Source organism: Lactuca sativa, chromosome 5 (genome assembly GCF_002870075.4).
Source record: "Lactuca sativa cultivar Salinas chromosome 5, Lsat_Salinas_v11, whole genome shotgun sequence".
Taxonomy (NCBI): Eukaryota; Viridiplantae; Streptophyta; class Magnoliopsida; order Asterales; family Asteraceae; genus Lactuca; species Lactuca sativa.
The window spans coordinates 228,913,501-228,985,589 of NC_056627.2; the positions used below are offsets into that span (position 1 = coordinate 228,913,501).

The following is a 72,089-nucleotide window of genomic DNA, read 5'->3' on the forward strand; positions in this document are numbered from 1 at the left end:
TTTGTTTGTCTTGTTTTCAGTCTCCAACAGTTCTAGAAGTCAAGTGGTCTTATTCTTCTGTTAATGAATTGTTGTTGAACACATTGAGTTTTATGAACATACAAAAGCTGCAAGATACATGAAAACAACATAAGTTTGATTAAAATAAGTATTAAATATTTTTATTTTATGAGAAATTAAATTAGTTTAAAGTATTCTTATAATTAGAAATGGTAATGGTCCAGCATATTAGCTATTTTTACAATTTGGCTTCCATTTTTTTTACTTTTAACCAATGTGTGATGATATACTTGCACCTATTTATATTTTATTTATTCTCAACTTTAATCAACTTCAACAAAGATCTTGTTTCTATGGCTCCAGATGTTGTTTTCTCTATGATTGTGTTGACAAAAAGTACAATGAAGTTTAGCACAAACATCTCATCTGCAATTTGCGATTGTTCTATAAGATCTACCAGTGCTTGAGCAGACTTTGTAATTTTTGGATGTTGTTCTTTCCATTTAATCAATGTGTTGTTATCTTGTTCATAGTCATCAACTGTTTCATGATCCATGCCTTCATTTTTTAACCCAAGAATTTCTCCTATTGTATCTTCTGTTATTGTTATTCTTCCATGTCCTAAGTCAATGGAGTTTGTTGTATGGTTGTAGCTAAACACATAAAAGAAGTCTATTTTTGAAGGAATCACATCCATTGTCATCTTTAAGAGTGATCTTAAACCTAAGCTTTCTACACAGTCTCTTTGTTCACTGCTCAATATTTTTATAGCTTTCCATAAGCTTTGTGTTTCAACCCTTGTTCTTAATGGTTGAAACTTGTCATCATCTTCTCGATGCTCTATTTTAGCTTTTTTGTTTTTGTTTTTTATTGTTTGCTTTTGTTTCCGTTTCTTTCATTTTTTCCCTATAAAAAATTTCATTATGTAATGATAAGGAACTATTATATGAGAAATTAAAAAAGTACTCAATTATTTATATATAGTTTTAAAATGTACCTTGAAGTTCTTGTTCTTTTTCATTTTTCTTCATTTCTGCTTTTTCTTCTTGTCAACAACTTTATTTTTTTCAAAATTCACAAGTTAACAAATCATTCACAATTTAATTAATAAAATATAATTAAGAAATTTTTATATTGTACCTTGATTTTGTTGATGTATGTTGTTAGGTGTTTGTGATCTTGTTTGTCTTGTTGTCCCTTGAACATATTTACTTTTTTGTTTTGATTTTTTCATCAAAATACTTTTTACTTTATCTTCTTTTCTTTTGTTTTCACCTGCACATTTTAACATTAAAGCATGTGTTAATATTAAATATTTGATATTTTATATATAAAGGTAAATTCACAATAATTTTTCTTTTTTAAATACATTTGTTTGTTCTATTGTCATTTCTTCATATGTGATACATACATAAAGTTAAAATTGTAATTTTATATTTTATAATCTCAACATTTATCATTTATCACATATCACAGTTAAATCATTATATATATATATATATATATATATATATATATATATATATATATATATATATATATATATATATATATATATATGTCACAACTGGAAAAATTAGGTTAAAATGTAAATTCATGTACAATATAACCTTCTTGTGTAACCTTACAACATCTCATCTAGCAAACTTCAAAACTTCAATGCCATTAAAACTCTACTTTTATACATTGACATTTAGGTCAAAACAATCTCATATAAACCCGAAAGTCGATCCAATTAGCCAAGCCCAATCATTTTTGGGCCTTAGTATCACATTAAAACCCTTATAGGACCAAGACTCTCTTAGTGGGCCTTATTGGGCCATAAACAACCTTCTTGAACCTTATTGGGCCGAAAACCCACTTATTTAATCAAGTTGGGCCGAAACCTCTTATCTTTGGGCCTTAAAACCCAAAAACCCTTTCTTTTGGGCCAAAAACTCCCTCTTGGGTTTGGTTAGCCCATTTAAAAAAAAGGGGGAAAAAGAAAGGGATATTTCACATGCCAACTCATTTTTATCTAGCATACTTCTATGCTTTTGACCACCATACACCCATACAAATCCCATCACCTAATAAAAAGTCAAACAACCTCTTTCTCCCCTCCCCTACCTTATTCTCGGCCAAGACACCACAAAAACACACAAAACACTCTAATCTCCTCACTTGTGCTCTAAATAAGCTTCCCATTTTGTTCCTACAAGCATTTTCGAGATTTATCATCAACAAGGATTGAGTTTAAGCCTCTTGATCAACCACCATTTTGAGATCTCTCAAGGAACTCAAGCTAGGTTCAAAGTTTCATCTCCTTCTTCATCTACATCTCAAAAACCCCCAGGTGAACTTCATACCCCCTTATTTTCAGTTTTATAATGTTTTTGGGGGAGAATACAAGTGCTTTTGTGTTAGATCTATGTATATATGCATGTTTATGTGTTTAACTTTTAGATCTTTACTTGAAAATGAAGTTTACCACTTGGATCTTCATATAAACCTTGAGAAAAGTATGTTTCCTCACATATAATACTTGTAAACTTGTAGATCTGGGATTTATCCACTTAAAATAGCAAAAACAAGTGTTGTGAACAAACTTAGATAACTTAAACTCAAAAATCAGCCCTTGACAGAAAAGTTTTAGTCCAATATCGAACTGTTTTGACCTCCTTAATGGTAATCTTTTTCAAAACGGTTTTACATGCAAAACGGTCAGTTTATTACCTTTAAAATGACCACTATCACGTTTTCATACGAGTTTTCTACTATTTTTGGCGAATTTTACAAAACTGCCTATCAGATTTGAAATAGTTTCGGACCAACCTGTGAAGGTGAGCAATTTCACACTTGTTAGAAGCCAATAAAAATTATGAGAAAAATTTTGAACAAGGTAGACAAAATTTCCAAACTTCCAGAATTTACGGATCCAAATTTTGACTTACGATGATTTTTCTACAAATTTTCTAACAACCAGGTCAGAAAAGCCAAAAACCCGAAAAATGTGTATTTCACAAAAAATCAAGCCAAAAATGATATTTTTGACAAAAATGGGTTTAAAATGTTATTTTTACCAAAAACTAGTTCAAAAACACAAGTTTTGAACAAAATGGGTGCTAAAGTGTTATTTTTACTATAATTGGGTCTTAATTGAAAACTTTGTGGCTTATTGGGCCAAAAAGGTCATTTTTACAAAAAGTGGGCTTTCTATATCAATTTTAAAAATAATCGAGCTAAAAAAAAAACAATAACAAACGGGTTAAAAACGATATTTTTATCCTTATTGGGTCTGGAAATAATATACATGTTTAGTGGGCCTTAGTGTCCTTTTACATGTATATTGGGCTCAGGGTAGACATTCATATTCCTTTTGTGCCTGGAAATAAAAGATACGTATAGTGGGCCTTAGTGGTCCACTTACAGGTTTATTGGGCATGAGAATGAGTTTTATATGTGTTCTTCTTTCTTTTCTGTGTAAATTTTCGATTAAGGATCTAGTGAGACATGTCGGTTGACACCTTTGAGTGTACAATCGTAGCCTGTAGTTATAACCAGAGTTTCCTAGAGGGAAAGCGGGAGTTTGTGTATAGATCTATACGGGGGTGACACCCCACACCTGAGCTGTTCGCTACAGTTAGACTAGGGCAGTCTAGGGTAACAAAAACCTTATCCTATTCCGTTGGCGTCCCAAAGACGCAAAGACAGGCGAAATTGTCATTATTTAGTATGATTATAACGACTCACTTAGAGGAATTAACGTTATAAGATTTACGGGAAACCGTTCTATTTTCTTTTTAGGATAAAGCAGGAAACCATTCTATTTTCTTTTTGGGATAAAACGGGAAACCTTCTTTTTGATAAAACGACAATCTATAAGCACCGGTACTCAACCACCGGGGTTGAGATTTCAACATTATCTATTGCACACAACATCGGGTTGTCTGGAATAGGGATGAGAATTTGGCCCGAAAACCCGAACCGAACTGAAAACCGAACCGCACCGAACCGAATTAGACCCGAATAATCAATTCAATTCAGTTTTCGGGTATCTATATAAGGCTTATTCGGTTTTCGGGTTCTTCGGTCCGGGTTACCCGAATAAGGGCTTATTTGGTCCAAAAGGACCGAACCGAATAAGAAAAGTCACATTTTTTTTCCACTTTCATGATTGCTTATTCGGTCTTGTGTTCTATTGATCGTTACCCAAAATACCCAAGTAATGTTTAATGTTTAACTTATTTACTTATAGATAGATTTTTGGGTGTTTTAGATATTAGTGTTTAATATGTTGTTTAATAACTATATCTTAAGAATGTGGTGGTTGGATTTTACATTTTATATATCAAGAATAGTTAATCCGTGTTATTTATGTTTATCATAAGCTAAAAAAGTCATACAAAATACACTATTTATAATCACATTGTAAATTTTATTTCGGTTATTCGGGTTATTCAGGTTATTCGGCTCCTTAATCATCTTGTACATGTTATTTGGGTTATTCGGGCCGGAACCGAACCGAATCGAATAATATCCGAACTGAACCGAACTGAACCCGTAGTGTTTATTTGGTTCGGTTTTCGGTTCATATAATTACCCTTATTCGGTTTTCGGTTTATTCGGGTTCGGGTCGGTTCGGTTCGGTTCCGACCCGAATAACATCCCTAGTCTGGAAATCATTCTCTTTCTATTTTCGTAAACATTAACACACATGCATTAATATAAGATCAAACACAAATATTTCAAAACATTTCTTTTTAGAAAATATCGGATTTATGAAAGCGCTATGAAAACTATTCTAAACAAGTACAAAAACCATTTTTATACAAAACTGCTTATGAACTCACCAACTTTTTAGTTGACGCTTTTCAAAATGACTTGTATTCTCAGGAATTGCAGTAGCAGGTAATAAGTTCGACTATAAGATCAAGTGGTGCGTCTTCAAAAAATTTTACTTTCTTACTTTTGTGTAACTGATGAAAAAAATTCAATATGTAAACTATGTAAGTGTGTATCTTCAATGTATGATGTTTGGTTGCTATGTTTCATTCATATTCAATTGTTATGATACTATACATGAAGTCGTCCGCCCCCGGACGTTTCCGCTGTCTAGGTTCGGGGGTGTGACAATATATATATATATATATATATATATATATATATATATATATAATATTCTATACTCACAATTTTAAATCATTATTATCATTCACAGTTTAAAATCATTATTTTAAATTTATAAATTTATAAAATCATTAATATATATATTCACATTATAAAATTCAACATTCCTAGTTTAAAATCATTATTACAATGTTAACTTAAAATTGTTTTTATATTCAAATCTATAAATCTCTATTCACAGTTTAAGAAATACACACTTTAAAAAAATATGTTATAAGTAAATACAAAGATTTTAAATAAAAATCATCTAATATTTGTTCATTTTTCAACTTTTTTGAGTTTATTACGTTTTATACTGTATTTCGGGTTTTACCTTTTTTTATAAGTGTTGTTATATTTGTAACTTGAAATTCTTCTGCTGAAATCATCCTCTTCGATGTTTCTTCTTTTTCTGTCGTAGTTTTGATCGGTGTGAATTGAGTTTCTTTAGCTGAAATGTTCGTACTTTGTTGGTTTTTTTTTGTTTTTTGTTTTTTTTTGTTTTGTTTTTTGTTTTTTTGTGTGTTTGAGTCATTTCTTCATCAGTTGAATTCTCGATCGATTTTTCTCCAAATTCTCTTGTTTTTCGTCTTTTTGTCATTGCACTGAATATATTTATGTTGTTTTAGAATTTTGTCTAAATGATCGTTGATCGAGTTGCAGTGATTTGAATTAGGGAGGTTTTGTTATTTTGAAAAAGTCGTGAATTGAATTAGGATTTTGAATTGTTCTGGCAAATTAATGAATCGAGTAATATGTGTTATATATTTATGGAATTGCCACCGTGTTTTTTTCGTTAATATGATACATAGCAGACCTTCTATTATTGATAATTACAACTTATATCATTCCGTGTTTTATCAAGCATTTTCCTTAATTAATTGATTCTTAGGTTCTTAATCTTTTTTGGATCTCATTTGAACGACTCCATATATATATATATATATATATATATATATATATATATATATATATATATATATATATATATATATATATATATATATATATATAAGTTAAATAGAGAACCATAATTATTGGTTCTTCAAGGAACCAATTTTTTTTTTCAATTTCTAGAGCTTATTCTTTATCGAAAAAAAATCTAAAAATATCTAAATTCATATATTAACATTGTGAATCTGAAAAATATTTTTCGGATTCACCGTGTGAATCCGGATTCACATTGTGAATTTGACGTAAAAAAAATATATTAGAATTTGATATCATTGGAAAAAGGATAAAAAGTTATGATTTTTTTTTTGATAAAAAATAATTCTAAAAGTTGAAAAAAAGATTGGTTCCTTGATTAATTATGGTTCTCTATTGAACCTCACCTTATATATATATATATATATATATATATATATATATATATATATATATATATATATATAGAGAGAGAGAGAGAGAGAGAGAGAGGGAGAGAGAAAGAGAAAGAGAGAGAGAGAGGTAGGTTCAGATGTTTCTCACATCTATTGTGTGCTAAAATGCACCGATAAGAATTGAGTAAACATTAAATATATATTAAATGATATCCATATTTATAATTCCTTTTTATGGAAACTAATTTAATTCGTCATTAATGTCAATAATAATATTCTTTCAGAATGAATTTATATGTAAAATAATAAGAGTGTATTCTACTAGAATACACCCTCATTCATCATATTCCATATAACTTTATTGTATTTTAAGTGAGTGAATCCTGAAATAATGTTATTGCTGACATAAAAACCAAGATACAAATTCATTCTGAAAGAATGTTATTGCTGACATTAATGACGAATTTAATTAATTTCAATAAAGAGAAAATTATAATTATGGATTTCATTTAATATAATACGATTATGGAAACCATTTAATATCTATCATTATTTAATTAAATAATAATATAATTTTACTAAATTCCTATTGGTGCATTACTTTAACCTTGCCCTATATATATATATATATATATATATATATATATATATATATATATATATATATATATATATATATATATATAGAGAGAGAGAGAGAGAGTGAGAGAGAAAGAGAGAGGAGGGTTCAATTGAGAAAAAAAAGGTTTGAGAATTGGGGAATCATTCTCAGCCAATCATTTATTTTTGCCGTAAAAGCCTCCAACGTACCGGCGGAAATGGGAAAGAAATGCACATGTGTTTTCCAACAAAACATGTTTCCTTAAACTATGCTAATCATTACCTTAATATATACAAAAACATAGTTTTTATTTTATTTTATTTTATTTTTATTTGTTAAGGAATTATTTTTATCGAAAAATAATTTTAAATATATCAAAATTCATAATTTTTTATTCTCTATAAATAGACATCTATATTGATATAGTTTTAAGATAAAAATAATTTTTTTTATAGTTTCAGCTTTCGTTATTCATAAGTGAATAAAAACGAATCAGTTTTTTTTACTACAGTACATCGTTATTCACTTATGAATAAAAAGTATGATTTTTTTTTTACAGTTTAATATCATTCATATGTGAATATAGCATATAATAAACATAATATATTCATATTTAAATATTAGACGATACATTCACTTGTGAATATTACAAAGTATATTCACTTATGAATGTTACATGATATATTCACTTATAAATATTAGATCATATTTTCATATGTGAATATTATACAGTATTACATCATATATATCACATGAGAATAGTACGTAGTATATTCACTTGTGAATATTAGATCGTATATTCACTTATGAATAATAGTTGGTATATTCATGTGTGAATATTGCACAATATATTCATATATGAATATTACAAGGTGTTTTCAGAAATATATATAATTTTTATATGTTATTCACATATGAATAACATACAGACTTGCATATTTGTTTTGTGTTTTAATAATCGTATATTGATTCAGGTGAGAAAACGTATTCATATGTGAATATAACGTGGTAATTTAGTTCTTGCATTTCATCAAACAGTTGGAGTGCATACAAGTTATCTTTTTTAAAAATGTGATAAATATGATACTTTGACTATTTAAATCTTACAAAATAGTAGATTGGTAGAGAAATATATGAAAAGTTTCAAACAAAAAATGATTTGATCTTTTTCTAACCTTAATTTCGATGTTTTATTTGATGATCAATGTTGAATGAATGATACGAATTGAATTTTTTGTTGATTATCGATGATGTTGTTCTACTGATGCTGGAAGTATAATTAATCGTAGATGTTGAAGATATGTTCGTATTCAAGCAGAATTGAAGGTTGGATTAAAAGAGCAAAAAATGAATTTTTGTTGTCAACACGTGTTATTGACGAATATCGATGATTGATTAACACATGACGACGTTGATCGATGATTTAATTGAAGAAATTTGGATGATTGTTGAAGGTTGGAAGAGAAATCTGGATGATAAACGATCGATTAGAATGAATTTCAACTGTTATCTAATTCTCTACACTTACGTATTTGTGATTGAAGGCTATTATATCATAATTACAAGTTTGTCACCGTGTCCTTTATGTTTAGAGGCTAATTAAATGAGTTGCTGAGAATGATTCCCCCATTCTCAACGTTTTTTATTTTCTTAATTGAACCACCTATATATATATATATATATATATATATATATATATATATATATATATATATATATATATATGTGTGTGTGTGTGTGTGTATATATATATATATATATATATATATATATATATATATATATATATATATATATATATATATGAAACTGAATGCAATATTACCATTTTCATTATGAAGGCAACGTGTATATTGTTTGGGATCAAATTAAGGGTAAGGAATATCACAGAGAATCTATATTCTGGACCATATATAATACGATTTGCAAACATCCATTTTTAAATAATAAATAAATATAATTAACTATAATTTCTCAGCCTTATATTTGTGGATATTGGGTCGTTTTATTAGATACATGGAATGAAAGGCTATTTGCCATTTATTTTCTTCTTTTTCAAAGGTCTACAACACTTCTATTTAGATAATTTTCTTGTCTTTTATGCTTCGAATTCTATTCCGACAAATAATTGTAATTTGACGGATTCATTAAAATTTCTGAACATTTTATAATAATTATAAAAATAGAAGGTACATAACTATCTTCTTATAAAATAGAGTAAATTACATTAATGGTCGTGTTATGCCAAAAATTATGAAAATTCGTTTCAAATGTTTTGTTTTGTTTCATCACTGTGCACATAAGTTTTATTTCGTTGCAACTTGTTATAATTTTGGCACACAGTGCTCCGAGGATCTTGAGTACATTACAATTAGCCGTGTAAGAATATGTTAATAGTGTTGGTATAATTATGTATATGATTCAGTATTGTAATTTAATATACGCCCATTACGATTGTATTAGCCTAGTACAATTGCATTTACACTTGTATCACTATTTATAGAGAAAATGACAAAAATAGTCAATTACACTAATTGCATTACAAAAATAGCCAAAAAAAAATCGAGATTACAAAAATAGCCACCCATTTCGCAGATGAGAAGGTCCCATCTGCGAAATGGGCTTCTCATCTGCGAAAGTACAAGTGCCTAAAGCACAACTGTGCTTTAGGCACTTGTACTTTCGCATATGAGAATTTTTTTTTTTTTTTAAATATTTCGGTATAAATAGGGGTAATTTCGCAGACGAAATAGGTCCCATCTGCGAAATCCTCTGGTCCTATCTGTGAAATGATGCAATTTTTTTAATTTTTTTAATTTTTTTAATTTTTTAATTTTTTTTTAAAGTTTGACTACGAAATGAATTGGTTTGACTACGAAATGGGCTTTGCTATATAAAAACTTTTGTAGAAAAAATATCATTTTTGTTGTTATTTGTTTGTGAAATACTCTCTATCTCTACAATTTGCTCAAAAAATGATTGAATATTTGGTTTGTCTTGTAACCGGTGGGAGATGACAAGTTAATGGAACTAATCTGGAATACATATGTCCACAGGGAGGTATTTCTGAACTTGCTTTGATATTTTCTGAGTATATTAGTTATAGTGATTTTGTATCTTTGGTAAGAAGCAAAATTGGTTTGTTAGACAAATATAGAATTAGTCTTCGTTTCCACCATCCTGAATTAAATTATTATATAGCTATAGTTGAAGACATGGATGTTAGAATGTTGATAAACGTAATCAAATGTAGTGGAGGAAGGGCTGTGAAAGTGTTTGTGGTGGTTGATGAAGTTGAGGAGGTTAATGGGGGCGGTGAAATTGGAAACGAAGTTGTTGGTAATTTATGCAGTTTTAAAGGGAGCAACGATCCGATAGGTACTTTCAATACTCCTAGTGTACCTCAGTTTCACAGTATTGCTGAAAATGTTAATGTTAGTTATTCACCTATTCACTATGTGGATCCCGAGAATTACAAGTATGTTGGTGATGATGATGTTGGTACATATTTTAATCATGTTGGTGGTCGTTGTGATGATGTTGCCGAACAAGAAGTTAAACTTATGAATAGGCGTGTGGTAGATAAAACTAAAAAGAAAAAAAATTCAACTCAAAAAAATGAAAAAAATCATGTTTACGGGCATTATGTTGATGTTGGTGATGTATGTTTAGATATAACCGAGCTACAAAGTAATTCCGATAGAGATGAGTTGGGTGATGAAGTTAAAGCTAAGTATCCCGATAACCTTTTTCACGGTATGCCCCCTGTACCAGCATGGCCAGTTGATAATAATGAAGATATCCCAACACAGATGGTAGACATTAATCTTCAAAAGATTCAATGTGAGAGTATATTTAAAAACAAAGAACTTTTAAAGCGGTGTATTGGTAAAAAATGTCTTCGAGAAGGTTTCCAGACGAGGACAAGTAGATCCACCAAATCAAGGTATGAAGCTGTGTGTGTTTCGAAAAATTGTTCTTGGTTACTAAGAGCAAAAGCAATTAAAAATACTGATGGACTTTTCCAAGTGAATAAATTTGTTGATGTACACTCATGTTCTTCAACATTGTTGCAACCTAATCATCGACAAGCAAACAAATATGTTTTGGGTGAATATGTTGCTGATGTTTTGGCTGAAGACTATAGTAGAGTTTATCGGGGAAAAGAAATTGTTAATGATATGAATGCTCAATTGAATATCAATATCTCATACCATCAGGCATGGCGTGCGAAGCAATATGCATTGTTGTCGTTAAGGGGTACGAAAGAGGATTCTTTTACCAAACTTCCGGCGTATTGTCACAACTTGGCCAAACATAATCCGGGTACTGTCACACATATTAAAACAGATGCTGATGATCGGTTTGAGTTTTTGTACGTCGCACTCGGTTGCTCGGTTAGTATTATCATGTCCTAATTTTTTTTTAATATTTATTTTGGTGTATTTGAATAGATATACAATGTATTGTAGGTACGAGCTTTTGTCAATTTTTGTAAGCCGACCCTAGTAGTAGATGGAGCTCACCTAAAGGGCGAGTTCAAAGGTACCATGCTACTTGCAGTTACTAAGGACGGACAAAATCAAATATTACCGGTTGCATATGGTATATGCAAAAATGAGTGTACTGATTCTTGGACATGGTTTTTTCAAAAACTACGTGATTGCATAGGAAATATGCAGGAGCTTACAATTATATCTGATAGGTCTCCATCTATAGCAACATCCGTTGCCAACATTTTTCCTCACGCTCATCATGGAATATGTGGTGTCCATTTGTATTTCAACATAGTATCTAGATTCGGCAAGAGTAAGACGGTTAAAGGAATTTTTTGGGAGGCGTGTAGGGCGTACACAGTTGATGCTTTTGATGCTGCCATGGATGTTATGAAAAAGACAAAAGAACCAGTATGGGAGTACTTAAAAAGTATAAATCCAGAAACCTGGTCAAGGGCACATTTTAAAGGGAACCAATACAATCTTATGTCGTCCAACAGTGCGGAGTCTATAAATGCATTATCTAGACACGCACGTAAGGTGCCAATACTTATGTTGATTGATTTTTTTCGTGCTACAATGCAACAATGGTGGTTTCAAAGACGTAACTTTGCAGGTATTACGTAAATTTGTAATATTAATGTTTTATTAGTTTCGATGTTATTGATTTTAACTTCTTCATTTTGGCTGTTTTTTTAGCGGAAGCAACAACAACACTTACCCCTTGGGCGGATGAAGTTGTAAAAGAAAACAAGAAAATTTTTACCAAATGGGATGTTCGCATGATCTGAAATACGAAATGCAAGGTCAAAAAGGGGGCACAAAATGTGATTGTTGATTTTCAACATATGACATGTACATGTAGGCATTGGCAACTTGATGGGATACCTTGTGGTCATGTCATAAGATGTTTAACAGTGAACAATTACCAAGACTGCTCGAGGTTTGCATTAAATGCTTACTTTACCGAAACACTGAGGAAAACATATGAGGAATCAATAAACCCTCTGCCGAAGCCATCCGAATGGGAGATCCCCGATGATTTGATGATTGTTAAGCCACCTATAATGGATAAACGTCAGCCAGGCAGGCCAAGAAACACAGACCGCATTCCATCCCAAGGCGAGGGTCCAATTATAAAAGAGTGTTCTACATGTGGTCAACTAGGACACACGAGAAATAATTGTACTGGAAGGGCATCTGGTAGCAGAGCAGGTCACATAATTTCTACTGCAGAAATGGCATATAATATTGGTGGTTCAGCGGGTTGCTCACAAACCCATAACGCTGATTTTGATATAAAACAACCTTGAAATTAAGAGTAATGATGAGTTGTTAGCTTATTATGTATTGTAATATTTTTATTAACTCTTAAAAGACATTGCTATGCTTTCATATTTTAGTTAAGTTTGTTGATTATAACAATGAATGAAACCTTTATATTATAAAATATAGTTTGCAGATTTATTTTAACAGTTACAACATGTTATTTAAAAAAAAACAACAAACGATCCTTTGGCAACCTAATCTGTTTCATGATAATATTACAACAACTTTATAACTAATTTTTAAACTCAGGGAACTGCAACGGGTACTTCTCTTTCTCCATTGTTATATAGTCATCCCTAATTCTCATTTTGTCTTCGAAACGATCCTTTTTTACCATAATGTGTATCAACTGCTCATCCTTCTCAGCAAGCCGTTTTTCAGTCGTTTTGATTGCCTTCTTACTCTTTTTATCCAATCTTTATGCTCTTTGATTTTGTTTTTATTGAGGTCAATCCATTCTTCAGCTTGTTTGCATTCCGAACCTATATCATTAGCAAGTTGAGTGAGAAGTCGGGATGACTCTTTGTCCTCTTCTTGTTGTGCTTCAGCCTTCTTTAATTCTTCAAAATTTTCATGTGACATATATGACCCGGCTGAAGAGGGTGTAAAAAAAGGGTCTACCGAATCACAGCAGTAACAATCTACTTCGTTGCATGAGCAAATTTCGAATTTGTGTGAGGAACTCATAATAAAATCGATGTTGTATTAAACTGGAGCAATAAGTGGTATTTATACATACTAGACAGTAATGATATGTCCAACTTTGAAATGACTAGACAGTAATGACAAGTCACTGTAGTAACCTGCACATCCCAGTGGGTCCCTTAAGTGACAAGAGATAAATGACAGTTTGACATGACAAAACACTGCATAAAGCTGAAATTCGTAGTCCAAATATAACCATTTCGTAGTCAAAGTATTATTTCATAGTCTATTTATTTATATAAATAGATGTTTAAGATCTATAAACCAAACACCCAAATCACCTAAACGAAACGAATTCCCATTATTAGAAATGTCGTCGAATGCAGCAAGTTCTTCGAATGAAGTACCTGGTTCCAATTATGAAAGGCCATGGACGACAAACGAGGTGTTAGTTCTAACACGGTGCTGGCTAAGTGTTAAGGATGGTGAACCGTTACTTGCTCCCCCACATTGCCTAATTGGTGATGAATGGAGTCGCATCACATCTTTGTTTAACCATGAGATGGGAGAAGGGCAAAAAAGAGAAAAATCAGATGTTGTTACTAAGTGGACGGATGTAAAGGAGGAAGTGACATGGTTCAATCGAGCATGTAGTTATGCGAAACGTAACAATGTTCGTTGTCGTGACGAAGAAGAGTTCTTGGAAGTTGTTACAGAGTTTTACATCTTTGAGCATGAAGGCAGAGACTTCGAATATGAGGAAGTTTGGAAGGTTGTTAGAGATAAACAGTATTTCAAGTAGACCGCTCTAATTTGTGTTAAGAATAAGCCATGGACTTGTGTTTTACGTTAATGCTTTGTTCGTATTATATCGTTTTTTTCATGTAATTGTTGTGATGTTTTAATGGTTCATGGAATCTTGTTACTAATGTATTCTAATATATTTTGATAACTAATGCAATGGCCATTTATTAACTAAAGTTAATCATACGAGTTTCTCACATAATAAACTAAAATATATTAACTCAACTTAATCATACGAGTTTCTCACATACTAAACTAAAATATATTTTAAACATATGAAATACATACGAATTACATACGAAATACATGAAAATAACCTAGTACTCACATAATAAACTAAAATAGATTTTAAACAAACGAAATACATACGAAATACATAAGAAATACATGAAAATAACCTAGTACATGAAAATAACCTAGTACTCAAATAATAAACTAAAATAGATTTTAAACAAACGGGATATATTTCAAAATATTCCAAGGGGCTTCAAACTGGAATTCCAACCCGTTACTTAATGACTTGTATTCCTCCTTAGCAGCTTCCAAGATGACATCCTCAGTAGCATTTAAACGGGTGTCGTCAATTTTGGTATAAAGATCGTTGAATAATAGAACTTCGGTTTTCATTTCATACCATCTTGCTAAGATGTCTAGTTCGTCACGATCGTTTCTTGTAGCCATTCGGTTTTCAGCATTGAAAATATTTGTTAGACGGCTCCAAAACATTGGATCATTCAACTTGCTTGTCTCGTACACATGAATATAAGCATGTGTAAGAACCAAGAACTCTTCATTGCTCCATGATATAGAAGTCATTTGGATTGAAACAAAGAGGGTAGAATCTAAAAAACAATATTTGAACAACTATATTGGTTAATTTAATAACGTTTTGCATGTAACTTAGGGTCAATTTATAGTAGTTTCTACACAAAATCGCAGTCCAAACTTCTAATATGTCTGCAATTCATAGTCAAAATTAACTGACGAATGCAGTGTACTATACTTATAACACAACAGATCACTGTTCGAGTTGACAATTCATCCCCGGTTGAATGACAACACAATACATTGCTGTTTGAGTTGACAACTCATTGCACCAGGAAAGTAAGGAGTCGTTATAAATAGATTTCAATATCCGTTGTAATTGTATTCTATTACTTCCCTCCTTGCAATTATGGACTCACCACGTATATGGAGGAACGCAGAGGAGGTCGCTTTGGTTCAAGCTTGGATTACAACTGTAGAGGTGGATTTTCCACCGGGTCCCCCACAAGTTCGTGCTGGATCATTTTGGTCTCGTGTCTGTCATTTGTTTCACCATTTAATGAACCGCACTCAATATCGAAGAAGAAGAGATGTCAAAGCGAAGTTTCTGGATATGAAAATGAAGGTGAAACAATTTCAACGTATTTATAACGAGTTGGATAACGAACATGCAAATACGGATGAAGACATTCTACGGCAGGTGGCTTTGGAACTATACCGCTTTCAATACGATGGTAGCGAGTTTACCCACTTAGATGCATGGAATGTTTTAAAGAATGTCCCTTATTTTTAATATGCATGTTGGTTAAGTTAATTGTTTTTCGTTATTTAAGTTGCTTGTTGTTGTATGTGTCTAGTCGTTACTATTTAATAAACGTCCATTTCTTTTAATGTATGTTGTTCCCTCAATAGCCAATATTTAGAAAGCAATAAAATAAAACCGGGGTACATAAATAACTAACACATAATACGACATAAAAAATAAACTGGGTACATGGATAACTAATACGTAACACAGCAGTAAAATAAAAACGGAGTACATAAAAAACTAATACATAATACTACATAAAACATAAATGTGCTACATGAATAACTACTGCATTGAGGGAGGTAACAGGACCACCGTTTCATTTGGTATTTCCCAATGCTCATATGATGGTATACCATTCACCAACTCAGATCCATATGCAACTCGATACACATAATCAGTGAACTTGTATTCAACCATTCTCTGAATGGACTCAGATGTACGGGTTCTTAGACATGCTATAGCGTGACCACATGGTATACCGCTTTTTTGCCATTTACCACAACTACATACCCTTCGTTCAAGTTGTACGTTGCTGGTGGCAAAAGTGTCATGGACTTCAAATGTATCCCCATACAAACGTTTTGCATTACAATTGTAAGACTTGTTGAGACTTTTTTAAACCTTACTCTCAACGTAAGGGGTCAACCCACCAGACAACCTCCCTGTAAAATTTGATATTTTAATAAAAATAGCAGCACAATAAAAAAAACAAAATATAACAATCTCCCTTACCAGCCAGTTCGGCCCGTTCAGCATACTTTGATTTTATCGACGTGGTGGTTAACTCAATTATCGTTGTTATAGGAAACTCACGTGAGGATATAATTTGCAAAATTTCAGGGACGTCAATCGATTTAACATTGTAACGTATTTTTGGGAAAAATGCTCTTGTCCATTTTGAAATCGGTATATCGTCAAGCCAGTAAATTGGACTCATAAGCAAGGTGCAGAAAGGTGGTTGCCTACATGTACTTTGCAACCTTTCCAAACACAAGTAAAAATCATCAACGCTATATGCATTGCATGACTTCCAAAACAACGATTCGACTTCCGTATTGTTATGTCCGATAGACTCACGTATCTTTCGAACTATATCTTTAGGACAATATCCATGATAGGAATCCGGGTAGGCACTCTCAACACCAAAGTCTATGTTATCACACATGTTGCTTATGAAACCAACCTCTGTGTCCTCACCTAAACAATCTCTTAACCTCATCATGAACCATCTCCATGATTCTTCACACTGTAAGGTTCCCAAACCAAGTGCTAAGAGTAGTGGCTCATGATTTCCATCTAAAGCCACTGCGAAGTACATTGTTGTCAGAAAGCTCCCAAGAAGGGGTAAATAACCCACATATATCAACGGTATCATGCACCTAAGGAAGGTACGAATCTACATAAAAACGAACACATATTAGTGTTATGTAAGAACTAATCGACATACATTACCATGAAATATTGTATAACTCAATAAAAGAAGTATGTTATACCACGCAACCTAAAGCCACAAAACAGAATTGAAAGCGGTTGCTATCGGTTTTCTTAATGGCTGTGAAGGTATTAGGATTTGTTCTTTGAAGGTTATGCAAGAAAATTGGTAGTTGAGAAAAGGTTCTTTGGCTGTGACTACTCATTTTCAATACCGATAATTATGCTCTACAATGATCACACAAATGAAATTATAAATAGAAGATATTGTATCTCTACTGATCAAAATTCATAGTTTAACCTTTTAAATTCGTAGTTGAACATTTTGAATTCATAGTCAAACCAGTTCATTTCATAGTCAAATTTCACTGACCGACATGACAATACTACAGAATGTACTTGTCTGCATTTCATAGTTGACCTTTTTGAATTCATAGTCAAACCAGTTCATTTCATAGTCAAATTTCACTGACCGACATGACAATACTACAGAATGTACTTGTCTGCATTTCATAGTTGACCTTTTTGAATTCATAGTCAAACCAGTTCATTTCATAGTCAAATTTCACTGACCGACATGACAATACTACAGAATGTACTTGTCTACATTTCATAGTTGACCTTTTTGAATTCATAGTCAAACCAGTTCATTTCATAGTCAAATTTCACTGACCGACATGACAATACTACAGAATGTACTTGTCTGCATTCCATAGTTGAACTTTTTGAATTCATAGTCAAACCAGTTTATTTCATAGTCAAAAAGAATTGTCCATAATATGATTTATTCTATAAATGGGTGTCACTCATTATGAAAAAATTTAACTGAGAAAGTAACTCCGATTTAAAAGAATAAGAAGGCTAATGGCATACTGCAATTGTGGAGGAGAACGTATCGTTAGGATTTCGGGTACAGCTAAAAACCCAGGAAGATTGTTCTACGCTTGCCCGTATTTGGTATCATGTTCTTACCGTCATTCAAATTTAAACCCTCGTGTTTACATCACACAAATTTATTTTCTTACTGTGGATATTAAATTTAACAGGGACCAAAATGCGGGTTTATCAGTTGGGTTGATGAAGAGAAGGACCAATCTTCTATGGTAATAGCTAAAGTAGCTAACTCTAATAAGCTCTTTCAATCAGAAAATAAGAAGTTAAAGATAGCGTTGGTTTGTAGTTGAGTGTTGTTCTTGGCAGTTCTTGTTTACAAGTTGTAAGCTTTTCAATATTGTTTTTATGGTTTTGAAGTTGTTAGGTCAATAAATTGTTGTATTTGTAACGTTAAAACAAATGTTGTGGTCATTCTTATGTTGAATTTATTGATAAGTAATTAGTAGGTCATTAAATTGTTGTAATTGTCGTAACGTTATATTTTTTGTAAACTCTAAAGATAAACTAATAATGATAAACTAATAATGAAATCCAACATTAATTTGTATATACATTTATATAATCCAACTACAGAGGAGCAAGACTAGACCCCCAAATAATTTTTGCCATTCGGAGACGGAACTCTAAAGCTGCGTTCTTTGGGTCAATAAGAACACGTATTGGTTGACCTGAAACCAATTGCTCCATAAACATACAAAGAAAAACACCGCAATCTCCCAAATGACTACTTTGTTGGGGAACGTTTTCTTCATAAATGAATTGCATATTCAATGGAATCCTTGGGATGTTCCTCCGCGCCCAATACTTAATCTTGTCCAGATAATTTGCCACCCGACGTTCAAATTTGGAAAAGATTCCTTCGGATTGGAATTTTTCATAAGCACCTCTACCAAGACTGTCATAAATATGCATTTCCATTGACGCTAATCGTAGTTCCCCAAATAGCCAATGATTAGGGGATGAATGAATCAGCAATAAGACCTGTATAAGGATCAGAAAATAAAATTATGTTTATTTACATCACAATACAAAAACATCACAATACAAAAACATCACAATACAAAAACATAACAAAAAAACGATATTATTTTCAATATAAACTATTAAGTTTAACGTATCAACATCCCACCAAGCAACCATGAAGTTGGGGTATGTAGCAATACCAGCCATAAACGCCCTCCAGTCATGTCCTTCTTCCAAAGCATGAGAAACAAAAAAATTTGGAGGCATTATTGTATGTCGGTCGCTCTCAAACCGTCTCTCCATCAAAAGTCGGTACCAAATGGTTATATGCTGCACACATGATACTTTTGTTATTGACTAAAAAACAATTAACTTTTAAAAGAATTAATTAACAATTTATTTACCGCTGACTCCAACCATCCGTCGTGTGTATGCCCAAACAATGAGCTCCAAAAATCTCTATCTAACACGAAATTAAACAAACGATGCTGCACATCGTATGAATGCAATACATAATTTTGGATGACATCCTCACCGCCTGCTACGTAAGGTTGCAGGCGCAACATGGAGAAGTCATGAGCAACACCAAAAACTGGAGGAGGAACGGGGCTTGTTGATTTCATACCAACCTTCTTTTTTGTTCTTCTTTTTTGTTTCGGTGTCGTGTGCAACTAAAAACAATATTCAAATGTTTAAATGTATATCTTTCAGATAATTCACATAAACATAAAATCATCAGTTTATAAATAAAACGAATACCTCGGTGTAAGGAGTGCATAAAAATTGTGATGGTTTTCGACTCCTAGGTTTATCGGGTGTAACTTCTTTGTCATCATCATCATCATGAAAATAATCTACATTTCCCATTATTATAAGTTCGTCTTCATCTGGCACATCATCATCAAATTTGTTCCCTGCATTGTCATTCCTCTCCTCCCACTCCTACATTAAAGATAATACTTTATACTTAATAACGAAATACACATAATTTAATAAGCAATAATATCTAAATAAACAAAATATTAATATTAATGTAACTATATAATAACCTCTTTAACTTCACTATAATCGTTTACATCACACACATCATCATCAAATTTGTTCTCCGCATACTGAGTACTCTCCTCCAACACCTACATTAAAAATATAACTTTTTACTTAATAACAAAATACACTTTATTAAAAAGTAATTATTAAAATCGTAAAGGTAACATCTATAACAACCTTGTCGTCTTGAGTATCACCAAAAACATTTTGAGTTGTATTGTTTTTATTCATCACTTCATCTTGCACAACCTATATTTTCAAATATAAAATATGAACACAGGTATTCATATATGTTAATAAAATTTAATAAATAATGTAGCGTGTAACTAACCTGTTCATCATAATTTCTTTGTGACACTGTCGGTTCCTCAAAAATAATGTCGTTCCAAAATTGTTCATTATTCACTTCTTCAAAAAAAACCTCTGTAGGTTGTCGGTTCATAAACACATGCTGCTCCAGTGCATGTAGCCGTTTCAACACCTCGTCTAGCTTGTGTTTCCCACTGCCCCGACCTCTACCATGAGAGCGACCACTGGACAACATACTAGACGAAGATTCGTCTTGTCTCCTAAAATGGTCCCGTACTGGGGATGGAACTGCTTTCCCTTCACCATATACATACTCTTGAAATGACATATAATAAAAAGATGTCATCTCACCATCACCCGGTAACATGTTTTGTCTTGGTGGTAGCCCCTCCTAAAAAATTAAACATATTAAAAATGCATATAAAACTATAATTATCAACTTTATTAATAATAAACGAAATATTTTTAAACCTGCATCTTTGACCAAATCTTGTTCACGTCAACCCATTTCAATTTTTTTGTTCCGCTCCATCTTTTCATCCGAGGCAAGTCTTTATTTTTTCTCAATGCAAATCCACATGCACGAACAGCCGGAATCATCTCATATATCCATATCTACAATTTTGTACAATTACAGTAATAAAAGTTAAAATTAAAATAAAAAATATAACAATAAAACAATTTAAATATAAGAAAATTTTTATACCCTAATTGGAGCCGTAAATCCTGAGACGGAATACTTTAAAGTTTGACCACGCTCAGGAAGTGATAAATAATGATATATCTTATTCCACGTATCCTCAAGGTCAAAATAAGTAAAATCCCATAGATAGCTACCCCAAACGAAGCTAACAAAACAAAAAAAACAAAATTGATTATTATATAAATTATAACTTTAATAAAATAGAACTTTTAACGTAAAGAAAATATACCTATTCCAGAGATCTAAATTCTCAGCCAAATAAAACCAATATTGTGGCACCCGATCGTTAACTTCTTTGCCCAAAAAACCTTCACACAAAATGTATATCAAACATACTCTAACTGCATCAAGGTCGTCAAGTGCTAGGAATGTTTGATTTAAAATTAAACTTTTCAGGTCGCCGATTTTCACCGAACTATTAGTATGGTCCGGAAATAGCCGTTCACGCAGTAAACATCTTTTTTTACTGCTTATTAATTTTTCCGACCCTTTTCTCCCAATGTTTTTTGGATACTCCCCAAAATTGAAGCCGGTAATCAAACAAAACTCTTCCGGCCCATAAACCATTTTGGTATTGCCTACTCGAAAATATAAACGTTTTATTCCATCTGGAGATAAAACAGGGTCCGGCCGGATCTGATGAAGGAACATTTTATGAAACAATAAAGCGTCCCTTTGTAAACGAGGGACATCAATAAAATAGCCAAAGACGATATTTCTGAAAATAGCACGTTGGGCATCATCTAAAACTTCAAAGACTTCCCATATGTTACCGCCAGAGTCTTTTAGGTTCGCAAAGGCTTTCGTATTCATTAAACTAAAATCATGCTGCAAAAAAAAACACAAAAACAAATTAGATAACTAAAAAATATTTTTTTTTTAAATATATGATTACGAACTGCAAATACTTTCTTAATTACTAATATATATATTTCCGATAAAAAACAATAACATACACATATATAAACAATTTTCCAAGTTATACAACAAATATATTTACGATAGAAAACAATATCATACATAATTATATAAATATTTTCAACTTAAACAACAAATATATAAACAATTTTTATCTTTCTAATTAAAACTAACATTATATAACCATATAAACAAAAAAATTTAAAAATAAAACGACAACCAAACTAACAATTTTGCAAGTTATACGACTACTTTATACAAATTTTTCAACTTATACGACAAATAAAAACAATTTCTAACAATATATATACGACAAATTTTCAACTTATACAAATGTTATACTTATACGACAAATATATATACAAACGACTATTTTGCAGTTTATATAAACAATTATAGGATAAAAATTTACAAGATTTCAGGTTATACAACAACTAAAAAAACTACAAAAATAACAAATTGTAAACATTATCTACGCAGTCTCTACTTGTCTCTACTTACATTTAAACTTCAAGTATACTACTAAAAATATACTAAAACTATCAAACACATCAAAATTACCCTTTTTTAACACAAAATAATACAACAATTGATAAAAAAAATAACTTTAAACATTAAAAGAGTTAAAATCTAACCATATTTGCGGGATTGTTGACATAATCCTCCATTTTCTTCAAAAACTAGCCAAAATTCCGAGAGAAGCCCAAAGTTAGAGAGAGTTTTTGTGTAGAGAATGATGAAAAATGAAAAAAAAAAACGTTTTTATACCTAAAAATCACCCATTTCGCAGATGAGAAGGTCCCATCTGCGAAATGGGCTTCTCATCTACGAAAGTACAAGTGCCTAAAGCACAGTTGTGCTTTAGGCACTTGTACTTTCGCAGATGAGAAGCCCATTTCGCAGATGGGACCTTCTCATCTGCGAAATGGGTGGCTATTTTTGTAATCTCGATTTTTTTTGGCTATTTTTGTAATGCAATTAGTGTAATTGGCTATTTTTGTCATTTTCTCCTATTTATATGGTATGTTAATAAGATGAGTTTGCATGGGAAATTAAACCCTCGTACCTACACATACCATCATGACTGGCGACATGCTCAAACCCAACCTATTTACCGAAAAACCCTATCGCATCTCTAACATTTGTGCCTCCATTCGTATCCTTCTTAATTATGATCGCACGAACTATGACGCCTGGGAAGAACTCTTTGAGACTCAATGTTGCGGGTTCGGTGTCACCAACCATCTCAGCCCTCTGATGGACCAAACTTCCTCCAACACGGAGGAATGTGAGCGTATTGACGCCATTGTAAAGTGTTGGATTTACAACACTTTATCTCCCTCTCTCTATCTCCTTCTCTCCTTCAGATGTCTCTGAAAAGGAAAGCTATAGTCTATGGACTATGGACCCAACTTGGATCACTGTTTCGATCCAACAAAAACTGACATGCTATTTAACTTGATATAGAACTAAGGTCTATTATGATGGGTGACTCTTCTACCCCAACTTATTTTACAAAAATTAAAACAATTACAGACTCATTAGAAAACCTTGATGCAAAAGTTTCTGAAAAAAAATTGGTTATCTACACACTTAACGACTTATATACAAAGTTCGAGCACATTACTAGCCAAATCCAACACCATAAGACGCACCCCTTGTTTATGGATACATGTGCTATGCTTGAAGTAGAGGAACAACTTATACTCCAAACCCAATGATAACATGGTGGTTTATCATAATTTTCAAGCTCATCCTCGTCGACTGTTATTGCCGCCGGTACCACCGGTCGTTCCACTTTTTCACGTGGTGGCGGTCATGGGGGAGAGGTTGTGGTCGGAATAGCCATAGAGGCAAATTTGATGGTGGAGGCAGTCGATCATACACCAATGTTGGAGGTCAATAGCATACTGCGAGTCAACCTACAAATATCCCTTTTGGATGGTGTTTTGGATTTTACCCACTTATAGTGTCACACCCCAAAACTGGAACGGTGGAAAAGTTGGGAGGCGGAGGACGTCATGTTTAGTATCACAAGTCATGTATCATAGTAATCAAAGTAATAAACAACCATTTCATTAGAAAGAAAGTGTTTACAAAGTATGTGGTTCACATAACATAGACTACAAACTAAATAACAAACAAGACATGAAGCTATTATGCTCCATCTTCTGATTCCCAGAGCACGTACTTGTCTACTGGTCTCCTGAGAATATAAGTTATTTTGAAAGAGTAGATCAACATTTAAGCTGGTGTGTTCATATGATTTTAGTGATGTAAGTAAGTTGTAAGAAAGTTGTAGTAACTTGTATGTTCTTTTAGAAAAGTTCGCCTGTTCCTCTAGGAAATCCTATATTTCCTGCTTTGATGAAAGATAAGTAAAAATACCTCTATAATCCTTTCTATGAGTAATGAATGGATACAAGTTATATAAAACCCAAAGTAAACAAACAATTGGTTGTGTGTATCTGCCCTAAGCCCATAACCAAACAAGGAACATGAAATGAGGCGGAAGGCACACATTCCATTGGTTGTTAGATCTTTGTTGTATATAAACCTGGTGTATTCACTTGGTACTCACAGAGTTAACTATAATAGTTCCTTTATATTTGATGAAAACATTCTTTAAGAAAAACCTTATTTCTTTTAGTAAAAATGGTAACCACAATGGTTCCTTCTATAATCATTTAGTTTATACTAGCTATGTATAATCTAATATCGAATAGATAGTTAATTGCACTACAAGAAAAAAGGCCTTTTACGACGCTCATTGCGCGTCGTAAATGGCTCAGACGACGCGCAAATGCGTGTCAAGGAAGGCCATGTCATAAAGATAGACGACGCGCATTTGCGCGTCGTCTAGAGACGACGCGCATTTACGACGCGCATTTACGACACGCATTTACGACGCGCGGTTACGAAACGCAATGCGTATCAAGGAAGGCCCTGTCATAAAGGAAGACGACACGCATTCGCGTGTCGTAACCTTACGACGCGCGTGTTAATGACACGCAATGCGTATCAAGAAAGCCCCTGTCAAGAAAGGCCATGTCATAAATGAAGATGACACACATTTTTGCGTATCGTAATTTTAAATTAAAAAAAAAATATATTTATGGATTTACTTATTTTCATATTAAATTTGCATTTTATGTCACATAATGGAAAATAAAATACCATATACAAATAATACAATGCATTGCACAAAAGTTAATGTTATACAAATAATCATTCGAATAGTAGACAAATGTAATACTACAAATAATCATTCCAATAGTAGACAAATGTAAGATTTCAACATTTTTTATATAATTAACTAAATTATTAGCCAAATTTCCTAAAATACCAACATACTTTTCTATGAAGAGCATTAACACTATTCTTTTCCATCAAAAACTTCAAAACCTGCATAATTAATTTAATGTTTAATCAGCTACAGGTCAATAAGGTAGGTTTAAGCAAAAGAGGTTCATAGTAGTAAGATTTTACTTACCACTGTTGTTAATGACATTGAAAGAAGCAGCCCAACAAACACCCCCTCAGAAGGATTATTACTAAATGAAACCACAAACAAAGTTAAAAAGTCAAGTATTTTGTGACAACCCCGGAACCAGGGGCAAGGCTGTTTTTACCCATGGTATGACCTAATACATGATAATAAAGACTTGTTTAACAAAAAGAAAAATGATTTCTCACGTGACATCACTATTAAGAATTGATGAAAGAGGGTACTCCACACTGTATTGCCAACAAGCTTGACACCAACACCTAAAAGCTGGAAAAAACAATAACAGAAATAAAAATAAATGTAAGATTTGAGATAACAGATGCATAATTCACATGTCTACTTTTACCAATTTATTTTATGCAACATATATGCAGCTGACATGAATGAATTATACAACAAGTTAGGAGTAAAATAATGGATGGTTGCATATTTAGTATGATAAATAAAGAGATTTGTGGCATAAGGGTGCATAAATAATAAAAAGCAAAAAGGAAGAGGAAAGCTGACTTACATAATCAGCAAATTTATGAATTGGTGCTTTTAACATAATACATAAGAGTGGTCCCGAAGGGATAGCTGGCAGCAAAAAATCTCAGGCAAAAAAAATTCCAGGAGAAAACAGTTAGTACCTCAAAAGCAAAGGTTTTATAGGGTTAGGCATGCACCAGCAAGACAGGGACTAAGATTATAAGTGATGTGAATGAGACATAGTAATTAAAGGAATTTTTGTTACCATCGTTCCATGCATAGTGGTTGGGGTAGAGTGTTTTTCCATCACTGTTAACACGGAAGGGTCCAAGTTCTTCCATGGCTCCATATCCAAACAACAAGCATCCTAGCCCAGTAGAATACCTTCATTAATAGTGGTTCGATCTTACTCTAAATTTTGGTGCATTTGGATGATGATCTTTAGAATCTCCATTATGATTCATGAATATTCTAATTAATTTGGTATTGTAGAATGTAGATTGGTATCTGCATTATTAAAGTTCATAGGACTTACTACTGACTCACTTTTCTTTTTTTAATCATTAGCCTTATGCAGCTCTCAAAGCTAGAGAATATCTTGATAAGCCTGCAATACATGAGACAATGGTGAAGGTATGTAGATTATATCTTATATTTCCTACACAAATATAGACAACTGTATGCTGATGTCATTATGCAGGTTAGCGCTTATCTGCTTGGAGAATACAGCCATCTTTTGGCCAGACGACCTGGGTGTAGCCCAAAGGACATTTTTGTCATTATACATGAGAAGCTTCCTACTGTATCGTGAGTATTTCTATTTCTATACATCTATGTTTTCTTTTGTGATCATCATCTATTTTTTTTTTGTTTCTACAGGACTCCAACAATATCCATTCTTCTCTCAACATACGCAAAGATTTTGATGCACTCTCAACCACCAGATCCCGAATTACAAAACCAGATCTGGGCAATATTCAGCAAGTGAGTTTATAATAAATACTGAGATACAACAAAGAGCTGTACAGCTATTCATTTTCAATAGCACACTTGCAAAAATTTTAAACTTTTAAAACCCATCTTAGAAGGACTAAAGGTTAGAAAGGAGAAGTAATGAAGCTATGAGTTGAGAAAAGAGTAATCACAGCAAGGTCTCTAAAACAGACCTGCTGTTCAAAACGGGTTTACTCCAAAATCTAAAACAGAAACATAGCTTTAACTAAATTTTATAGAAAACTATGATTGTTCAGGATTCCAGAACTATAAAGAACTCCTTCTAACTCCAAAGGATGAATTAAATATGAATTTTACAAAAAGGTGTATCACTTCTATCTCCAACAAGACAGTCAAGTGAGGTTGGCCAATTCTACCCAACTTGTGAGTAGAATTCGTCCAAACCAAAATTCAGAGAAGTAAAGGACATACAAATGAAAGTCTCAGAGTTGGAATTGAATGAAAAGCATTTCCCAAGCTCCGGATATAAAATTCACATTGTGGACAATCACAACACTAGTAAAAGCTGGTGACTGCCCACTGATCTGGAGTCTGGATCAATTCTAACCAATTTATAATTGGAAATAACACCCCATCTGCTCCAGATCTTAAATTCATAATATCAGGAACATATAGAAACTTGGAATCACTCTGGATCCTTTTCCAAGCCTTATAAATGATGAAAACAAAATGACATATCAGAACAGACCCGGATCAGACCTAACAGCAAAAATTCCATTCTTGCACATAGATAACGTCCTTACCAGTGAAGTTGGGCTGCTTAAGAAAGTTAGCCAACTCAATTTGTGAACTTTGGGAACTGGTTTGGGGTCCGTTTGAGTTCTATAGCTCAAGGTATGATTTTTACAATATGACTATAGATCTGATGGAAAACAGAATCATAGCCACCCGTTTTGGATTTTTCTTATAGATTGCTTTTTAATGTTAATCAAAATACAACTGTTTCAAGGAACTCAAAACCTCATCAAAAACAAAGATCAAACACATATTGGTCAATGGGTTCACTTTCAGATAGAAGTATGGCTGATTTAATAAAAATCCCAGAGCACAACAACAACAATCAAATTCAAAACAATGAGGATCATAGACTTTGTGCTGAAGCATCAAGAAATGAAATTGAAGTTTTGAAAAGTAATGTTTCAAGGTTGGGAACGCAAGTGGAAATGTCAGATTTGGAGTTGGAGTCTCTTCGTAAGCAAATACTTATTGAGAATAAACGAGGACAAGATATGTTGAAGAAAGTAACTGAACTTCAGGAGGAGAAAGAAGCACTTGAAGAGGAAAGGAAAAAAGATATTGCTACAATGAAGGAGTTTTATGGTGAACTAGACATATGTATGAGTAGAAAGAAACAGACATCAGTTACTTCATTGTTGTATGTAATGAAAAAGAAAACAAAGGGCATAAATGTAAATTAACTTAGGAGCAGTAAGAAGCTTTAAGTTTAAGATAAGGTTAAGCTTTAAGGTTAAGCTTGCATAAAGAGACACTAACGTGCTTCTTTTTAACTTAATAGAGTTAATGGGTAAAACACTTAATCTACACAACTTTATGGGGCTGTTTCTTTTTCATGTTTGTACCGTTAACATTAGGTTACTCCTCTTCAATTCAGTTGGTTTCTTATAGGCAAAAAGAATGGTATTAATTTGTTTGTTTAGTTTTAATAGCAGAAAGTGAAAGATGGAAGAGTTTGGGAGGTTGAAAAGGGATTATTTGATAAAGATTCCCCTGAACAAAATTCATGGCAGGCATTTCCTGAGGAGAATCCCACAAAAAACTCCAAATCTATTAGAATAAGATTATAAGAAACAATGGGCACCAAAACAAGCAAGCAGCTGAAGGCCGCACCACCAGATGGGGTTTTGGAGAAGAAAGCTTCACAACGGTTCCTGCCTCTGCTAGTTCTCACTCTCAGGTAAACACAACACCTAATATCCCTATCATCACCACTAATTCCGGGCGTTCTAGTTATGGGGAGGAGTTCAAAAACAAAGAAAGTAATTCAGCTTCACGACCTGCTGGATGGGCTGGTTTCTAGTATTATTATTATATAAAATCATGTGTTAAAAAGATACTTGTCTCATGATCATGTGTTAAAAAATTCAGTTTTTTTTAGAAGAATGTTTGCCATAATGGAACCAAAACCTCTGGGAAAAAGCAGTCTTTTTAAGCTTTATGAACAATAACAGAGCTGATTTGGAAAAGGGGGACAATGAAAAAAAAGACAAACTTACCCATGAACTGACTTTTTGTTAGGCTTTGAAAGTTCTGAACAAATTGACCCAAGCACTTTAATGTCTGATAGAGGTATAGAAAGTGAAAAGTGAGTGTACAATCACATAAATGGAAAGTTTGACTTATAAGTTAAAATTTATAAAATAGAGTTGACCTGTGGTGAGGAAACATTAGCATTAATTTTTTATCATTTTTTTATCTTAGTAAGCTTATTTACACTTTAATGAATAGATTGAAAATGAATTTGTTACTTTCTTTCATAATGATCAAAAACTACCTCAATAGATATGGAATTAAATTACCTTGCAATAGAGGAAGCTGACATATGCCTTCTTTCATATTCATTAGCTAGGCAGGTAAAAAACTGCAAAAGAGTAAATTTCTAGTGAGGGCCATAAATTCACAGTCATGTGTACGTCAGGTGATGTTATAAGGTCTGACTTAGGTGAGATGGCTCTTTCAAGCATTTCGTCAAACAGTTGGAGTGCATAGCTCCTCCCCTTTCTTTTTTGATCTATTTATTGGAATTATCACCACTTTGAGAGCATACAACTCCATTCTTCTTTTCAAAACATATAATTCAGCAAATAAGTTAACATATAAGGGTAGGAATACGAACTTAAGACTAAAACTGAAAACAAAATGACAAACCCCATCTCTCTTTGTAATCTTGAATTGGCTCAATAGCTAGAAAAAAAAAGAATTAAAATTGATCAAAAACTACCTCAATAGCTTATTTACATCACATATAAGAGACTATATAACGTTAGTTTAAATAGTTGGTTCTTGATTTTAAGAAGTTATTTTTGTAACCTAGTTGTATATATTAATAATTGGATACCTGTTACATGTGGTTGATAGATAGCTTCCCAAACAGCAGCTAGTTCTAAGCCAATAGCTATAAGCTGAAACGTGAAATAAAGTTGTTTACAGAGATGAGAAGTAGATACAGGAAAAAAATCAGAGGCATAAAGTAGAAATTGACAATACTAGATGAAATCGCACATTTAGGGAAAAATCATAATCCTTTTTCTTGATTGAGAAGATGAAGTCGAGATATGAATGAGAAATTGCGTGCCCCCTTATTTGTTGAATGACTGAAGAAATAGGGCAGGGTAGAAGCGTCCTTTTCATACCTTAGTGCAATCAAACCTTGGGCTTGTAAACCTGAGGAGTCTTAGTAAATGTATTAGGGTGGGGAAGAGGTGGAACGGTGAGCCTGAGGAGTTGATATCTAATCTTATGTACCAATGGTGATATATGTCATTCTTCTATGACGAGTATGAGAGATATTATTTGATAGGTGTGTAGTCGCCGATGTTCTAGCCTGAGGAGTCACAACACCATTACTATTTCAAATGTGTTATGTTTGATTAGGGTTTGCACATAGAAGGAAGTGAAAGTCGATCGGAGAGGAAGGGGTTTGCAGAGAGAAAGAAGGGAGAGAATGAAGTCGATTTTGGAGGGTAGAGAGCAGAGAGGAAGAGGAAGCGGGTGTTCAAAATTTTGGGGGATTTAGTTTCCCCCCTTACCTATCAAGGAGGCGCGTTTATTAAAATTATAAAGCGACATTTGTAGAGGACGCTCTTTTTATTATAGGTGCCCTCCGTGTTTTTAATATTTTTACACCAGACACTAATTTAAGGGCACTCAGTAATGCGCGACCTAAATCCTTAAAATTTTTGAAGAGATGACACTTTTTTAATGTCGCTCTCTAATGCGTAACATAAATCAAAGAGCGTCGTGTTTTGCGCGTCGTAAAAGGCCTTTTTTCTTGTAGTGTTGTGTGAATCTGCCCTAAGCCCACAACCAAACAAGGAATAGGAAATGAGGCGGAAAGCACACATCCAACTACCTATCGGGTATTAATTATATATAACCCTGATGTATAAACTAAGGTATTATAGAATTAACCACCTAAGGTCCTTTAAGTTATATTGATTTAATAAATTGGACTAAACCCTTTACTGGTAAGTTTCTAGTTTTGTATACCAAATGTTCTATTTGAAAAGTATGTTTTGTACTAGAAAACGGTGCATTGAATTAGTGTCCTATGACTTGACCCATACCTGGTACCCCTTATGATTACTTGGTGTATACGGAACATATATATAGCTAAGATCGAATAGATAGTAGGCTGGGTGAATCTGCTCTAAGCCCACAACCAAACAAGGAACAGGAAATGAAGTGGAAAGCACACATCCTACTACCTGTCGGATCCGATTAATATATATTCCTAATGTATAAACTAAGGAATCATAAAGTTAGCATTATAGGCCCCTTTCTACTGAATGTACTAGACTCGACTGTTATGTTTGTCGTTTGAAAAGATGTAATTTTTCCCTAGTTTATAACTATTTTAACTCGAAAATAGTTTGCATTAACTTTCAAGTGGAACTGTCACAATATGAAAGTAATGGGAAAATGTAAGTACACAATTGTCTTTTGAATTGACATCCCGAAGTACTGATTACCTTAAAACAAGTTTTTTTTTATTAAGTTCATAATGTGATGAGTAGTACCCGTACTATACGCTCTCATTGCAAGATATTCTGGTTACCAAACGCGACTTCAACAAACAAATTGCTAAGCCGTGAAGTAGTCTCACATTAAAGTTATCTAATCATGTATACCTAATTTATTATCACCTTTTGTTTAGAACAATGCGTTAATGATCATTGGTGTAATTAGATCCTGGTTTGTTCTTCTACTATATCATCTTAGTATGTTCTTTCTGTTATAGTATCTTAGTATGTTCTTTCTGTTATAGTATCTTAGTATGTTCTTTTCTGTTATCGTGTATTGTATCTACCTCCCTGTTTCTCTTTATAGTATGTTCTAGTATCTAGTATGAACTGAACCCCTAAACTATACCTATTATAGTTTACTAGTATGTTTACTTGAACTGTTAATGAAAAGACTCATTTATCTACTAAGTTATGATTGTACTTTAAAAACAGAATTTTATAAACTATAAAGTAACATAACTTAAAAAGAGTTTTTGAAATGTTTTGATCACTTATAAAAACATAATAAATCATTTGAAAGATTTTTATAACAAACATTTACACAATTATCATTGCGTTCAACTTGTATACCCCCCCCCCTTACAATCATTTAAAACAGTTTAAAAGATTGATTATAAGGGTATGAACTCACCTTATGTGGGTGATTCAAACGACTATGCGCGTAAGGATGAGAAGTTCCACAAATGAAGTCCCGAGACACAAACGAGTCCTAAATGACATATATGGCACATATTAGCATGAATATAGTGTTTATAAGCAACTAACATGCAAGGAAACACCCTTAGGGATTAAGAAACACTTGAACTAAGTGTTAGAATTACATGTGATTGATCAAAGGGGAGTGTACGGCCAAGGGAAGTGTGTTCATGGCTACACTTGAGTTTACGACCATGTTGTGTACGGTCTAGGGTGTTTACGGCCAAGGGAGTTTACGACCGTAAACTCCTGGAGATCACCCTCAAATCGTTTGTTCCAGGTATCTAGGCTAATGATTCTACTAGGTAGTAAGTGTATGAAAGGAATACTCAGGATTTTGAAGCCTTAAAAGGGTGTTTTCGGCCACCAAGAACAAGTGTGTGTTCTTGGTGTTCTTGGTGAAAGTTGATGATTCTTGAAGATCTAACCAAAAGAGGTGATTTTATGGATGAATCAAGAGATGCTTATAAGGCCAAAAAGGAATAACAAGAAGGATGGATGAATCACTTACAATTTTTGAAGATCAAGACGAAGATTCTTATGATACTTGAGAGAGAATTCAAGTGTTCTTGAGGTGAAAATGTAAGAAATGAAGAAAAGTGAAGGAATATGATACTTAGGGGCATGAGTTCACGGCTGGCAAGAGTTTACGACCGTAAACTCCTTTTTTGCGGCCGTAAACTCCTTGAGATGGAGTTTATGGCTTGATTGATGTACAATGAACTCAATCAGATACTTCCTAACACTCATTCCTTAGATGTATTAGGCTTAGGACACTCAAACAGACCCCTAACAAAGCTAAAAGATAGCAGAAACAAGTCTGACACACGGTTGAATTGAATGGCTGGACTTATAAGGCAAAAAATTTCGGGTTGTCACATATAGTGATGGGCTCCATTTAATAACAAGTTGGGCTGCTTCCAACGCCAACCCAACAAACTCATCGTCCCACTTCTCATGGTTATCCCAACTTATCTGTGTGACAATTGGCAGTTCGGGATCAATCAAAGTCAACAAGTCAGCAAAAATCAAACAAGTTGACGAAGGCCAACTACTTAAGACCCAAAACATTGTGATGTCGGTTGGCACCTGGACCGAAATCACTAGGAGATTTTGGTGGTACCATCACCTAAATCACTTGGTGATATCAATTGGTGCTAGGCTGAAATCACCTTTAGATTTCGGTTGGTGCTAGGCTGAAATCACCTTGAGATTTCGGTGGTACCATGCAACTTGATTGGTGGATCATTTTCCCAACGTGATAAATTACACAATCCAATGCAAATTTCACTTCATCCCACCCTCACCCCCTTCTTATATATATTAGGCCGAGATCAATCCATCATAATCCTCATTTTCATCTCCTAAACTTCTTCATTTCTCTCAAAGAAACAAATTCAAACCTCATAAATTTCTCCACAGTAGCATCATCAAAACATTCAAGGAAACCATTCTTAGAGTTGATTCTTAAAGATTATTGTAAGTTTCCTTATTTAATATAGTGATTATACAACACATTTGTGATAGTTCATCTCATTCACACATATTATTACGTGTTAGAAACTCATAGGACACGACTGCCTTCAAGTATTATAAGTTTGAAGATCTTCACCATCATCTCGTTAACCAACCACAATCACACTCTACGTGAGTTCATACCCCTACACTTTTCAAGATTTTTCTATGTTTTAGGGGGGGGGGGGGGGGAATACAAGTAAAACATAAGAGAACTTGTGTTAAAATACAAAATAGTAAATACATTTTACTACATTTTTTGAACAAAAGCGCTAAACTCATGAAATAGTTTTACCTCCAAACTTGTGAACTTTCCATACAAAGTTTTACTAAAAACACAAAGTTAGGAAAAATGACCACAAATACGTAATGTTATTCTTATATATATATATATATATATATATATATATATATATATATAATGGGTACAAATCTGATTACGATAATAAACTATATAAGTACAGTTTATATGACTTAAATAGTTTTGTAATATGTTGAGCAAAAGTGTATAATTATATAAATTACATATGTAATTATTTCATATCATTTTATTATCTATCATGGTAAACTAATAATGGTACATACAAGGGATTTTACATTACAACAAAACACTTTTATAAACTATAATAGGTGTAGTTTATGGGGCATTCACACTATTTTACACTTTTGAGACAAAGAAATAACTATTTAAAAGTATAATTATTTTTACACTATGTAACCACTATGGATGGGTAATACTTATATCTACAAGAAAAAGGGTTTTCAGTACATGTAAACTGGTTGATACAATTTTGTGGGACAATTGACTTCACCGTACCTATGAGAGTACACACTAAGTCCTACATTATAAACAGAGTCTCTTGTAGGGAGAGCGTGACACTTATGTATAGATCTATAAGGGACTGACAATCCCGCACCTAAGTTGTTAGCAACAATTAGACTGGATGGTGTGGGGTGACAAATGTCTAACAGTTCCGACGCCTAAAGAACGTCGTAGCAGGCCAACTAGTCATTAGCATGGTTATAATAAATCACATGGGGTATTAACAAACAATTTGGTTTACGGGGTTAACATACATTCAAGTAGTTTTATATAAAGATAAAACTTCATAATACTATCTTCCAGTACAACACTATTTACATTTTTAGTATTTGGATTTAAGACTTACAACTGATTTTAAAGAGAATATTGGATTTTCTGAAAGTACACTCTATCATTTTTACAAGGAAAAGTTACCAATCCTTCTCATACAAAAATCTTATGAACTCACCAACTTCATTGTTGACACTCATTTTAAAACTACTTGTATTCTCAGGAAATCAGTAAACAAGTAATCAAAACGGTTTTTGAGGATGGAGCACTACGACATTACATCATATATTCAGGGCCGGTCCTGACGGTGGGCAACACGGGCGACCGCCCAAGGCCCACGACTCGAGGGGGCCCAAAAATTCTAGAATATATATATATATATATATATATATATATATATATATATATATATATATATATATATATATATATATATATATATATATTTAATTAGGGCCCAAATTAGTCTAAAATCACATTAACCTAATTACCCAAACAAATTAATAAAATTGGCTCCTTAAATCTTGATGTCGCTGAAGCTTGAGGTGTTGAAGGTGATTCCGATTTCGGTGAATATCAAATAGGAACGAGACTAAGGATGGTAGTGGGGAATGTGGGAAATCGAGATTAGGGCGCCATATGAATCGGTAGCTAATTGAATCGACGCCTTCCCTTGATACTGAATCGTCGATTTTCTCTCACAATCTTTAATCTCTAACGACTAATTGTCTCTCGAATCTAGATATAATACATCTCGTTTCTGGTTTCGCAATACTCAAATCTCGATTATCACTTTGTCTCTCACAGTCTCACGCATCTCTCTACTCTCTTGCCTCTCTCGGATAATCGTAAACTGATTGGTATTCGGGTGAATTTCTCATCTTCGACTGCAAGAGTGCAACTTGCGAGTTCATTGCAGAAAGCTGAAATCGACTATTAGATTCAATTTCTAATCGATTTCAGTTGCAGAAGGCTGAAAATAAACTGATATTGACACGCCTACACAGGGACAAGGACACCAGGTAATTGTCTAGTCGATTTTAGTCTCTTAATTCTCATTCAATTCGTTGGTTTCATTAGATTCATGTAAAGAGGAATATGAAGAATTAGGGAAACATATTTTTGTTTCAATAATTTAGGAAAATTTTGTTTCTGTATCAAATTGATACAATTCAATTGAATATATAGTTTTTCATTTTAATTTCTAACCTTCTGTTTAGTAATTCAGTTTCAATTCTCAAATCTGAAAAAAATGGATGCTTTAGCAATTTACCAGATTTTGATATTGAGTAGTGGCAGTGCCTTGATTTCCCATATTATGTTATGTATTTTTATTGTTGATTTATCATAAGACTAACAAAACTCTGTATGAAATCCATAATATTATTATCTGCTTTGGATATTTTGGATATTCTGCTTAGTAATATGAAAGATATTTTGAATTTCAGGTTACCCATTTGACAATTTGTTCTATTTTTTTTACTATATCAGATTTCAGTCTTCAAAATTTCTAATGTTTTGCTTCTGACTTTATTCTTTTAGAATTTTAGCTTCAAAGTTCAAACATTCAAAGTATTACTACACTACCAGATATATGACATTCCTAATGATATAAATTCTGTTGTTGAAATTTTGGAGTTTGTTAAAACTGTTGATTGTTACCCAAATACTTTTATTGCATATAACATTATGTTAAGTCACCGTTGCATCTGCAGAGAGACGTTTTTCAAAGTTAAAGTTATTGTAGAATTATCTAAGATCGTCAATGTCACAAGAAAGGTTGAACATATTGGCAATGTTATGTATAGAGAAAGACATGTTAGATAAAATTGATTTGGATAGTATTATTAATGATTTTGCATCAAGAAAAGCTAGGAGAAATATTTTCCTTTAAATTAGTTGTTTTTGTAATGTTGTGACAATATTTGTGTTTTTTAATATTAATAGTGAATTTTATAGTGTTTTATTTTGAAGTAATTTTTATTATATTTATGAATTTGGGGGGCCCATTTTTTCTTTTCGCCCTGGGCCCACAATAGCTTTGGACCGGCTCTGCATATATTTTTTGTCATATGTATTTGATGTCAAACAGACAATGATTTGAATACAATGTAAACTTATAAATTATCAATATGATGGTTGTATGGCTTGATCATTATTATTCAATTGTTATGATACTGTACATGAAGTCAACCCACCCACAGACGTTTCCGCCGTCCTGGTTTGGGGGTGTGATAGATTGGTATCAGAGCATTGTTTTATAGGGAACTAAGTATATCAAACCATATAAGATATACAACTATAAATACAATGGGACTAAAACACTCTGAATAAAAGTATACTTTTAAAATATAAGTATTTTTATAAAAACTGTAAGTACATCTATACATACTAGGACTGTGTCATAACAAGAACCTTATAAAGGTATTATGATAAGTTGAACACTATGATTAAGCCTAGACAATTATGTAATCATATTTGAGATAAATATAGCCTGATCAACTATATTTATACGAGATATGACTAATATGTGTTTAGGAATGGTTGTGGTGGGCAACGAATCTAAACTTACCAACCCCATAAAAAGAAACTCTAAGAACCAAACATAAAGCTTAAAATACTCTAGGAGTATTTTAGAATACTACTGAGTCATACACTCAAACCCTTCATGCATTTCTCATATCTCTATTGTTGCACAGACGTCATGGCAGGATTCCACATGCCTGGAGACCCCTATTTCCCTAACCAGGGAAATGGTGATTGGATCGTAGAGGATCCCGAAAAGGATCCTAAGGAGGTAATGGAGGAAGATTCCGAATAGGATCCAGATGAGGAAGAAGGAGAGGAGGAGATAGAGGAGGACTCGGATGCAGAGTCCGAGTTCATTAATCCTCCCTATGTCGCCTGAGTTCCCACACATCGTCTAGACTACCAGGGGCCCACGCCCCGTTGGGCGGAGGAACTGGAAAGGTGGAGCAGACAACAACTTCAGCGTTCCCCATACGGCATGGAGCGGGGCTTCTATAACCTCAGTCACGGAGGTCCGGCAGATAGGGCCCTTCCTGTCATGGTTCAACAGATCACACGACTAGGGGATCAGGCCAGGGCATCGACTAGTCGGATCCTGGAAGTGGGGACTACCACAGAGATCGCTGACACATGAGCTCGACGATTGGAGAGGGACTACCCTTGGACATGTATTATTCTTACAGCCTCCATGAGAACCTCACCACCGATCGAGCGGAAATGAGAGAGTACCACGAGAGACATTCGGCTCTCGAGGAAAGGGTGATTGCGGCTGGGCGCTGGATACTAGATATGTATGCCTCCATGACTTCATCCCATGGCCCACAGGAGACCACCCGCCGTGAATAGGGCTCATACTACTCACATTTTTTTATAGATTAGGTTTACGAGTAAGCGTTGGTGCTACTCTTTCCTGTATGTAGGTTCGACCCTACGAATAAGTGATTACACTATTCGAGGGGCCGTTAAGCTGTCAAAATTTTCTTTCTTCTTACTCTTGATGTATTGTAGACCTTCTTAAAGGTCAATTTTCACAAAGCTATGTACTAATACCATATTATCAATGAAACGGGCATGCATTTTATTTCATTGGGTGTTGTTATTCATGATGCAATTGTTTACTTTCATAGTAAATTTCATTTATGAATTGCTTAAAAACTTCAATAACAACAGGACTTGATACATATATAACCAAGACATTCCTTTTCAGTAAAGCACGACCTATAACCTTTATCAAAGACTTATCATCATTCCACTTTGACTTTATGGCAGAAAGATGCCACCACGAAGAGTCATTAGGTGCGTCGTCAACACCTTAGCAGCTCCACCACCGCCACCTCCAAAAATGGACTCTTCCGTGTTCCAGGCTGCTGTAACAGCCATTGTGGTTGCCGCCATGGCCCAAATCAGCAGTAACGACATGAATGGGAACGAGACTAACAGTTCCAATCTGGGAGAAAACCAAGGGCACCAACTGATGTGCTCTTACAAAGAGTTCATGAACTGCAAGCCCAAGACCTTTCATGGCGACAACGGTGTCATTACTTTGACAAGATGGTTTGAGAAGACCGATTCCATATTCAAAATTTGTGCATGCCCGGACGAATTCAAAGCCAAATATGCAGCGTGTACACTCGCGGACTCGGCCTTGTCGTGGTGGAACAGCCACGTTAAAACTCTGACTCTAACTGAGGAAAACGCCATGAGTTGGGAGGACCTAAAAGTTATGATGGTCAAGGAATATTGTCCAAGGAGCGAGATGCATAAACTGGAACAAGAACTATGGGAACACACCATGAAGGGCTCTGACATTGCCACCTACACTTCCCGATTTAACGAACTGGTAACTTTGTGCCTGAAATGATCACCCCGGAGGCCAAGAAAGTGGAACACTACATTTGTGGGCTATCCCCTCAGATCCAGGGAACGGTCATATCGGCCAACCCAAGCACCCTCGATAGTGCCAAGCGTCTGGCACAGACTCTTGTCGACCAGGGAGTTCGTCAAGGCATTATAACCCCCACGCTCGAACATCCAAAGAGGGTAAACAACAAGCGGAAGTTTGGGAATAAGAAAAAGGGCCAACCCACTCATGACCCGGTCAAGAAACAACAAACGGTGTCCGTCTATTCTATTACCGCCCCTACCACCCTGCACCAGCCAAGCAATATACTGGGACTCTTCCAAAATGCAACAAGTGCAACTTCCATCACCACGGGGTCTGTCAAGAGATGCAATGTAACAATTCCAACAAGAAGGGGCATACCACCTGTTTCTATAAAGCGCCAGCATAACAAATCACCCAAGCTGCTAATGCTGGGGTCAGTCGAGCATGCTACAGATACGGTGAGACGAGGAATTTCAAGAGGGAGTGCCCAAAGGCACAAAACAGGAATGGCAGAGGCGTGGGAAGGATTTTACCAATGGGGCATGAGGAAGCCATGAGGGATCCTACCGTGGTTACTGGTACGTTGCTCCTCAATAACTCTTATGCATGCATACTGTTCGATAGTGTTGCGGAGAAAAGTTTCGTGAGCCACTAGTTTAAACACTTATTCAAACAGAAACCCCAATCGTTAAATGAAACATTCACCATAGAAATGGCCAATGGAAAAATAGAAAGCACTAAATATATATACATAGGATGCACACTAACTCTAAACAGTCACTCCTTCCAAATCGACCTTTATGTCGGTCACAATAAGAAGTTTTGACGTTATCATTACCATGGATTGGTTAAGTCCTTACCATGCCGATATCCAGTGTTATGAAAAGGTCGTTCGCCTTAACTTACCGAGTAGCGAAATCCTCGTCATTTATGGTGACAAACCCGACATGAATCTACAAATCATCTCCTACATCAAGGCTCAAAAGTACCTACACAAGGAATACCACGCCTTCTTAGCCCACGTGGTGGATGAGAAAGAAGAAGTGAAAGATATCAAGAATATTCCTGAAGTCTGTAACTTTCCTGATGTATTCCCAGAAGACCTCCCGGAAATACCCCCCCATGCGCCAAGTCGAGTTTAAAATCGACTTGATTCCTGGAGCCACCCCCATAGCCAAATCCCCATACCACTTAGCACCGAAAGAAATACAGGAATTGTCTAGTCAACTGAAAGAACTGTTGAGAAAAGGATTCATAAGACCAAGCTTTTCACCTTGGGGAGCACTGATCTTGTTCGTGGAAAAGAAGAATGGATCTTTCCGCATGTGAATAGACTATCGAGAACTAAACAAACTCACTATCAAGAACTGTTATCCCTTACCTCGAATTGACGACTTATTTGATCAACTGCAAGGATCGAGCTACTTCTCCAAGATTGATCTAAGGTCGGGGTACCATCAACTACAAACTCAGGAAGAAGATATTCCTAAGACGACATTCATAATTCATTACGACCACCACGAGTTTGTGGTAATGCCCTTCGGTTTGAAAAATGCGACAGCAGTGTTCATGTACCTAATGAACCGAGTATGCCGACCTTACCTAGATAAATTCTTGATAGTGTTCATCGATGACATATTAATCTATTTACGGAATAAGGAAGAACATAGTCAGCACCTACGGTAAGTCTTGGAGACGTTAAGAGCAGAGAAACTATATGCGAAATTCTCAAAATGCGAATTTTGGATTTGAAGAGTAGACTTCTTGGGGCACATAGTCAGCGAGGAAGGGATACACGTGGACCCTTCCAAAGTCAAGGCGATTGAAAAATAGGCAACACCAAGAACACCGATGGAGATACGCTAGTTTTTGGGCCTTGCTGGCTACTACCAAAGGTTTATACAAAAATTTTCCAAAATCGCAAAACCGGTCACTACCTTGACTCATAAGGGAGTGACTTTCAGCTGGGAGAATAAACAAGAAACTGCCTTCCAAACGCTTAAACAGACCCTGTGCAGTGCTCCAATCTTGTCTCTCCCAGAAGGGACTGAAGACTTTGTGTTCTACTGCGATGCGTCCAAGCATGGCCTAGGATGTGTGCTCATGTAACGAAGAAAAGTCATTGCCTATGCCTCAAGGAAACTTAAGACTCATGAGTTTGATTACACCATGCACGACCTTGAACTAGGAGCAGTGGTGTTTGCATTAAAGATCTGGGGGCACTACCTTTATGGTACGAAGTGCACCATCTTCATAGATCATAAGAGTCTTTAACGCATTCTCAATCAAAAGGAGCTCAACATGAGACAGCGACGATGGGTAGAACTGTTAAATGACTACAAATGCAAAATTCGTTATCATCCAGGCAAGGCCAACGTATTAGCAGACGCCCTAAGTCAAAAGGAATACTCGGGACACCAAGTAAAATCATTAACCATGACCATCCATTCACACCTGTCCACACACATCAAGGAGGAGCATCTAGAAGTCTTGAAACCCGAGAAGGTCACAGGTGAGACTTTGTGGGGAATGGATAAAAACCTTGAAGTCAAGGATGATGGAGCTCGTTTCCTCATGGATCGAATCTGGACACTGAGATTCGGCAGGTACAGATACGTTGTCATGAACGAGGCTCACAAGACCAGATACTCCATTCATCCTGGTTCGGACAAGATGTACCTGAAACTTAAGAAACTTTATTGGTGGCCAAACATGAAGGTAAGAATTGCTACCTATGTGGGCAAGTGCCTGACTTGCGCCAAGGTCAAGGTAGAATACCAGAAGCCCTCGGGTTTACTACAACAACCGAATATACCCACGAGGAAGTGGGAGCAGATAACCATGGATTTCATAACTAAATTGCCCAAGACGACGGGTGGACTTGGCGCTATCTGGGTGATCATTGAAAGTTTAACCAAACCCGCACACTTCCTACCAATAAAGAGACCGACAAGATGGAGAAGCTAACAAGGACATACATCAAAGAGATTGTAGGATTGAATGGTGTGCCAATATCCATCATCTCCGACAGGGATAGTAGATTCACCCCACGGTTCTGGAAATCACTACAAAATTCCTTAGGGACCAAACTCAACATGAGTACAACGTATCACCCTCAAACTGAAGGGAAAAGCGAGAGAACCATTCAGACGCTGGAAGACATGTTGATAGCATGTGTGATAGACTTTGGTAAAGCCTGGGATACTCATTTACCACTCATCGAATTCTCATACAGTAACAACTATCACACTAGCATCAAAGTCGTGCCATTCGAAGTCCTCTACGGACGCAAGTGCAGATCACCTCTGTGCTGGGATGAAGTGGGTGACACATAGTTAGCAAGAGGACTAGTGCCTAATAGCACACTTAATAGCCCAAAGATCATATGGGAAACCATGGAGAAGATTGTGTATATTTTTGAACGATTAAAGGCATCCCGGGATCGGCAAAAGAATTATGCAGATAAGCGACGCAAACCCTTGGAATTTCAGGTTGGTGACCGCGTGCTGTTAAAGGTCTCACCATGAAAGGGAATGGTACATTTTGGAAAATGTGGGAAATTAAGTCCAAGGTATATTAGACCATTCGAAATCCTTTCTAGAATCGGACTGGAAGCTTATAAACTCCGACTACCAAAGGAACTCAGCAACGTACACCCCACCTTCCACATATCCAATCTGAAGAAATGTTTTTCTGACGAGACTCTTGTAATCCTACTCGATGAAATTGAAGTAAATGAGAGTCCACACTTCATAGAAGAACCTGTGGAAATCATGGACAGGGAGGTCAAAAGGAAGAAACAAAGCCGCATACCCATAGTGAAGGTCCGTTGGAATGCCAAGCGAGGTCCTGAATACACCTGGGAACAAGAAGATCAAATGAAACAGAAGTACCCACACCTGTTCCCTAACTCATGAGTATCCCACTTAAGAGCAAATTTCGAGACAAATTTCCCCCTAACGGAGGGATAATGTGACAACTCGCTGTTCGGGATCAATCAAAGTCAACAATCAAACAAGTCGACAAAGGGCAACTGCTTAAGACCCAAAACATTGTGATTTCGGTTGGCACCTAGACCAAAATCACTCGGAGATTTAGGTGGTACCATGACCGAAATCACTTGGTGATCTCAGTTGGTTCTAGGACGCAATCACCTTGAGATTTCGGTTGGTGTTAAGCCGAAATGACCTTGAGATTTTGGTGGTACCATGCAACTTGATTGGTGGATCCTTTTCCCAACGTGATAAATTACACAATCCAATGCAAATGTCACTTCATCCCACCCTCACCCCTCTTATATATATTAGGCCGAGATCAATCCCTCATAATCCTCATTTTCATCTCCTAAACTTCTTCATTTCTCTCAAAGAAACAAATTCAAACCTCATAAATTTCTCCACTGTAGCATCATCAAAACATTCCAGGAAACCATTCTTAGAGTTGATTATTAAAGATTATAGTAAGTTTCCTTATTTGATCTAGTGATTATACAACACATTCATGATAGCTCATCTCTTTCACACACATTATTACGTGTTAAAAACTCATAGGATATGACTACCATCAAGTATTCTAAGTTTGAAGATCTTCACCATCATCTCGTTAACCAACCACAATCACACTCAAGGTGAGTTCATAACCCTACACATTTCAAGATTTTTCTATGTTTTAGGGGGGGGGGGGATACAAGTAAAACACAAGAGAACTTGTGTTATAATACAAAATACTAAATACATTTTACTACCTTTTTTTGAATAAAAGCGCTAAACTCATCAAATAGTTTTACCTCCAAACTTGTGAACTTTCCATACAAAGTTTTTCTAAATACACAAAGTTAGGAAAATGGACCACAAATACGAAATGTTATTCTTACAATATATATATATATATATATATATATATATATATATATATATATATATATATATATATATATATATATATATATAATGTGTACAAATCTGATTACGGTAATAAACTATATAAGTATAGTTTATAAGACTTAAATTGTTTTGTAATATGTTGAGTAAAAGTGTATAATTATATAAAATACATAAATAATTGTTTCATTCCATTTTATTATCTATCATGGTAAACTAATAATGGTACATATAACTGATTCTACATTACAACGAAACATATTTATAAACTATAATAGGTATAGTTTATAGGGCATTCACACTATTTTACTCTTTCAGGACAAAGAAATAATTATTTAAAAGTATAATTATTTTTACACTATGTAACCACTATGGATGGGTAATAATTATAGCTACAAGAAAAAGGGTTTTCAGTACACGTAAACTGATTGATACAATTTTGTGAGACATTTGGCTTCACCGTTCCTACTAGAGTACACACTAAGTCTTGCATTATAACCAGAGTCTCTTATAGGGAGAGCGTGACACTTGTGTATAGATCTATACGGGAATGACAGTCTCGCACCCAAACTGTTAGCTACAATTAGACCGACAGGTCTGGGGTGTCAAATGTCTAACAGTTCCGATGCCTGAAGAACATCGTAGCAGGCCAACTAGTCATTAGCATGGTTATAATAACTCAGATGGGTTATTAACAAAACATTTAGTTTATGGGGTTAACTGTCACACCCCCAAATCGGAACGACGGAAACATTCGGGGCTGGATTATGTCATGTTTAGTATCACAAAAATTGTATCATAGCAATCATAATAACACAACCATTACAGTGAATACATATATGAAGAAGGTTTACATCTGTTTAAAACTTGTTTGAATACATCAAAAACGTAAGTAAAATATAAAGAAAAGACTCTTGTTGCTCCAGCTTCTCAAAAATCCAGGAGGTACCTGTCTACTGATTTCCTGAGAATACAAGCAGTTTTGAAAAAGTATCAGCATAAAGCTGGGAAGTTCATAAGCGATGTTTTGTAATGAAAACTTGTTGTTGACTTTGTGAAAATGTTCGCATGTTTCCAAGAAAATCCAATATTTTCTTTAGTAAAAGTGTGATGTTATCAGTTCTATCTTTAACTAGGAATGTTCGTTACTAAAATCTGTCGTAGCATGTGAAAACACTAGTTTGTATGTCTAGCTAATGCTAATCATGGTATGTATGTATTCTGTATAAAAATCATTGTATAATAGGTTCTGTTTGAAAACCCTGGCTATCACCAGTGAGTGTAGTATGTTTTATTACTTAAAATAAAACAGTGAAATGAAATCCCTGGAATTCTCCAGTTGTAGTGTGTAGTAGTTCTATTAGTAAAAAGAAAACTATCGAAGGTTGAAAACTAGTAAACAAAATTAGTTGATACAATTTTGAGTCGTATAACCATGCTTGATATGACCTAGAGACCTTTACAACGTTCTTCAGGCGTTAGTTAAATGACATTTTTCAACTTAGGCATGCCTGCCTAACTGTAGCTAGCAGTTCAGGTGTGGGATTGTCAATCCCGAATAGATTTATTCACAAATATCACGCTCTCCCTCCAGGAGACTTTAGTTATACTATGATAGGATTTAGTCTTGTACACCTAAGGGTATAGTTTTGAGGTAGAGCCTCACAATGTTGTACAATCTAGTTTACATGTAATTCTATAGTGATCTAATGTAGTGAAATCCGTGTGCATACTGTATATAGTGATAATTATACTTAAATAATTATGAAATTTCTCAATGAAGTTCTCCCACAACATCTTTCTTTCTTCTCCATTTGGCATGGAATCACCTAACAGCTTCCACCAGCTCAACACTCTTGTCTTCAGTTGTCTGGCAACGAAGATTCTCTCCTGCCTATCATTGCAGTCATAACTATTGAACACCATCTCCATCTCAGAGATCCACTCCATAAATTCTAATGGTGTTAGTCTTCTAGAAAGACTCGATGGGTTTGTACGCCATGAAGTCCTTGTACTTGTATTCATTTCTTTCAATCCCTTCATCAAGGTTGTTCCTCCTAATCCTTTGTTGTTTGGCTTGGTCTACAGTCATACTATAGCTTCCTTCTTTGGACTATCCTTCATTTAACACTGCTTCAACAACCGGTGTAGTGATTTCTATCATATTCCCTTGGAGTGGTTGCAAGGTTTCCTCCATTTTTCGGCTAGTATTTCCTAAATCATAACTTGGACTCCTTCCATCGTGATCGGTTCAGTTGATGGCACGACATCTTGGGCACATTCAATTACACAAAGTTGAGGCTGTCGGTTTCCTTTACGAATTCCCAGTCTGCTACAAGTTCTCACCATGTCGTTCTATACACCAAAACAAATGTTCAGTGTACTGAGAAGTGAGCTTATTATGACATGGATGGTTTTATTTATGTTAGACATGTAAGTCCTTATCACCCCGAAAAGTTACATGTTAGTTCTAACACATTAATTATACGTTTAGATTCCTGAACACGTAAAGTTTCCAAATCAAGGTCGCCAATAGACCTTAAATCTAGCTAGACAACCTAGGGCGTGTTATAATACAAATCATCTAGCACATAACAAAAGATTAGACATTTTATCCTAAATTAAGTTCAAGTTTATGCTTATTTAAAACAATGTATTCTTTTATTTGTGCAAAATTTGTTCCCAAAATTTTAATGTGAGATGTGACATCCCCAATTTTATGACCAGAAAAGACTGATTTCATTTATGCTTTTTAAAATAAAATCAGAGTAAAACCTTTTAAAAGATGATGCGAAATATTTTCCCAAAACAAAACATGATAAAAGTTTATCAAAACCTTTCTTTAAGAAATATATAATTTCCTTTTATATCAAAACCTCGGGACGTCATGTTCAGATACAAATCAAAAGCATAAACAACACATTATAAGCCTTACAACGGTTATTTACAACTACTAGCCTATAATCCAAAAATCACTCATCATCATCGGACTATGCTCGGGGTCCACTAGTTGTAATATAAAAAGTTGAGTGGGTCAGGGTTGGGAGCCTGGTGAGCATATTGGGTTTTCAACCCACAATAAATAATAAACTTATTAAGTTCATCAACCAACAATAATTTTATTAATTCCATCAACCAAAAATAACCCTAATTACCCATTCTCATTATCCTTACTGTACGTCCCTAAAACAACTATCACTAGGGACCTAGCCTAAGGATTTTCATTAGGGGGACAACATTGCTTCGGGGGTTCCTCAGCAATTTATGTCAAATAAGGCAACCATTAGGGTAACAACACTACTTTCCTCAGCAATTTATGTCAAATAAGACAACCAATGGTGTGACAACATTGCTTTCCTCGACAATTTATGTCAAACAAGACAACCTGATACAAAACAACCAATAAGGTGACAACATTGCTTTCCTCACCAATTTATGTCAAACAAGACAACCAATAGGGTGACAACATTGTTTTCCTCCGCAATTTATGTCAAATAAAACAAACATCGGGGTGACAACATTGCTTTCCCTCAACAATTTATGTCAAATAGGCACGAAGTCACATCGTCGCCAGGATTTATACAACATGTGATAAGTCCATAGCTCTTATTTATCAACAATATTATTCACGGGAATCCCCCCTGCAATACATGTCAATAGGTTTTTAGAGTAAGCTGATGAACATATAGTTTGCACACTTACAGGTTGCGAGCCTGCTAGTGATCCACAAATCATCTAGAATAGTCCATGTAGTGACAAAGAACATGGTTTGGCATGCGAAATTAAATCTTGCACAATTGAACATGGTGATTTGGGTGTTTAAGAGATATATTGAATGTATATGGTGTTACAAAAAAGATCTTGATCTAGACTACATAATTAACAGACACTTACACACTCACTTCTACATCTCTCAAGCACACCTCTACAAGTGGACAAACCCACTATTTATAGAGGTGTTTACATGTCTCTCTCTCTCACTCCAAGTAACAAATGGGTCTAAAGGCTAAAGCATCACATGCAAGTGGGTTTTACAAAAGTCAAACATTTACAAAGTCATGAATGAAGAACTTTGCACCCCAACATTCTCCACCTCAAAGTTAGGAATGAATGACCTACTTCAAATCTTCCAAAATCAAGCACCACGCGGTTCGAGCCTCAAAGGTGACACATGTCGAAACGAACTTCAATCTTCAATTATTCCATGACTCTTCAATTTGGGCTCTAGGATGTGAGACCTTACAAACCGAGCAGCAACGAATGATTAAGAGTATTCCAAACTCCAAATAATCACCCAAAAGTTGCGCATAAAAACACACACCAAAAATCTTTAATAAAACCAAACCCATTTTGAATACATCACTTCCGAACATCCAATTGCATCATCTCGTAGGCTTTAAAACTTCAAGATCACTTTGGTCTTCAAATCCACGTAATATGAAAAATTCAAGTTCGAATTTCCATATAAAACTTCTCCCCCTTTTTATAATCGAAATTTGATTATAAAACTCCAAAGGAAAAAGAACGTGCTCTATTCGGAATTTTTCGTGTCAAAACTCCCCTTTAACATGTGGCATAACCTTTGTGTTTTAATCCGGAAACCCAAAAAAAAATTCAATTTTTATCTTCGTTCGCGGATTGCCTTTGACAAAATTTCTCAAAAATGGGTAGAAATTGTCAATTTCAAAATTCTGTAGTGACCCGTTGCGCCCAAAACAGCAAAATATGCAAAACTCTCCCCCTTTTCCAAAGCTGGGTAGAAAGCGTCAATTTGCACAAACTGCAGGGGCCTAAAATGCACTTTCTTCAATTTTCAGCAAAAATAGTCATTTTTCGAATTTGGGTGAAAACAGCCAAAAATTCAAAGTTTCAGGGACCATCTTCGAAAATTCTGCTCTTTGTGTTCAAACATACGAAGCATGCCCACAAAATTCGAAGCTTCCAAAAAATTTCGAATTTGGGTGAAAAGTATCAAACATTCGAAACTTGTGTTAATTTTCGAAGTGTCAACAATTCGAAGGTTCAGGGGCTGTTTTCGAAAATATGTCATTTTCTTTCAATTGACAAACATACGAAGAGTCTCACTTTCTCTCTCCTCTTCGTAAATTCACACCCTTCGAAAATACACACCCAAAAATAACCCTTCGCTTTTTGCAATAGACCCTTCGTTTTTGCTGTTCCTTTTTTTTTTCTTTTACAGGTCTTCGTTCCAAACACATGAACCCTTCGTTTTTCCCAATTAAACCCAAAACACAGTTCATCTTTCCAATTCACAGTCTTCGAATATCAACACCAAAATCAATCATACGCCCCAAACACCAAAATCGATTGTTCTTCGCTTTTCAATCTAACACAAAACGAACAAAATCGTTTCTTCGTTTCTTACAGTTATTCCCAAAGCGACAACCCTTTGAATATTCATACTCAGTATTTCCAATCCAGTCGATCATAAGGTTCGTTCGTCCCTAAACCAAATACCCTTCGTATATTCAAAATCCAAAACCAAATCAAGTGATTCTTCTAAAATTCTTCAATCCAAAATCAACCATCAAATTTTCGAAATCAAAAGAATCATTGGCCAAAAACAATCTTCGATTTCCAAATCATCATTTTCACAGTTCTTCGTTCACCCAAAACATCGACGGTGAAACCCAAAATTAACCTTTCCCAATTCGTTCTTAACTGTAGATATGAACGAACACACATCCATCAACTACACTCAGTCTATCATTGATATCAATTTATTCCGATTATCACAAACAACTCTACGACCATTGATAATTGACTCCGACTATACGAAATCAAAAATCAATTCATCTTCTTGATATTAAACCCAGATAGTGTCGAGAATCGATCTTTGAACACTACACTTCGTTCCAAATCAATGCTTCAAACATACGATACCCAAACATTCAATCACAAGAACACAGGAAATATCCTTGACCACCGAAAGTTCTGATTTTGACTTTTTGCTTAACTTTCACTTCATCAGTCGGAAAAAATCAACGTGACTTTGTCAAACAATTACATCACAATGTTAAACTTTCTTTTGAATCGATATCAGAGGAATTTCCAAATCGATACCATGACTCAATTTCGATTCAAACATATTTGATTTTGAAACACCTCTAATGAACATCGGATACAAACAAAATCAAAATCGAATTTACAGCATATCAAGAATTAATTTGACTCCAGCAAACGTGAATCATAATTTCGAATTCAACTCAACTTGAATCAAGTTTTGATTCATTCAATTTATACTTTAAACTTGGATTTTGTCAAGAAAAATAGCCGACGGGAATAAAGAACAAATGAAGATGGAGTATTAAAGTATATCAAGATGAATAACGAAATGACTTTCAAATTGGGCTTGAAGTTAAGAATCGTGGATAGTAGTTGGATTTGATTTGGGCTCTATGAACAGTATTCAAACATATTTGATAAAATTGATTTTGATTTAGTTTGGGCTTCGAACTCAAGAAGAACAGTAAATCAATTGGATATTGGGCTCAAACATGAAATACGAATAGTAATTGGTTATTTTTGGTTTGAATTTGATCTTAAAAAAATTGATTGGATCAACAATAAGATTTGAAACGAATTAGATCCAATGAATCAAAACGATCAAAAATTAAGAACGCAACGCACGAATTCAAATATTACGAGAGATCATAGAGAGAGACTCACCAAAATTAATCAAATTGCGACAAAAATTGCCAAACCGAGAATCGTTCTTCAAATATCACCTTGATCTTGAAGACCCGCTCTGATACCAATTGTAGTGACAAAGAACATGGTTTGGCATGCGGAATTAAAGCTTGCATAATTGAACATGGTGATTTGGGTGTTTAAGAGATATATTGAATGTATATGGTGTTACAAAAAAGATCTTGATCTAGACTACATAATTAACACACACTTACGCACTCACTTCTACATCTCTCAAGCACACAAACCCACTATTTATAGAGGTGTTTACATGTCTCTCTCTCACTCTAAGTAACAAATGGGTCTAAAGGCTAAAGCACCACATGCAAGTGGTTTTTACAAAAGTCAAACATTTACAAAGTCATGAATGAAGAACTTTGCACCCCAACAGTCCATGGTTGTCATCCATACTCTGTTGAATGATGGGGGCCACGTTTGGATAATTGATTCTCTCATATTTCACCACTCACCCTCAACTCATGATCTATATAACTGATAATATCATTTATCTAACTCACCTTTCATCACACACCCAATATTTCATCTACACATGTTTTACCCAACATTTTTGTAGATAAAAATACATATACAGTTTAAATTATTTAAAAACCTGTATAAATCATTCCTTTAACATTCATCTCAAATAAACAAACAATATATATTCATACAACACGTATTTTATATAAAATACTTCATATCTATGTGTAAGGTGAAAGTAACTACACACTCACTTGATTTAATGATAATCGGGCAGCACTTCATTCCCTAAAACGATCGTTTCTAATTAAACTTGGAGTTTTATTGAGAAACCGGGCTCTACGAGGGTCTGGCTTCAAAACCGAAAAGATAAATTTCTCGTGGTTCTCGGGCACTCTGGGACGTGTTTCGGGTGTTTGGTATAATACCGGGGCTTCGGGGGAAGTGGAAATAATAAAAATATGGAAAAAGGGGTGAAAAATGAGAATGTTCCAAAAGTAGCCGGAAGATCTCGCAACCCTTCTATTTATAGGGGAGGCTTCGGATCTGGGGCAATGAGAAGCGAGCACGTGGCTCGCATGCGAGGAGCCAGCTGGCGTCGGATAGGTGGCTTCTACACGCGTTGGACTTGCGAAGGCTAAACGCGTTGGATGTGAAGGTGAGGCACGTGGCTCGCTTCTGACCTGTCACTGATGCGAGGCGCGTCGTCTTCTTACTGGACCGCACCTCCGGTTGAATCAACAGGTGACACCCGTTGGCACCTAGCTTCGGATGACGCGTCAGATCAGAAACCTGTGCGACGCGCGTCGCTCGTCGAACGCGCCACACTCGGATGACATAATTGCTTCGGATACGTGGCCAGCTCGGAGCGAGGTGATGTGGCTGGTCCGGATGAAGCTTATCCATGCGAATTTTCTTGGAAATTGAACCCAAAACTTCTAAAATCCATATCTTTCGCATACATGCTCCGTTTTTGACGTTGTTTATATGCACGCGTAGGCAAAATTACGCTCAACAACTTTCGTTTAGACTTCGTCGGCTAACTTTGACTTTAATTTTTATATTATTATTTTTAAAAGACCAGGATAGGAAATCCGTTAAAAATTTAAAACTTCTTCATCCGACGTCCGTTTTTCGTCTGTCTTTTTACCGTTGTGCTACTATTGACGAGACCTTTGATTCTCGTTTAGGTCATGTCGACTAAAAATCACTCGATCTAAAATTCGAGTTTTTAGTTGTCTAGTGCTAAGCTGAAACTTTGAAAAATCATAACTTCCTCATACGAAGTCAGATTTGGGTGTTCTTTTTATACATACTCTCGGTTGAACGAACACTACAGCTTTCATTTAGATCACTAATGATAAAGAGTAGTTTATCAAAAACTCACTTTTTACGTCATTCGGCACTGTGTCGGTTTTGTCGCGAAACTTCGACATGTCATAACTTCTCCGTTATAACTCGGATTTCAGTATTCTTTATATATATGTAATCCTTGTCACGATCACTACAACTTTCTTAATAAATATCGACTTTATCTAATATTTATTATCGACGCTCATTTTTATTCTTAATTAATTAAATCCTAGTAAATAAGCATAAAACACATAATTTTCACATAATTCCTTTTCGTTTCTTCTAAATGAGTTACCAAGGTTAACCTAGACTATCACGTCAATATTAATGTCTAGCCTAGAAACACGGGCGTGACATGAGATAATAACAATATCAAAGCATTTTTGAAGAAATGGTTTTCGTTAATATTTAAAAGCTTAGGTTTTCATAATTGATACAAAAAAATGCATAAACTTGTTCATTACATGCCTTACAACAATTTATTATATTAATGACCTAAAAGCTCCTTAAATCTCATAGTAGATTTAAACTCGTCATCATTGTGCTTCATACAACTACATGTGATACAAAGAAACCGAGTGGGTCAGGTGTGGAAGATTGTTGAACACATAGGGTTTTCAACCCATAATAATTAAATCATTTAATTATCTATTTCACATCAATAATTAACCCAATTACACATTCCTGTTATTCTCACTTTACGATCCTAAAATATTGATCTCAAGGGACCTATCCTAAGGATCATTATGAGCAACGAGTAGACAACAGCGCTTTGAGGATTATTTAGCAATATAAGTCAATAAGGTAACCATGGGGAGGATAGAGTATATCAAAGAAACACATAGTGCATTAACACCTATAGGTCCCGACCCTGCCAGTGTTCCACTGGACTCTCTAGAATAGTCTGTGGTCGTCATCTATACTCCTAGTTCATCTGAGCACTAGTACTTTAATAATCACGACCTCTCATCATCATATCATCTTTCATAACCCTTCACTGCCCAATATATTTTATATACGAAAAATACATTTACGGTTATTCAAGTAAAATCATATTATTTCGTCTAACACAGACATCATGAATATAGATAATAAATACATATGACATTTAATCATCTAAATACTTTGTATCTATGTGTAAGATGAAAGTATGTATGCACTCACTTATTAAAAATGGATGACCTGTGATGAGGGTAGACCTTCGCCTAACACCTTAGTTTTTCCTTTTGAAAGACCTAGATATACTTATCACTAAGTCTTCGTTTTTGTTTTATAATTTTCATGACTATAATAACAATAGTCTAGATTCCTCAACAATCCCAATGAATATTTATATATTTATATACCTGATAAGGAATAACCAGGCAAGATCATAACAGAGGTAGGTTACATTTGGTATATAGAGTATATTTTTTTGAAACCCCACTTTAAACACCTAACTAAATCTAGCCTTGACATTGTCATGTAAGTAGATCAATTAGTATATGACATGGAATCATTGATAAATCTTATTTATAGGTTCATTATAACGATTATAAATATAAGTATAAGTTACAATTAAAACAAAATAGGTGTAGCTAAACTTATAGAGTTTCCAGAAAAAAGTCAGGAAAATTCCTTGGCAGAACTCTGAATTGAAAGCTTCTATTTTCTGGGCTCTCAGATGTCCCACAACTTTTCTAAAAACTCCTAATAATTTGTGAAAATCGAGATTATAGAATAAATTCAAAGGGAATCTATATTTGTGGTGAAGAGTATGAGAAGGAATGGCTGCTATTAATAGGTCTTATTTCAGGAAAAGCATGTCGCGCCTAGACGAGTGGTATGTCGTGTCCGAGCTTGGTCAGCAAGGCCTCTCCCAAAAATGTGACACGTGGAGCTCAGTTTGTGGTGTCACGTCACTTTGTCAAAACAATTTTATTGATTCACAGAAAATGATATCTCTTTCATACAAGATCCGTTTTTGACGTTTTTTATATCCACACATAGGTATTTCTGAGTACTACAACTTTCATTTAGACTATGTTGGCTAGTTCTTATCGAATTTTCAATTTAACAATCTATGATGATTACACTGCAAAAGACCATGCGAAAATCATAGCTCCTTCATACGAACTTCGTTCTCGACTGTCTATATATCAACAAATTTCAATTCCTGAGATTTTCAACTAATGTATAGATATTTTTGTCTGACAATCAACCAAATTTAAATTCGGTTTTTGTTCTGACATAACTGCACCGAAACATCAAAAAATCAAAACTTCCTCATACGAAGTCAGATTTGGACGTTCTCTATATGCACGCTTTCGCTTTTGCGGTTACTACGGGTTTCTTTTAGATTACTTTGGCTAATAAAAAAACCGGTCTCTAATTCACTATATATGACACACTTTGTCGTACAAGGTTGAATGTGGAACTTCAACGAAGCATAACTTCTTCATACGAATTCAGAGTTAAGTGTTCCTTATATCCCCGAGATCGTCATTACGACTACTTCAACTTTCATCAAGGTAATTTATCATAAATAATATTTTGTTTTTAATGTTTATTTAACCCTATTTATTAAGTTTTAAAATATATTTGTACACAAATATTATATACACATATTACTCATCCAATTTCCAAGTACATAATATATAAAAACATATATTCAAATAATTCTCTTTCATTTATTCATAAAAGATTACAATTTATGACTGACATAGATACATATTTTATGATTATGCCTATCGTGAAACGCGGGCGTTACACATGTCCCAACTGTCTTGTATATTAGTGTTTGTGACACGAACATGGAGATGGCCTCGCCGAGTTGAATTTGATTGTTGTCTGTTGATCGTTGACTTTTCACTTGTAACGTCCTGATTTTCGACCCAAATTTCTTTATTTTTATCTATTCAAATATATTAGAGTATAGTTACATTATGCAGAAACATGTTGCGAATGCACATGTGTACAGTCTAACCTACCCTTCACACCAATCATTGAAGTAACGGAAAAACATTTATAATTAACTGGGTAAGCACAAAGCTTAGTGAGTTCCTCAAAATAGCATGTACTACAATCCATATACATACATACAATTAATGGCTCACGATCTAACAATAATATGTGTACTTACAACCTACACACCATTTTGAAAACATGGGTCTATGAGTACTTACGACCTATACGTCATTTCGCCAACACGGGTCTATGTGTACTTACGGCCTTCATGCAATTTCCCCTAACTAAATCTAATATCCAAACAATCACGCATGTACAAATTTCACTTTAGAATATTCTAGTATAGACACATTTATACTTTCTATCTACCAGTTTCAAGTACATTAACACTGAATCACTCCTAAAATTGAACTCATGCCAATATACAATAGGGAATCTTAGTTAATATTAACTGCTATTGATAACATCAAGACTATATGGTCGAACCTGGATCATCAACTTGGTCCACCAATCATATTATGTATACTACTGATACATTTGTAACCCTTGGAAAATACTACCACCTCTCTTAATCGACATGGTCCATCCCAAGTGATTCTCTTATGGGCATCCCTATACGCATATTATATGACTACTTGAAACATTTGTTGTACGGAAATTCTTTCTCCTTGACATTGAACCTACTATTTCCATCTTTTAGCATAGGGCGACTAAGTCTTTGCTACGAACTTAACTAAGCTTTCTAAGTCTGATGTGCTCCTTGAGTACTTAATGTCGTCTATGGAAAACTACGCCACCTTTTGAATTCCTGATCCTCTAATGCAAGGATATATTCCTCATCCGTGAAAGTACGAACCTATATGGTTCTCTTGGCTATCTGAGCCGCACCTGGGAATTTGGCCACTTCCTAAATCCTATTAGTTGTTTCGGAGGAAATATCGAGCTTTCCTTGAGAAGTATTCCAAGAAACGCATAGTGTACAAAAGACTTCTTTCTTATGTTTCTCACACAACAAAATCGAAACCTACAACCTCCATCTACTCGTGTTGCCACTCTCCTGGACCTTGACGTTGAAATCGAAATTTGAACTATTTTTCTCACTTTCTCCTTAATGTTCGGTTCTCCCCCACTTGGGTTCGACCCATCGTCTACTGATGCTCGTAATTAGCCGAAGTCTAAGCTGGCTTTGCCTATGAGATGTTTAGTTCCTATTGACTTTGAAGAAACTCATGTTTGTCACATCGAATGACCTTCTAAATTCTTATCGTAGTACTACTAGTTGTGCCCACCGTAAGGGGTCTTCTTGCATAGGATGACTAAAATACGATAAGGTTGTGACAAGAAGAATGTTTGTCTAGAAGCGTACTAACATACACATATAGCTAAATGTTATAAGGGGGTATCATTATCATTATTGAACTACTAACGATGACGGTTGTTGAATTCAGTCCATCCTTCTCATTTCTCTAGGACAATCGCCTTGTCAGGTTCCAATTGTCCTTCTTAATTCTCATGACTGAATTCAGTACTATATCGTACAAGGTTCTAGAAACCAACTCTCTTATACAAATCTACTTTATTCGGACTCCATCTTTTACGGCCACTTCGGCCCAAACTTAGAGTCACTCTCTGTTACATCACCATACCACAGATAATGATGGGAACAAAATAAAACGAATTTATAGTGTTAGCCACACTATCTATCTGACTACTAGTGCCTTAGCAACTTTGTGACTTTTCCTGATCCAAGTGTGAGTCTGGTGTTTTGGGTAGCATAGGCATCTACTACCATTCACACCTACTCATACTTGTCCCAAAAACTGTCTCACAGTTTCCAAGTCACTTCTGACACTACATACAACAAAGATTAAACATATAAAACATGTGTCCCAATGAGCACATACAACAGATTTTCCGAGACTCTACTAGGACTTTGCATCTTTACTAATGCCCTACCTTACGAATATATGTCCTATCAAGCATACATTAAAATTCTTAGCCTCTCCTTCTAACATTCCTCTCTATTTCATCCTATTATTAGGTGAGGAAGAACTTCTATCAATATTAACTAGTTATCGTACGAATACAATTACATGCCTCTAAAATCAAATAGTCTTTCGACTAAAAGATTAGACACTACGACGATTAGACTCAGATGAGAGTTCTGCAATAGCGCCAAATCAGGCATTCTAAAACTATTTAATTTTGGGAGCATGCAACCTAATGTACTTGTTGAATAACTACTTAATATCAATATAGGTTCTAAGCATCAATTACCAAGCAAATCCCTAGGCTATAAGGCATCTTAAGTATCTTGCTATTCTAACTAGAAATTCATGAAAAGATACCTAACGTACATACTAGCATGCATTTCTAGCATTTCACTTATCAATATTAAAAACAAATATGGATATTTTGGGAATCACTTTCCTTTCTAAGCATTGGCTGACTGTATGTATCACATTCTTTCCTTTTTGTATTATTATTTTTATGAAAAGATTTATTAATTACTTAGTTCCTTCGTTTGAGTCTGTAATCACACGAGTGTTCCTCCAGTTCACTTAAACCAGGGCTCTGATACCAACTTGTAACGTCCTAATTTTCAACCCAAAATTCCTTATTTTTTTATTAAAGGAGATAGAGTATAGTTACATGTTGCAAATGTGTGTGTGTACTATCGAACCTTTCGTTTCTTAAGAATCAGGGAAGTACCTGAAAAACATTTATAACCAACTGGTAAGCACAAAACTTAGTGAGTTCCCCCAAAATACCATGTACTACAATACATAAGCATGTATACAATTAATGGCTCACATTCTAACAATAATATGTGTACTTACGAACTACAGACCATTTTGCCAACACAAGTCTATGTGTACTTATGACCTATACACCATTTCGCCAATACGAGTCTATGTGTACTTATGACCATCACGCCATTTCATCAACATATGGGCCTATAGGCTCCTGACCTCTTTTTTGTTCCGCCATCATCCCTTAACTACTTCTAATATCACAACAATCACGCACATAAAGACTACACTTTAAACTCTCCTAGTACAGGCACATATATACTTTATATCTACCAGTTTCAAGTACATTTACACTTAAGCACATAGATATTATACTATTAGTTCTACTCTACTAGCTATATATCCTCACATACATGGATATATATTGTAATACATAGTATAGTGATATAACTCACCTAAAAAATTACTCAGACGATTGACAACTATCTAGGTGATCCTACCGTGATCCAACTAGCGGGTAACGCGCCTACAAAGTATTAACATATAATACTATAACTTATTAGTCTCGATCACAATATGTTAATGAAAGCTAGATCTTTCACTAATCCTAATAAATACAAAGATTTCTATCAAATAAGGATCCACCACGCAGGACAGTTATGAGGCAAGACCATTTCAACATATAGCTTTTCTGAAATTCAACAACCAAGCCAATGTGACCATTCTAAACACCTCTCTTGTAAGTAGATCAATTAATATTATAACTAGAATTACTGATATATCTCATTTCTGAATGCATAAGAACGACTATGAATATAAATATAAGTTACACTTAAAGCGTAGTAAGTGTAGCCTACCTTACAGAGTGTTTCTAGAAAAACGGGAAAAGTCGTGGGCATAAATCCGACCTAAGAGCTTCTATTTGTTGGACCTTCGACGACTCAGGGCTTCGGTAACTATCTAAAAAATCTAGGGGAAAACCAAACTCGAGAGGAGAATCGATTAAGAGAGAGTTTAGACAATTATGTAAGCAAGAATGAGGCACGGGTTGCTATTTATAGGCGGATTTTAGGGTGTGCGTCGCGCCTTTCAAGAAGTGTGCCACACACTCCTACTATGTCGTTTCCCCATATTTTTTCACGTGTCAAGCTCCCTATGGTTCACGCCCCTTGCTTCTAAAAGCGTGCGTCACACGTATGCGCATGGTGTAAAATGTGAACTTTGTAAATTTCATAACTTCTTTATACGAGCTCCGTTTTCAACATTCTTTATATCCACACATAGCTATCAACGAGATATACAACTTTACTTCAGACTCCGTCGGCTAATTCTCAATTTATTTTCAAATTTATATTTTTAACAGACTTAAACTTTTAAAGCCTGTATAAAAATTGTAACTCTTTCATATGACATTCATTCATGATTGTATTTATATCAGCCATAACTCATGTAAGTAATCCCCAAAATATACGTACATGTTTATATGTTGTTTATGCTATAGAAATATATGAATTCTAGACGTTACGCTAAGGATTTGCTCTGGATTGTGTGATGGAATGCCTTCTTAGAAGATATGAATTTTTATGCCTATTATGTGTCTACTTGGTGGTATTTGAAGTTTGTACTAATGTTTACAAGTGGTTAAGTGAACACTTAATTTAGAGTTTTACTTAATTAGGATTAGATAGACTTAGAACTCGTATGGTGGCCTTAATTTTGGTTCTTGTCTGATAAAGGTATTAGGGTAGAGACATCTATTCAACTGTCTATCTTATCCTTGATTATGTACTACTTGCATTCATGAGAATATTATCCTCGTTAGTAGATATTTCTAGCTACACGAGAGAGAGAGAGAGAGAGAGAGATAATGAGTGAGTAAGTGGAAGCCCTAGATGTAGAGTCTAGTAAGATTAGTGGTATGTGTTTGTATACACATGTACACAAGTGATAGGACCCCTTAGTGGTAGTCAGTTGCAGTGAGTTAGGCTTTTCGGACAATTCTTGGGATGGGTACGGATACCCATTACCGAGATATGGAAACTCTTTTTTTTTTAAAGGAATTGTATGATCTTCAGTTAAGAATAGAAAATATGACAATGCAGTTCGATGGAAAGCACATGATACATGTGTGGACCAGGAAGAGTCACAAGGTTTCTATGAAAACATATATGTGGTAATAGTATAGATTAGTGTTATGTGTTGTATTGTAACTATTATGGTATTTATAATGTGATGACTGTTGGACATGGAGGGGGATGAACCTGAAGTAGGTCTGAATGTTTCGCGCTTACATGATATGATTAGTTTAGGAGTCTTGCGAGGCATATTTGATGTGATGCCAAGTATTTTAGCAATGATTAAGGAGGAACTAACTACGGTACCCTCGGTGAAGATTGAGCAAGAGACATGGGAGTTTATATCGGCCGTCCGGTACCAGGCAACTAGTGAGTTAGAGGATGCGGCCTAAACTCAAGACATGAAGTTGAAAGCCAGACGAGGGAAGAGCAAGCATATGTGAATCCATGCATCGTTTGAAACAACCATGTAATATGAGCCATCTAACTCTACTATGGAAGGTCAAGGGATCCATTGTCTCTGTTATCGGTGTGGGAGGACGCATGAGGGTAAGTGTCATGGGTATCAATGTTTCAAATGTGGGCATAAGAGTAATCTTCATCGAAGATGTGTGTATAACTCGAATGAATTTGAAAGCCATTATATTTTCTAGTTTAAGTTTATTTATTTCTTATGTGGGTGCATATTTGTGGAATGAATTTGAAAGTCATTATATTTCTGAGACCAAATTACATAAATGGTCCATGTGGTTTGGCTAGTAGGTATATAGTCCAAATTTAAGAAAATGGAAAAACCGGTACTTATGTTTTGTCAATATTTCCTAGATGGTCCTTTCGACACACGACGTCTAAAATGCCGTTAAATTTCTATAAAATGACATTTTTACTTTTTCTTCTTTTTTCTTTTTTTGTATTTTGTGATTATTTTCCTAAACCAAATTGTTCATTTATGTAGTTTTATCTATTTTTTTACCTGTTGAAATTATAATTTATGATCATTATCAATAGTTCTGGCTCCTTCACATGTTAATGGTGGCGAGTGCGATGAACCTCTTAACATCTACTCACACCACCTTCTTCCATAAATCTCTTATATGTTTTCACTCTACCCACATCAAAAACCTTTCCTTATTCTCATTCCCTTCTTTAATTTTTATGAAACCCGACCACATAACTAAAATTTGTCCTCCCTGTGTATCTCTTGTTTTTTCTCTCGGGTAACTATTAGAGCTGGAATCGGTCCCTGCTCCTCCTGAACCTGATGTTGTTTCAGTACCCTCTGGTTTCCGATGTTTACATCGTCTATGAAAAAAATTGGTGATATGCAGTTTGTAGGATTGTCTTGAAACATTCAGTCTAACTACACTTTTCACTAAACAAATGTTCTAAATTAGGTCTTGATAGCTTTTGGTATCAAGATTAATTATAAAACCGTGTAGGTTGGCGTGGTGGATATCTCGATACAACAGTACTAACTCAAGCTTGTTAATCATGGATAGAAGAACACATAAAAGTTGCCAGAAAAGTCCTTCCCGGCAATGAGATCGGAAATAATATATGGGCTTGAAAAGCACACAATAAAAAAACCATTCTCCACATTCACCCCAGGGGATATGATGTAGTGGAGGTGAGGCGAAGGCAATAGATGTAAGGGGAGGGGAGAGGTGAAAGGAGGCATGTGACAAACATGAAGGAGAGTAGTGTGAGGCGGCGATGGTACTCGTGGTGTTGCCAACAATGGAGATGCGAATAGGTCTCATATTTTCGTCTTCATCAGATGGGGCTAGCTCAATTTGATGCTTACTTGTTTAGCTTTTTACAGAAATACTGAAATAGTCTATGTAGTTTAAGGAAGTAATAACAATATACAAAAACATCAAAAAGAAAAAAATAATAATAATAAAGGACAAAAATGTGGTTTTACATAAATTTAACTACATTTTTTTGACGTTGTGTATTAGAAGGACCTTCTCCATAATATCGACAAAACATAAATACCGAGTTTGTCCATTTTCTTGAAGTTTGACTATACATGTATATTTTGCCAAACCATAAGGGCAACTTATGTAATTTTGTTTACTTTCTACCTTTTTAAAACTAAATACTTATTGAGTTGTATCAAGTGTATTATTTAAATGGTTATTTCAGAATTTAAGTATTATATTTTCTTCGTCCCATATTAATAGTCAATATTTTTTTTGATTTATCTCAAAATAGTAGTCTATTTTTAAAAGTAAATATTTTCTTTTACTAAAATACCACTCATTATTAGTTAACCTATAATGAAATTAAATTCAACAAAACTGTATAATTATCATTTATCATTTCATTTAATAAAGTTAATGTTAATTAATATTTTCTTAATTTGTATGCTTTTTATGAGTAGACAATAATTTTGGAACGGAAAGAATAGTAAACAAAATATATAAATTCAATAATCGTATTCATAGGTGTATGAATTAACGCTTCTAAAAATACTAAAATATTATTTATATACATTACATTATTTAGTTATATTTTGTTTAGCAAAGAATTAATATAATATATTTTCTTTTTAAATTGTTATAGTGGTTTTGGAATAGAGACCGGTGGTCCGATCTGGTGAGTCAGGTCGAGCCTCCCTTTTCATAGCCGTTTGTGTGGCACCCACCCGTTGCTTTAATATCTAGACCCCACGTCATTAATTAATTCCATATTATTCCTATAGATCTACCATGTAAATTCAATCTAAATTTATTACAGAAACCAAATGGATATTATAACTAAGCACACGCGACTCGAGTTATTTTTATCTATTTATGAACCGCTCTTGGAGCCCAAGTTGTAAAAACCTCGACATTGTTTTGGTCATGTCATATTATAGGTTTAAGGTTTGTGTATGGGATTACGTTTAAAAAAAATATAATACATAATTATTACTTATATATAAAAAATAAAATTATCGTCTTAATCACGTTTAACAAACATTATGGTTGGTCACAATTCATAGAGTTTGACGTTACCGTCATGCCACGCTTCACATTGGAGCCAATACATATTCTATTCAATTTCTTTTAAAAAATTATTATTATTATTATTATTATTATTATTATTATTATTATTATTATTATTATTATTATTCGCATACTTTATAGTTTATAAGTAAGATGTACATACGATTAAACATATATATTGCTAATAACATAAATGACCACATTTTGTTATGTTTTCGATTCAACCGTTCAATTTTAATTTGTATTATAAAACTTTTTATTTTAGGATAGTTATATCAGGACCATTGTGACCTAAAAAAGACGGTAAAAAAATGCTTATATTTTCAAAAAAAAAAAACATTGCAACTACTATATGTTTTTATGTTTTTTGGTTTTAATTTTAGGCCTCTTTTTATAAAAAATAATTAGTATACTAAAATTTATAATCTTTTGTCTTATACGAACATACATCTATATAGTGATGAACGATGAACACGAGTACTGAACATATCGAACCAAATCGACATTTTTTATGTTAATATAGGACAGTATTCGGTACTCTAAAATCATAAAATGTGGGATTTGGACTCGTCGGTACCGATACCGAAAACTACTACCATTATCGATATCTACAGGATCTTCGTCATTGAATTGAGATGAACACAATCCGAAATTACCATGTCATTGAGTATCAATGAATCTCATATGATCTAGGAGTTTCAAAGAGTTTGAAGTTTGCAAAGCGCATTTCCTACCTAAATAACTTCATTGTGTGTTTACGACATTCCTTTATACACCGCAAAGCCAAATATGAGTCCTAGCCTTAATAATCATTCATTTAGGGTTAATAACTATTTTAAGGATGAATTCAAACTAACTAAACTCTTTCATCTTGCAGATGTCAAACGAAAGCAACAACCCTCCTCCACCCCTCAAACTCCAACTTCTCACTTATATACATCATTTCAAGGGAGAAACTCACCAGTAAAAACTATTTGGAATGGATTCATAATTTGAGAACTGCCTTGAGGTACGAGGGAAAATAGTATGTTCTCGATCAAGATCTCTTATAATGGATGATGACTCCTTTAAAGAGGAAGTGACTACTTATAACAAGCATTACGATAAATCAACGAAAGTCACTTGCATAATGTTGGCGACCATGTCTTTCAAGCTCCAAAACAGTTTCGAGAGCCTTGGGGCGTTCTCCATTAATAAGCATCTCAAGGATATGTTCCAAGAGTAGGCTTGGAAAGAGAGATTCGACATCTTTAGATCTTTAATGGCTTGTAAACATCAATATGGGAATTTTGTATGTGCGTACGTTCAAAAAATGAAGTCGTGCATTAATAAACTAGGGGGTGTCGAGTTTCCAAAGGAGTTAGCCATTGACATGGTGTTGAAGTCGCTTTCAAATTCATACCATCAGTTAATCATGAAATATAATATGAACGATCTCGACTAGACGCTTATGGAGCTTCATGGCATGTTGAAGACTGCCGAAGCTAGCATGCTTAAAACTAAAAGTTCAAACATCCCTACTCATGTCTTGACCATTGGGCATGGTGGTGCTAACAACAAGAAGAAGTTTTGTCATTTCAAGGGTAAGGGTAACGTTGGATCTTCTGATCAAGGTCTTAAGGAAGATCCTAGATTGGCTAAAGCATTTGCTTCAACATTGTCTCTTCTAGGAACCTGGTTTAGGCTAAATGTTTCGAATTTTGAGGCCATGTTTTTGAGGATTTGGAGGTATAGTGCTAACTTCTCTCCTTTCACTGCATAGGATCCATTATAATGGTTAAGTAGTATTAAAGAATCGGCGAATACCTGAAGATCGTTGATTTGAAGATCTTTGGCTAACTGTAGCCCCATGATCAGTGTCTCGGATTCTGCTCATTGTTGGTTGCATTAAATTCATAATTGATTCCTTAGGGTAGGATGTCCCCCTGTGGCAATTTTAGTATGATCCCCAAGCCATTTCCTATTTGGTTTAATGCTTCATCTTTGAATAGCGTCCATCTTCCCATGTTTTATTCTTCTAGAAGTTTTTTGGCTTCTATTTCAACTTCAGCTCTTAGATCGTCACTAAATTCAGCCACAAAATCTGCCAATCATTGGGACTTTATAGTGGATCATAAGTCATACTTTATGTCATATGTGCTTAATTTCACGGACCATTTTTCCATTTTTCCATTTTTCCATTCTTCCTGACATTTCTGGTTTTCTCATTACATTCTTAATCGGATAGTTAGTTCTTACAATTATAGGGTGTGTTTCAAAATAATGTCTTAACTTAGTAGAAGTTGTTAGTAATGCAAGTATATGTTTTTCAAAGTAAGAATACCTGGTCTCAGGATCCAGAAGACTTTTACTTACGTAGTATATGGGATGTTGGTCCCCATCGAGATCCTTAGCTAGTATAGCAATTACCGTGTTTGAGGATAGTGAGAGATAAAGAAGGAGTGGTTCCCCATCTAATGGTTTTACCAATAAGGGTGATGAGCATAAATATAATTTAAGATCTTGGAAAACATCTTCATGCTTGTGGTCCAATCGAATCTTTTTTTCTTTTTCAAGATGTCATAGAAGGGCTTGCATCTTTCCGAGGATCTTGAGATGAACCTGTTTAGGGTTGTCACTCTTCCCGTTAATCTCTAAATATCCTTTGTTGACGATGGTGATCTCAGATCAAGGATGGCCTTGATTTTCTCCGGGATTTCTTTGATTCCTCTTTTGGTCACCATGTATCCTAGGAACTTACCCGATCTCATCCCAAAATGGTACTTGGAGGGATTCAGTTTCATGTTATACTGGTCTAGGATGTCGAAGGCTTCTTTGAGATCCTTGAGGTGATCCTCATCGTTTTTGGACTTGACCATCATGTCATCAATGTAGATTCCATCGTGTCCCCTAATTTCTCTTTGAACATCTTATTGACCAATCTTTGGTATGGTGCACCTGCATTTTTACGACCAAATGGAATGACAGTGTAACAATAGATACTTGTTGGAGTTATAAACGTTATGTATTCTTAGTCAGAAGGTTCCATATGGATCTATTGGAATCACTTTTATGCGTCCATGAACGTTAGTAATTCATGGCCCGTTTTCGTGTCTATCATGGATTCGATGTGTGGTAGAGGGAAAGGATTCTTGGAACAAGCCTTGTTAAGATCCGTATAGTCTACACACACTCTTTATTTACCGTTCTACTTTTGTACCACAACCACATCAACCATCCATCTTGGGAACTTCATCTCCTTGATCATGCTAGTTTTGAGAAGTTTTTCTACTTCTTCTTGTATAACTTGGTTTCTTTCCGGTGCAGATTTCCTTTTCTTTTGGTGTACCGACCTGAAAGATGGGTTGATGTTAAGTTTATGGGTTATTATGCTTTGGTTAATACATGTCATGTCGTCATGCTTCCATACAAACGTCTTGCTTCTAGCCTTGAGGAACCTTATGAGATCATGTTCGAGTTGTTCAGGCAATGAGGATCCTATGAGAACTTTGGCTTTAGGATCCTCAAGGTTCAGGGGCATTTCTTTTATATTATGTTCTCTTGCCTCGAACACGTCTCGTGCCCCCTGCCTTAATTTCTATGCTTATCACGGTATTGTTGAGGACTTCATCGAAGTCTTGTAGCATTCCTTAGATTCTTGTTGGTCTCCTATGATCTTCACTGTCCCCCATGGGGTGGGCATATTTACGCATTGATGATTCATCGATGGAACGAACTTCATTTCATGGATCCACATTCTACCTAATACGATATTATAGGAAGATAATGTGTCAATTACACAAAAACATTGTACATAATTTACCCCCTCTATGTAGATTGGTAACTTTATTTTGTCGATGGTGTGCTTGGTTTCACTGCTGAACCTGATCGGTACTGAGGATCTTACAACTATCTCAGACTCTGGGTAGTTCATTCTTTTCAACGCGTCCATGAGTATGATGTTAACAGAGGATCCTCCATTGACAAGGATCCATCTGACAAAATGGTTGGTGATGTATAGAGTGATTACTAATCCGTTATGGTGGGGATCTTAGATGTCCCGCCTATCCGCTTCGTCGAATATGATCTCCTTTTTGTTAGTGATCGTTGTGTTCTTCTGTGGTCCTTTTTCCTTCTCCATTTTGGATATCTTGGCATGCCTTTTTTCTGTAGACTAATAGGTACCAAAAATGTCAAATCCTCCAGAGATCACATTGATTACCCTTGCGTCAGCTAGGGGGATCCTGGTCTTTTGAGGATCCTCTGAGGATCCTGGTCTTTTTCTTTGGCTTTCTCCTTTCTTTTTCCCTGGATTTCGTTGAGGTATCCTTTTCCCAGGAGATAGATGATTTCCTTCCTGAGATCTATGTAATCCTCTATGACGTGACCAACGTCTCCCTAATACGCACACCATTTGGAATTGTCTTTCTAAGCGGTGGATTTTTCTCCTTTTCTTGGCCATCTTACTTTGTCTCCAATATCATGCATGGAAAAGATTATGCCTTAAATATCCACAGAAAAATAATAGTCAGTAATCTTAGGGAAATCTTCTTCCCCTCCCTCATTTTCAAGGGCGTTAACCCTGTGATGGTCGAGTTTGGAATAAGGTTTTGATTTATAGGATCTTTGTGTCGAGGAATTGGCCTTCCTATTGGGGTGATCATAAGATCTTGGTTGGTTGCTCCTCTTTTGGATCTCCTTTTCTTCTTCGAGCCTGATTAATCTCAATGCCATGCTCCTGATTTCGTCCATCCTTTTGCATGGGGTTATTACGAGATCTTCGTAGAAGGGAGAATCCTTCTTTAAGCCCATTTTGAAAGCTTCGACTACAGTTTCCACATCGATGTTGGGGATACTCATAGCTTCCCTGCCAAACCTATTCACAAAAGTCCTAAGGGGTTCCTTAGGATCCTGGAGCACTCAATAGAGATCACTAGTGATCTTTTTGAATGTTTTGCTGCAACAAAATTGATTGTTAAATAAATTAATCGAATGAGCAAATGATGTGATCGAATAAGGGGGAACGTTAAGGAGCCATTTTAGAGTGGGTTTTGTGAGGGTGAAACCAAAGCCCTTGCACATGCAAGAGTCTTTCAAGTGAGTGGGCATGGGAATAATTTCCATCCTCTCTCTGTATTGTTCCACGTGCTTCTCAGGATCTGTAGTACCGTCGTAGGGCTTCATGTTGGAGGTCTGGAAGCGTTTTGGAACTTCAGTATCAGCTATCGCTGGAACGAATCTAGGGATCCTATGACTTGTAGGGGATACTTCTGGTACCGGTTGAACTACTCCGGGTATGCTCGAGATCATCTTTCTTAGTTGTTGTAGCTCCTTAGCCATGATCGGGCTTAAAACTATATCAAGATCCATCGAGTTAGTTGTAAAATTATTATTGATGTAGTTACCAGGATCCTTGTTATTATGAGTAACAAATGTTTCGTTAGGATCCTGATTTGTATAGGCTTGGTCTCTCGGAATCATGCCCCAAAAAGGAACAGAGGCTGGTAGTGAGGATCCTATCTCGCGACGGATCGCTGAGGATCCTGGGTTATCAAAGTTTAGAATCTTGGGCTGCAAGATCGAGGGCGCTGCATCCTGAGGCTTTTGGATCTCCGTCCTCATTCTTTCCACTTCCTTGAGGATCGTCATGTTGTATTCCTGCCGTTAGGCGACTTATCGTTCTAGTCTCTTTATTATAGCAAATATTTCATTGTTGGAAATCAACACAAGAGGATCCTGGAGTCCTGGTGTAACAGGAGATGTGTTTTTCTTTAGTGTTTTAGAGATTTTATTGGGAGCTCCAGCCGGCAGCGGTGGAAGGTTTTTAAAGGAAATAGGAGGAATCGAGGATGAGGATTGAGTCGATTGAGTAGACATGATTTTTTGAGGGATTTTGAACACCACGGCCCCACGGTGGGTGCCAAATTGTATTGGTCAAAAATCAACTAAGTGGATATCAACCAAAGTGTATGAGAGTTTATGGTGTTGTAGGTGAAGTAATTAACGAAATTAGAACAAGATTACACAAGTGATTTACAAGGAAAGCCCCAGATCCTTGCTAGGATCTCAGGCATAAAACCTTGGGAGGTGATAATGATCATATGCCTTCATGATTTTATTGATTGAAATGAATGATTACAGAGAAAATATAATGAATATGAGTACAACTGCTAGTATTCTGCCAAAAAATCATGTAGTGTGATGAATACAAGTGATATATAGTCTAAAGTTAATAACAAGAACTCTGAAAAGTCCAGGATCCTCCAAGATCAACTTATTAGTATTGCTTGATTTGGTCCTTCGGGTCTTTTGCATGGTTGTGATGACTATTCATTGTAAATGACACTTTGACTGGTTATTTCTGCACATGTGAAAAGGACAAAAGAATATATAGCCGTTATAAATATTAAAAAATATCAGTCAAGATCCTGGAGTATATTTGGGATCCTTATATTTGAGGATCCTAAGCTATTGAGGATCCTTGGACTTAAGGATCTCATAGTAGTTTCGAGATCCTATCCCTAACAGTATGGAGTTTGTCCAGTGGCTCCCTTTGAAGTGGTCCTATCTGCCTATAGGATGAGAGGAATTTTTTCTTCTCATCTTCATTTCTTCTCATCTAACCTCTTTTTAACTATGATCTTATTATTGGATTCAGCTTGACCATTAGCTTGAGGGGGGACAGGAGTGGAAATTATCATTTTAATCCCCCAACTTGTAAAAATGTCTCTAGTCCTTTTGCTTATGAACTGGGATCCATTATCGCATATGATCTCAGTAAGGATCCCAAACCTGGTTAGGATATTACGTTTGATAAATGAGACCATTTCCTTGTCTCATACTTGAACAAAGGCTTCAACCTCTATCCATTTCGAGAAGTAGCCCGTCATAACTAGCATTAACACCTTTCCACTAGGAGCTTTTAGTAGCTTTCCAACTATATCAATTCCCTATTTAATGAATGGACATGGGGAAATGATAGGATGCAACATTTTTGCTGGTTGATGTAGGATGTTGCTATGTCTTTGGCAAGAATCACATTTAAGGCATGCAAGAAAGCATCATTTTTCATTGTTGGCCAGTAGTTTCCGGTCCTTAATGCTTTGGAGCATAAGGATATACCCCCAATGTGGTTTCCATAATCTCCTTCGTGTATATCTTTAAGGACTTCTTCCACTTCGTGATCTTCTAAGCATCTAAGGTATGGACCTGCCATGGATTTCTTATACAATCTTCCTTGGATTATTACAAATTATGAGACCCTCATTTTGAATATTATCTTAGTTTCTTCTTCTCTTGTGATTGTGCCGCTTTGGAGATATCCCACAATTGGCTAGATCCAAGATTTGGAGCACTGTGGAGGTTCCTGAATGTTGGGACCCTGGTGGTTAGGATCCTGAGGAAGTGGTTGAGGGTTAGGATCCTCGATTATTTCAACGTTAGCTGTTTGGTCATGGTGATTGGGATCATCTGGTTTGTTGGAGGGATCTTTTATCACTGGGATTATATATGGGTTATAGGGATCCTGATTTATGGCGGGATCCTAAGGGAAGCTAATAGGTTGGCTAGCGCGCCAGCCTCAACATTATCTTCTCTGGGAACTTGGCTTAGGCTTAAAGCTTCGAATTCAGAGGCCAACTTCTTGAGGATTTTGAGGTATAGTGCTAGTCTTTCGCCTTTTACTGCATAGGATCCATCAAAATGATTGGTTAATAATAAGGAGTCAACGAAGACTTGAAGATCCTTGATTTGAATATCTTTGTCCAACTATAATCCCATGATCAATGTTTCATATTCATCTTCGTTGTTGGTTGCATCAAATTCACAACTGACTGCCTAGGGTATGATGTCCCCCTGTGGTGATTTTAGTATAATCCCTAGGCCCGTTCCTCTAAAGTTTGAGGATACTTTAGTGAAGAATTTCCATCTTCCCATGCTTTCTTCTTTCTGGAGTTCCTTGTTTTCTAACTCTGCTTCATCTTGTAGATCATCACTAAAATCAGCAAAAAAGCCTACAAGTGCTTGTGACTTAATTGCTGATCTTGGTTCATACTTGATGTGATATGTTCTTAGCTTTAAAGACAACTTTGCCATCCTACCTGATGGGGTAGTTAGTTTTCACATGTATAGTGTGTGTTTCAAAATAGTGTCTTAATTTTATGGAATCAGTTACTAATGAAAGTCAAATATTTTTTCAAGGTGGGAATAACTGGTATCAAGATCCATGAGACTTTTACTTACATAGTGTTGGAACCTGAAAGTGAA

The 72,089-nt window shown here is 35.0% G+C and overlaps 4 protein-coding genes across 4 annotated transcripts; 2 read left to right on the forward strand and 2 right to left on the reverse strand.

Moving 5' to 3' along the window:
• Positions 1 to 19,577: 19,577 nt before the first annotated feature.
• Positions 19,578 to 20,128, reverse strand: LOC128126276 (uncharacterized). Its single transcript, XM_052764021.1, has 2 exons — positions 19,969 to 20,128; positions 19,578 to 19,880 (listed from the first exon to the last, which is right to left on the reverse strand). The coding sequence occupies exons 1-2, from the start codon at positions 20,074 to 20,076 to the stop codon at positions 19,578 to 19,580; spliced, it is 411 nt and encodes a 136-aa protein (XP_052619981.1). The 5' UTR covers positions 20,077 to 20,128.
• A 267-nt stretch (positions 20,129 to 20,395) lies between these two features.
• On the reverse strand, positions 20,396 to 30,096 carry LOC111881863 (uncharacterized). The gene is made up of 11 exons (XM_052763613.1): positions 29,714 to 30,096; positions 29,411 to 29,474; positions 26,709 to 26,769; positions 26,428 to 26,529; positions 25,926 to 25,961; positions 25,819 to 25,830; positions 22,042 to 22,096; positions 21,498 to 21,576; positions 21,272 to 21,413; positions 21,037 to 21,180; positions 20,396 to 20,956 (listed from the first exon to the last, which is right to left on the reverse strand). The coding sequence occupies exons 1-11, from the start codon at positions 29,754 to 29,756 to the stop codon at positions 20,492 to 20,494; spliced, it is 1,203 nt and encodes a 400-aa protein (XP_052619573.1). The 5' UTR covers positions 29,757 to 30,096; the 3' UTR covers positions 20,396 to 20,491.
• LOC128126277 (AP-2 complex subunit alpha-2-like) lies at positions 26,705 to 27,165 on the forward strand. The gene is made up of 3 exons (XM_052764022.1): positions 26,705 to 26,795; positions 26,863 to 26,969; positions 27,042 to 27,165. The coding sequence occupies exons 1-3, from the start codon at positions 26,787 to 26,789 to the stop codon at positions 27,148 to 27,150; spliced, it is 225 nt and encodes a 74-aa protein (XP_052619982.1). The 5' UTR covers positions 26,705 to 26,786; the 3' UTR covers positions 27,151 to 27,165.
• An 8,949-nt stretch (positions 30,097 to 39,045) lies between the features above and the next one.
• LOC111881831 (uncharacterized) lies at positions 39,046 to 39,633 on the forward strand. Its single transcript, XM_023878221.1, has one exon. It carries the CDS (start codon positions 39,046 to 39,048, stop codon positions 39,631 to 39,633), a length of 588 nt encoding a protein of 195 aa, XP_023733989.1.
• The last annotated feature ends 32,456 nt before the right edge of the window (positions 39,634 to 72,089 follow it).

What these genes read in the sequence shown, in the direction of transcription:
- LOC128126276 (XM_052764021.1), bottom strand. Translation starts at nt 20,076, where the DNA reads ATGGGAAATGTAGATTATTTTCATGATGATGATGATGACAAAGAAGTT. An exon ending in TATGCACTCCTTACACCGAG is followed by an intron (nt 19,881 to 19,968) that starts GTATTCGTTTTA and finishes TATTGTTTTTAG; the next exon opens with TTGCACACGACACCGAAACA.
- LOC128126277 (XM_052764022.1), top strand. An exon ending in GAGAAGCTTCCTACTGTATC is followed by an intron (nt 26,970 to 27,041) that starts GTGAGTATTTCT and finishes TTGTTTCTACAG; the next exon opens with GACTCCAACAATATCCATTC.
- LOC111881863 (XM_052763613.1), bottom strand. Translation starts at nt 29,756, where the DNA reads ATGAATATGAAAGAAGGCATATGTCAGCTTCCTCTATTGCAAG. An exon ending in TAATGATTAAAAAAAGAAAA is followed by an intron (nt 26,530 to 26,708) that starts GTGAGTCAGTAG and finishes CTACTGGGCTAG; the next exon opens with GATGCTTGTTGTTTGGATAT. An exon ending in CCACTATGCATGGAACGATG is followed by an intron (nt 25,962 to 26,427) that starts GTAACAAAAATT and finishes TGTTTTTTCCAG; the next exon opens with CTTTTAGGTGTTGGTGTCAA.
- LOC111881831 (XM_023878221.1), top strand. Translation starts at nt 39,046, where the DNA reads ATGCCACCACGAAGAGTCATTAGGTGCGTCGTCAACACCTTAGCAGCT.